Source organism: Aegilops tauschii, chromosome 2 (genome assembly GCF_002575655.3).
Source record: "Aegilops tauschii subsp. strangulata cultivar AL8/78 chromosome 2, Aet v6.0, whole genome shotgun sequence".
NCBI lineage: Eukaryota > Viridiplantae > Streptophyta > Magnoliopsida > Poales > Poaceae > Aegilops > Aegilops tauschii.
The window spans coordinates 579,453,784-579,525,872 of NC_053036.3; the positions used below are offsets into that span (position 1 = coordinate 579,453,784).

The window sequence follows — 72,089 nt, forward strand, 5'->3', positions numbered from 1 at the left end:
TCGGAAAGTGTACCGTATGCTCATTACCATTAACATGAAAAGTGACATTGCCTTTGTTGCAATCAATAACAGCCCCTGCAGTATTCAAAAAGGGTCTTCCAAGAATAATAGACATACTATCGTCCTCAGGAATATCGAGAATAACAAAGTTCGTTAAGATAGAAACGTTTGCAACCACAACTGGCACTTCCTCATAAATACCGACAGGTATAGCAGTTGATTTATCAGCCATTTGCAAACATATTTCAGTATGTGTCAACTTATTCAGATCAAGTCTACGATATAAAGAGGGAGGCATAACGCTAACACCGGCTCCAAGATCACATAAAGCAGTTTTAACATAGTTTCTGTTAATGGAGCATGGTATAGTTGGTACTCCTGGATCTCCTAGTTTCTTAGGTATTCCACCCTTAAAAGTATAGTTAGCAAGCATGGTGGAAATTTCAGCTTCAGGTATCTTTCTTTTATTAGTAAAAATTTCTTTCATGTATTTAGCATAAGGATTCATTTTGAGCATATCAGTTAAACGCATACGCAAAAAGATAGGTCTAATGATTTTAGCAAAGCGCTCAAAATCCTCATCATCCTTTTTCATGGATGGTTTTGGAGGAAAAGGCATGGATTTCTGTACCCATGGCTCTCTTTATTTACCGTGCTTCCTAGCAACAAAGTCTCTCTTATCATATCGTTGATTCTTTGATTGTGGGTTATCAAGATCAACAGCAGGTTCAATTTCTACATCATTATCATTGCTAGGTTGAGCATCAACATGAACATCACCATTAGTATTATCACTAGGTTCATGTTCATTACCAAATTGTGTTTCAGCATCAGAGATAGAAATATCATTGGGATTCTCAGGTGTGTCAACAACAGGTTCACTAGAAGCATGCAAAGTCCTATCATTTTTCTTTTTCTTCCTCTTAGAAGGACTAGGTGCATCTAAATTGTTTCTCTGAGAGTCCTGCTCAATTCTCTTAGGGTGGCCCTCAGGATACAAAGGTTCCTGAGTTATTTTACCTCCTCTAGTTGCAACTCTAACAGCAAAGTCATTATTCTTACTATTTAATTCATTGAGCAAATCATTCTGAGCTTTAAGCACTTGTTCTACTTGAGTAGTAGCCATAGAAGCATGTTTACTAATGAGTTTAAGTTCACCTTTAACTCTAGACACATAATCACTCAAGTGTTCAATCATATAAGCATTGCGTTTCAATTGTCTACCAAAATAAGCATTGAAGTCTTCTTGCTTAACCATAAAATTATCAAACTCATCTAAGCATTGGCTAGCAAACTTAGTAGGCGGGATTTCAGCTTTATCATATCTATAAAGAGAATTTACCTTTACTACCTGTGTCGGGTTATCAAGACCATGAATCTCTTCAATAGGCGATGAATTAAGACCATGTATTTCTTCAACGGGAGGTAAATTCTTAACATCTTCAGCTTTTATACCTTTTTCTTTCATAGATTTCTTTGCCTCTTGCATATCTTTAGGACTGAGAAATAGAATACCCCTTTTCTTCGGAGTTGGCTTAGGAGTTGGTTCAGGAAGTGTCCAATTATTTTCATTTGTCAACATATTATTCAATAGAATTTCAGCTTGGTCAACTGTTCTTTCCCTGAAAACACAACCAGCACAACTATCCAAGTGGTCTCTGGAAGCATCGGTTAGTCCATTATAAAAGATATCAAGTATTTCATTTTTCTTGAGAGGGTGATCAGGCAAAGCGTTAAGTAATTGGAGAAGCCTCCCCCAAGCTTGTGGGAGACTCTTCTTCAATTTGCACAAAATTATATATTTCCCTTAATGCAGCTTGTTTCTTATGAGCAGGGAAATATTTAGCAGAAAAGTAATAAATCATATCCTGGGGACTACGCACACAACCAGGATCAAGAGAATTAAACCATGTCTTAGCATCACCCTTTAATGAGAACGGAAATAATTTAAGGATATAATAGTAGCGAGTTTTCTCATCATTAGTGAACAGGGTGGCTATATCATTTAATTTAGTAAGATGTGCCACAACAGTTTCAGATTCATAGCCATAGAAAGGATCAGATTCAACCAAAGTAATTATCTCAGGATCAACAGAGAAATCATAATCCTTATCAGTAACAAAGATAGGTGAAGTAGCAAAAGCAGGGTCATATTTCATTCTAGCATTCAGAGATTTTTCTTTCACTTAGCTAATAATTTCTTAAGATCACTTCTATCATTGCAAGCAAGAAAATCTCTAGCAGTTTCTTCATCCATAACATAACCCTCAGGCACAACAGGCAATTCATATCTAGGGGGAGAATCTTCATCATCACTTTCATCAATATTATCAGTTTCAATAATTTCATTCTCTCTAGCCCTAGCAAGTTGTTCATCCAGAAATTCACCTAGTGGCACAGTATTATAAGCATAGAAGTAGTTTCATCATAAGTATCATGCATAGCAGAAGTGGCATCATCAATAACATGCGACATATCAGAATTAATAGCAGAAGTAGGTTTAGGTGTCGCAAGTTTACTCAAAACTGAAGGTGAATCAAGTGCAGAACTAGATGGCAGTTCCTTACCTCCCCTCGTAGTTGAGGGATAAATTTTGGTTTTCTCTACTTTCAAGTTCCTCATAGTGACCAGCAGATATAAATCCCAAGTGACTCAAAGAATAGAGCTATGCTCCCCGGCAACGGCGCCAGAAAATAGTCTTGATAACCCACAAGTATAGGGGATCGCAATAGTTTTCGAGGGTAGAGTATTCAACCAAAATTTATTGATTCGACACAAGGAGAGCCAAAGAATATTCTCAAGTATTAGCAGCTGAGTTGTCAATTCATCCACACCTGGATAACTTAATATCTGCAGCAAAGTATTTAGTAGCAAAGTAGTATGGAAGTAACGGTAACGGTGGCAAAAGTAATGATGGCAGTTTTGTAGTGATGGTAACGGTGGCAACGGAAAAGTAACTAAGCAGAGAGCAATATGTGAAAAGCTCGTAGGCATTGGATCGGTGATGGATAATTATGTCAGATGCGATTATTCATGCAACAGTTATAACATAGGGTGACACAGAACTATCTCCAGTTCATCAATGTAATGTAGGCATGTATTCCGAATATAGTCATACGTGCTTATGGAAATGAACTTGTGTGACATCTTTTGTCCTACCCTCCCGTGGCAGCGGGGTCCTATTGGAAACTAAGGGATATTAAGGCCTCCTTTTAATAGAGTACCGGACCAAAGCATTAACACATAGTGAATACATTAACTCCTCAAATTACGGTCATCACCGGGAGTGGTCCCGATTATTGTCACTTCGGGGTTGCCGGATCATAACACATAGTAGGTAACTAATGACTTGCAAGATAGGATTAAGAACTCACATATATTCATGAAAACATAATAGGTTCAGATCTGAATTCATGGCACTCGGGCCCTAGTGACAAGCATTAAGCATAGCAAAGTCATAGCAACATCAATCTCAGAACATAGTGGATACTAGGGATCAAACCCTAACAAAACTACCTCCATTACATGATAAATCTCATCCAACCCATCACTGTCCAGCAAGCCTACGATGGAATTACTCACGCACGGCGGTGAGCATCATGAAATTGGTGATGGAGGATGGTTGATGATGACGACGGTGACGGATTCCCCTCTCTGGAGCCCCGAACAGACTCCAGATCAGCCCTCCCGAGAAAATTTAGGGCTTGGCGGCGGCTCCGTATCGTAAAATGCGATGAATCCTTCTCTCTGATTTTTTCTCCCCGAACGTGAATATATGGAGTTGGAGTTGAGTTCGTGAAAGTGCGTTATATCGACTAGAGGGGGGTGAATAGGCGATTTTTATGAATTCTTCACTAAGGAATTTGCGGGTGAGGAAATTCCTTAGCGAAGAACTACTTACAGCGGAATAAGTACTCAGAAGTAAGCATAACAGAACACAAACATGGTCATCATGATGAAATGAAGACAAGCACAGAGTACAGGAAGCGTAAACACAGGAAAAACACAGGATGAAGACAAACAGACTGAAGAAATTGAACTGAGGAAATTGAGAAAGTCTTTAGTCAAAGTCTTTAAACGGATATGAACAAGCACACAACACAGTTATGAGGAAATGAGAAAGGTTGAGGAAATAGAACCAGTAAGCTTGGTGAAGACAATGATTTGGTAGACCAGTTCCAAATGTTGTCTCAGTTGTACGTCTGGTTGGAGCGGCTAGGTATTTAAACCTGAGGACACACAGTCCCGGACACACAATCCTCACCGTATTCTCCTTGAGCTAAGGTCACACAGACCTCGCCCAATCACTCATGGTAAGTCTTCAGGTGACTTCCAAACCTTCACAAACTCGGTCACTCGGCGATCCACAATTCCTCTTGGATGCTCTAGACCATGACGCCTAACCGTCTGGAAGAAGCACAGTCTTCAAAGGTAACAAGCGTCGGATCCACGCAGGATCAATCTCTTTAGTGATGCTCAATCACTTTGGGTTTGTAGGTGTTTGGGTTTGGGTTTTCCTCACTTGATGATTTTCGCTCAAAGTCCTCAGAGGATGGGATGCTCTCAAATGACAAGTGTCCGTTTCTCTCGGAGCAGCCAACCAGCTAGTGGTTGTAGGGGGCGGCTATTTATAGCCTAGGGAGCAGCCCGACATGATAAGACATAAATGCCCTTCAATGATATGACCATTGGGTGGGTAGATATTTTGGGACAGCTGGCGCATAGCACAACAACGGTCGGAAATTTGAGTATCAAATTCCTCAGGGCTATCATGTACCTCACTGTGTAGGCAATCCGCACTGGCGAATTCCTAACTCCTCAGTCAGAACAAATTCCTCAGAGACCAGAAGAATTTCGTTTCTGTCACTAAAGAATATGACTGAACTGTATGAGATTTCCAATGGCTTCACTCGAAGGGATTGGTAGGTGTAGGATTTTGAGTTGAGCATCACATGGAAATTTTTCCTTAGTATTTCCTCGACCCCCTTTAACAGTACGGTGTTTCCTATGACTCAAGAAAGAGAAAATGAAACTATGAAAACAAAAGTCTTCACGCTTCATGTTCCTCAAATGAATACCAAGTCTTCAAGGTCACACCAATTTCTTCACTTTCAAAGTCTTCAGAAAGTCTTCAGAAATCCAAAGTCTTCAGTCGAAGAACTTCATTTTTAGGGGTCGACTTTCTCTGTAAATATCAAACTCCTCATAGACTTATAGACCTGTGTACACTCATAAACACATTAGTCCCTTAACCTATAAGTCTTCAATACACCAAAATCACTAAGGGGCACTAGATGCACTTACAGGTCGGTGGAGCACCAGGGGGCCCACGAGGCAGGGGGCGCGCCCAGGGGGGCAGGCGCGCCTCCCACCCTCGTCGACAGGTGTGGGCCCCCTGGCCTTGATTCTTTTGCCAGTATTTTTTATATATTCCAAAATAATTCTCCGTTGATTTTCAGGTCATTCCGGGAACTTTTGTTTCTGCACAAAAATAACACCATGGCAATTCTGCTGAAAACAGCGTCAGTCTGGGTTAGTTCCATTCAAATCATGCAAGTTAGAGTCCAAAACAAGGGCAAAAGTGTTTGGAAGAGTAGATACGATGAAGATGTATCATCGATCTATCTCAATAGATCTTGATGCCTATAATGTAAGCAACTTCTCCAAGGTCCTTCATTGAAAAACACTTATTCAAGTAAGCCTTTATGCTTTCCAAAAGTTCTATATCATTTCCCATCAATATTATGTCATCCACATATAATATGAGAAATGCTATAGAGCTCCCACTCACTTTCTTGTAAATACAGGCTTCTCCATAAGTCTGTATAAACCCAAACGCTTTGATCATTTCATCAAAGTGAATGTTCCAACTCCGAGATGCTTGCACCAGCCCATAGATGGAGCGCTAGAGCTTGCATACCTTGTCAGCATTCTTAGGATCGACAAAACCTTCCGGCTGCATCATATACAATTCTTCCTTAAGGAAACCGTTAAGGAATGTCATTTTGACGTCCATTTGCCAGATCTCATAATCATAGAATGCGGCAATTGCTAACATGATTCGGACGGACTTCAGCTTCGCTATGGGTGAGAAGGTCTCATCGTAGTCAACCCCTTGAACTTGTCGATAACCCTTAGCGACAAGTCGAGCCTTATAGACAGACACATTACCATCCGCATCAGTCTTCTTCTTAAAGATCCACTTATACTCTATGGCTTGCCGATTATCGGCCAAGTCCGTCAAAGTCAATACTTTGTTTTCATACATGGATCATATCTCGGATTTCATGGCTTCAAGCCATTTGTTGGAATCCGGGCCCGCCGTCGCTTCTTCATAGTTTGAAGGTTCACCGTTGTCTAACAACATGATTTCAAGGACAGGGTTGCCGTACCACTCTGGTACGGAACGTGTCCCTGTGGACCTAGGAAGTTCAGTAGCAACTTGATCTGAAGTTTCATGATCATCATCATTAACTTCCTCTCTAGTTGGTGCAGGCACCACAGAAACATCTTCCTGAGCTGCGCTACTCTCCGGTTCAAGAGGGAGTACCTCATCAAGTTCTAATTTCCTCCCACTTACTTCTTTCGAGAGAAAATCTTTCTCCAGAAAGGATCCATTCTTGGCAAAAAATATCTTGCCTTCGGATCTGAGGTAGAAGGTATACCCAATGGTTTCCTTAGGGTATCCTATGAAGACGCATTTTCCCGATCTGGGTTTGAGCTTTTCAGGTTGAAGTTTCTTGACATAAGCATCGCATCCCCAAACTTTCAGAAATGATAGCTTAGGTTTCTTCCCAAACCATAATTCATACGGTGTCATCTCAACGGATTTAGACGGTGCCCTATTTAAAGTGAATGCGGCAGTCTCTAAAGCATAACCCCAAAATGATAGCAGTAGATCGGTAAAAGACATCATAGATCGCACCATATCCAATAGAGTGTGATTACGACGTTCGGACACACCATTACGCTGAGGTGTTCCAGGCGGCGTGAGTTGTGAAACAATTCCACATTTCCTTAGGTGCGTGCCAAACTCGTGACTCAAATATTCTCCTCCATGATCTGATCATAAGAACTTTATTTTCCTGTCACGTTGATTCTCTACCTCGCTCTGGAATTCCTTGAACTTTTCAAAGGTCTCAGACTTGTGTTTCATTAAGTAGACATACCCATATCTACTTAAGTCATCAGTGAGGGTGAGAACATAACAATAGCCACCGCGAGCCTCAACGCTCATTGGACCGCACACATCAGTATGTATGATTTCCAACAAGTTGGTTGCTCGCTCCATTGTTCCGGAGAACGGAGTCTTGGTCATTTTGCCCATGAGGCATGGTTCACACGTGTCAAATGATTCATAATCAAGAGACTCCAAAAGTCCATCTGCATGGAGTTTCTTCATGTGTTTGACACCAATGTGACCAAGGCGGCAGTGCCACAAGTATGTGGGACAATCATTATCAACCTTACATCTTTTGGCATTCACACTATGAATATGTGTAACATCACGTTCAAGATTCAATAAAAATAAACCATTGACCAGCGGGGCATGACCATAAAACATATCTCTCATATAAATAGAACTACCATTATTCTCGGATTTAAATGAGTAGCCATCTTGCATTAAACAAGATCCAGATACAATGTTCATGCTCAAAGCTGGTACTAAATAACAATTATTGAGGTTTAAAACTAATCCCAAAGGTAGATGTAGAGGTAGCGTGCCGACGGCAATCACATCGACCTTGGAACCATTCCCGACGCGCATCATCACCTCGTCCTTTGCCAGTCCCTGCTTATTCCGCAGCTCCTGTTTTGAGTTACAAATATGAGCAACTGCACCGGTATCAAATACCCAGGAGCTACTACGAGCGCTGGTAAGGTACACATCAATAACATATATATCATATATACCTTTGGCGTTGCCAGCCTTCTTATCCGCTAAGTACTTGGGGCAGTTTCCTTTTCCAGTGACCATTTCCCTTGCAATAAAAGCACTGAGTCTCAGGCTTGGGTCCATTCTTTGGCTTCTTCCCGGCAACTGACTTACCGGGCGCGGCAACTCCCTTGTCGTCCTTCTTGAAGTTCTTCTTACCCTTGCCTTTCTTGAAACTAGTGGTCTTATTCACCATCAACACTTGATGTTCCTTTCTGATCTCCACCTCCGCTGATTTCAGCATTGAATATAACTCAGGAATGGACTTCTCCATCCCTTGCATATTGTAGTTCATCACAAAGCTCTTGTAGCTAGGTGGAAGCGACTGGAGGATCATGTCAATGACCGAGTCATCCAGAAGATTAACTCCCAGCTGAGACAAGCGGTTGTGTAACCCAGACATTTTGAGTATATGCTCGCTGACAGAACTGTATTCCTCCATCTTACAACTATAGAACTTGTCGGAGACTTCATATCTCTCGACCCGGGCATGAGCTTGGAAAATCATTTTCAGCACTTGGAACATCTCATATGCTCCGTGTTGCTCAAAACGCTTTTGGAGCCTCGGTTCTAAGCTGTAAAGCATGCCGCACTGAACCAGGGAGTAATCATCACTACGCGACTGCCAGGCATTCATAACGTCTTGAGTTGCTGGGAAAATGGGTGCGTTACCTAGCGATGCTTCAAGGACATATGCTTTCTTGGCAGCTATGAGGATGATCCTCAAGTTACGGACCCAGTCTGTATAGTTGTTGCCATCGTCTTTCAGCTTGGTTTTCTCTAGGAACGCGTTGAAGTTGAGGGCAACATTAGCGTGGGCCATTTGATCTACAAGACATATTGTAAAGACAATTTTAGACTAAGTTCATGATAATTAAGTTCATCTAATCAAATTATTTAATGAACTCCCACTCAAATAGACATCCCTCTAGTCATCTAAGTGATACATGATCCGAATCGACTAGGCCGTGTCCGATCATCACGTGAGACGGACTAGTCATCAACGGTGAACATCTCCATGTTGATCGCATCTACTATACGACTCATGTTCGACCTTTCGGTCTCTCGTGTTCCGAGGCCATGTCTGTACATGCTAGGCTCGTCAAGTCAACCTAAGTGTTTCGCATGTGTAAATCTGGCTTACACCCGTTGTATGCGAACATTAGAATCTATCACACCCAATCATCACGTGGTGCTTCGAAACAACGAACCTTTGCAACGATGCACAGTTAGGGGAACACATTTCTTGAAATTTTAGTGAGGGATCATCTTATTTATGCTACCGTCGTTCTAAGAAAATAAGATGTATACATGACAAACATCACATGCAAATCATAAAGTGACATGATATGGCCAATATCATCTTGCACCTTTGATCTCCATCTTCGAGGCGCGGCATGATCACCTTCGTCACCGACATGACACCATGATCTCCATCATCGTGTCTTCATGAAGTTGTCTCGCCAACTATTACTTCTACTACTATGGCTAACGGTTAGCAATAAAGTAAAGTAATTACATGGCGTTTACATTGACTCGCAGGTCATACAATAAATTAAGACAACTCCTATGGCTCCTGCCGGTTGTCATACTCACCGACATGCAAGTCGTGATTCCTATTACAAGAACATGATCAATCTCATACATCACATATATCATTCATCACATCCTTTTGGCCATATCACATCACATAGCATACCCTGCAAAAACAAGTTAGACATCCTCTAATTGTTGTTGCATGTTTTACCTGGCTGCTATGGGTTTCTAGCAAGAACGTTTCTTACCTACGCAAAAGCCACAACGGTGATTTGCCAATTGCTATTTACCCTTCATAAGGACCCTCTTCATCGAATCCGGTCCGACTAAAGTGGGAGAGACAGACACCCGCTAGCCACCTTATGCAACAAGTGCATGTCAATCGGTGGGACTTGTCTCACGTAAGCGTACGTGTAAGGTCGGTCCGAGCCACTTCATCCCACAATGCCGCCGAATCAAGATAAGACTAGTCACGGTAAGCAAATTGAACAAATCATCGCCCACAACTACTTGCGTTCTACTCGTGCATAGAATCTACGCATAGACCTAGCTCATCATGCCACTGTTGGGGAACATAGTAATAATTCAAAATTTTCCTACGTGTCACCAAGATCAATCTAGGAGATACTAGCAATGAGAGAGAGGGAGTGCATCTTCATACCCTTGAAGATCACTAAGCGGAAGCGTTACAAGAACGCGGTTGATGGAGTCGTAATCGCAGCGATTCAAATCGCGGAAGATCCGATCCAAGCGCCGAATGGACGGCGCCTCCGCGTTCAACACACGTACAGCCCGGGGATGTCTCCTCCTTAATCCAACAAGGGGAGAGGGGAAGTTGAGGGAGAGCTCCGGCAGCACGACGGCGTGGTGGTGGAGCTTGCGGTTCTCCGGCAGGGGTTCGCCAAGCACTATGGAGGAGGAGGAGGTGTTGGAGGGGGAGGGCTGCGTCAGGGGAAGGGGTGCGGCTGCCCTCCCACCCCCACACTATTTATGGGGGGAAGGGAAGAGGGGGTCGCCCCCCTAGATGCATCTAGAGGGGGGCGGCGGCCAGGAGGGCGAAACTTGCCCCCAAGCAGGTGGGAGGCGCCCCCTCCCCCTAGGGTTTCCAACCCTAGGCGCCTTGGGCCCTTGGGGGCGCACCAGCCCACTAGGGGGCTGGTTCCCACCCATATTCAGCCCGCTAAGTCCTCCGGGGCAGGTGGCCCCACCCGGTGGACCCCCTGACACCTTTCGGTGGTCCCGGTACAATACCGATAACCCCCGAAACCATTCCGGCGACTGAAACTGGACTTCCCATATATAAATCTTCACCTCCGGACCATTCCGGAACTCCTCGTGACGTTCGGAATCTCATCCGGGACTCCGAACAACCTTCGGTAACCACATACAATTTCCCATAACAACTCTAGCATCACCGAACCTTAAGTGTGTAGACCCTACGTGTTCGGGAACCATGCATACATGACCGAGACATCTCTCCGACTAATAACCAATAGCGGGATCTGGATACCCATATTGGCTCCCACATGTTCCACGATGATCTCATTGGATGAACCACGATGTCGGGGATTCAATCAATCCCGTATACAATTCCCTTTGTCTATCGGTATGTTACTTGCCCGAGATTCGATCGTCGGTATTCCCATACCTCGTTCCATCTTGTTACCGGCAAGTCTCTTTACTCGTTCTGTAACGCATGATCCCGTGGCTAACTCCTTAGTCATATTGAGCTCATTATGATGATGCATTGCCGAGTGGGCCCAGAGATACCTCTCCGTCATACGGAGTGACAAATCCCAGTCTCGATTCATGCCAACCCAACAGACACTTTTGGAGATACCTGTAGTGCACCTTTATAGCCACCTAGTTACGTTGTGATGTTTGATACACCCAAAGCATTCCTACGGTATCCGGGAGTTGCACAATCTCATGGTCTAAGGAAACGATACTTGACATTAGAAAAGCTCTAGCAAACGAACTACACAATCTTGCGCTATGCTTAGGATTGGGTCTTGTCCATCACATCATTCTCCTAATGATGTGATCCCGTTATCAACGACATCCAATGTCCATGGTCAGGAAACCGCAACCATCTATTGATCAATGAGCTAGTCAACTAGAGGCTCACTAGGGACATGTTGTGGTCTATGTATTCACACATGTATTACGGTTTCCGGTTAATACAATTATAGCATGAACAATAGACAATTATCATGAACAAGGAAATATAATAATAACCATTTTATTATTGCCTCTAGGGCATATTTCCAACACCCAATAAGGTCACTTCCAATGCATTTGTGCTTACATGAGGTGTTAAGAGCATTAAAACTCTTAGGCCCCTCCCAATGCTCCACCTTATACAGGTGCTAAGCCTGTCATGTAGGCAAAAAATCTGATGTGGCAAGTTAATTAAGAGGAGGGAGATGAGTGTGGTGACCCCAAGAAGAAACAATGCCAAGCGTCTGATCCTAGGCAAAACATTTAAATGAAAAAATCCCACCAATGCATGAAAAACTTTAGTTGCTAAAGCATTAAAGGAATGAAGGTTAGCTACAAGAAGCTAAGCACCTATGCATTGGGGAGTATAGTTGCTAAGCTATTTAATGTGCTTAGCACCTCATCTAAGCACCGATGCATTGGCAGCAGCCTTAGCAACACTAGTCTCCCCAATGCATAGGTGCTTAGCTTTTTATAGAGTAGCTAAGCTTTCATCATTAAATTATTTAACAATTAAACTCCTTCATGCATTGGTTGGTAGTCATTTTGCATAGGTTCACACGTTTATTACCATTTCCTCCCTGAGGTCACTATAATGTTCTCTCTCCTCTTTAATTGCTTTGTCACCTCATTTTTTGCCTATGTGGCACCCTTAGCACCTATACATCGTGGAGCATTGGGAAGGGCCTAATTGGTTGTGTGTCACTGGCATTGTAGACTTGCTTTGTAGACCGTGCGAGGACACAAAAACTACACTTTCATTATTGCCTTATTTATGGGATTCCCTAGAGTTTCTTATTGTGGACTTCTCTAAGATTAACTTAATTGGCTAAGGAAGTTACAGTTTAGTGTGCAGATGCAACTTGAGGCAAGTCAAAATAGAAGTGGTGGTCTAAGATACATCACCTTGAGATTTGAGGCGCCAACGGAAGTTTCACGTTCAAGTGCAAAGCGTTGAGAGGCATTTGTCATGTAAACATTTTTCCTCTCAAAATTGAATGCTCCACAGGACAACAAATGCAATTGTTTTAGATCCCTAATTTATGCTTTAGTTCCCCGTGGGAACTTGGACACTTTTGCATCACCAAGGGAATCAGACAGCTAGAAGGCATTTAGGCTTAGCTCAAAGCATAAGCATGTACTAACATAGCCTATGTGTTGGATTATTTACACAATGATAGTGGGACGACCATCATCCATTGTGATTTGAAGCCTATTAATACACTCTGGCACATGCATATGAATACTCCCTCCATTACGGTTTACACGACGCGCTAGAGTGATCTCTGGGACCTAGGAGATACGCTATTGGACTAAAAAATAGCATCGGTGTTATACCACGACGCCTAATTATTGGAGTATTTGTTTGGGAGATTTTGGCATAGCGAGGTTCGACACTGATTCTAAACTAAGAACACTCGAAGATTCAAGCTCATTTATTACGAATGGAACTATGGGATATCTGACTCTAAGATTCTAGGTATAGTTGTTTGGTACTCCACGACAATAATTATGGAACCGAGGGAGTATATAATTATTATTTTATTATAGAACCGAGGGAGTATATAATTATTATTTTTGAAAGTGACTGGCATATAATTATTTATTGCTATCATGATTATTGATCTAGTATATTTTTAGAATATTGGAGGCGGTCATAAATTAACTTGTGGGGTTGTATTAAGTTTTGGAATGATACTTCTCGATATGTTGACCAACACATCATTTTTTCTCCGGGATGAACTCAACATCATAAGATTTGTGGAAATGAACTTTGGTGATCATACATTAATTTGTGTTGATACCCATATGCTAGATGAATGTAATGTCATCAATCGAGTGAACAGAAAAAATAACGATATTTCCAGTGTTTGTGGTCTTTGCTAGGAGCGGCACTTCTTTTTAAACGCCAATCACCACACTAGTTCTCACTGACTCTTCATCCAAGACTCGCATTATGGAATCAATCAAATCATCAACATTCTAAATAATGGCACCACCCCTCCTTGTCATCACCACCCCATTCAGACTAGTTGTGATCCATGGACATGTCCAAATATACACATTGTTACCATCACCGGTCCCCTGGATATACCCCTAGTTGGAAGTTTGAAAATCGTAGAGGATTCTTTGCCAACTAAAAGATGTTTTTTCCAGGCATGACACTAAACATATGAGTATTATGGGAATGTTTTGCTTTGAGCACACTCGCACATAAATAATTTGGACCTTGGATTAGCCTCCAACATTGCTTGCCAACATCGCTGAGCTAAATGAACTGAAATCATGGACCTCAATTTGCCTATCTTCTTTGAGAAACAGAATTTCCACCAAGAAAACCAGCGCATCCTTTTGTTCTTGTTCATCATTAAAGCACCAAATTTTAGTTGTGCAAACCTCTTATGTATCTTAAAAATAGACATGACGTCAACAAGAGTTTTCTATTCCCCCCTCTCCCATACAAACACTTTCCCTTGCCCAAGCAATGCTACTTTGTGGGCACACCTTTCCTCGTAATCTCTTCTCTCAATGAGCCCCTCTTGGGCCAATAAATACCATCTCACAGACTCGTGTGAAAAAACCACAACTTTTATTCCTAACTCTTCCAAGAGTATGTGAGAAACGAGCTCATCGTCAATGGTGTTCGCAAAAGGAGCTACGACGCCCGTCAACGGCGATCGATTGTCTGCCTCCACTACCCCGCCATTGATTCTTTTGGCCAAAGGGCGTCCGCCTTTCTTCCTCCGGATTGAAAGCTAAACGAAGGCGGATCATCTTCGGCTCAGAGTCCATGGCTTCTACTTCCCAAGTGGTCTCGACCTAGCGACGGCCTAAGTAGATCCGTTGGGCATGATCTGGACCGGATTGCATTTTTGCATTCACTCTTTGGGGTCATGCTTGTAAAAATCAAGGAGCGGTCTGTGAACCTTTATTTCATTTTGGGCCCTGCTGTAAACTGCACCGTATCACCGCTCTACGTTTAATGCAGCTCTCTGGTTATTTGGGACGCTTCTCCCGTTCAAAAAAAAAAAAGGAAAAGCACACTTCCAAGCGGCTAGGTCTCCCAAATCCGTGGCCGCCTGAGCTCGGCAGCCATGGCTTCCCACCCGCCGCCGCCGCCGGAGCACCCTGTACCACCCGCTCCCACCACCATAAGTGCCCTCGATGACGACCAACTCCGAGAGATCTTCCTCCGCCTCCCGGATCTCCCCAGCCTCGCCTCCGCCGCCTTCACCTGCCGCGCATTCCTCGGCGCCGTCCGTTCGTCCCGCCCCTTCCGCCGCCGCTTCCGCGCGCTCCACGCGCCCCCGCTCCTCGCTGTCTTCTTGTCACCCTACATGCACAATGTAGTAACCTACCTTTCACCCCTCACGGCGCCCCATTGCCGCCAGATTCGGTCCCCTCGGAGTCGGAGACTACGACGCTTCCGACTGGGGGATCGATTTCTCCCATCATTCGCTTGAGTACGATGATGACGGCTACATCCCCCTCCGAAACCGGAGCACCAAGCAGGAAGCTTACTACGACCCCCAAAAGATGGCCCTGTTTCTCCACCCAAAGGGGCACCGCGACATGCCGGACGGCACTTCCCTCGAGTTCCACACACTCTTCCCCGGAGAGGGTCAGAGGCCGTCCGGTGTTGTCTGTGTCCGTCACGACTACTCATGGGCTTGGGCACGCATTGCTGTCTTCTCATCGGACACCATGGGGTGGCAGATTTTTCCGGAAACTGCGACGCTGGTGCCTGAGGGCTTCGAGTTCACAACCCACACGATGGTGGGTGGGTTTATCTGTTGGGAATTCGAGGGGGTTATCACAGAGTTCATTTTGGTGCTCAACACAGATACCTTTCAATTCTCTCGAATGGATCTGCCGGCGCCCTCGAGAGAGGCAGATCCAAAATTTAAGATTGGTCAGACCAAGGATGGGAGGCTCTGTTTCGTAAATGAGAAGGAACACACGCTTTCTGTTTGGATCTCGGCAGCCGGTGATGATGGCGTCGAGAGATTTGTGCTGCACAAGATGTTCCTGTTGCACGCTAGTTTTATGGAGGTCACCAACTGTTCAGCGGAAGATACAATCTCGGTGCGACTTATGGCAGTTTTCAATGGTTTTGTATACCTTTCTGTTTGCCCCTGGAAGAATTTCATGGATCAGTTCAAATCCCCTGAGTGGTTCATGTCCTTCTCTCTGGAAACAGCGGAGCTGAACCAGCATTTCAAGAGAAGAGAGCTACTTGGCTGCCCTATCCATCCCTACTTGGCGTGGCCTCCTTTGGTCAGCATGGTGAGCCTATTCTTCTGTGTGACCATGGTGCTAAGGATTCTTTTTAATGGCTGGCCCGTAGATTGTATGCAATGAAGTTTCCTGAGAGGATTGCATTGATGTATTGCTGTGAAAATATGCTATCAGCTTTAGTGAAAGTAACATGTCTTACTTGCATAACCCATAGTAGAGGAGCTGGCAGTGATATTACTCTTCATAAAAAAAATAGTAGATGACCTCAACCACTTGTACAATGTACATTACTACAAGGATGCAAAATTATCGACTTCTAGCATCAGGGTTTCTGCAGATTATATGATACCATTATGATATAAAGCTCCATATACATAATCTATAACTAGTACTCCCTCCGTAAACTAATATAAGAGCGTTTAGATCACTAAAGTCGTTAGCTAAACGCTCTTATATTAGTTTATTGGGGGAGTATATGTGTAGCTAGATTTTCAGTAGTGCTTAAATATTTGGAGGGTTTCTCCAGATTGTATGATAGCACTATTATAAAGCTCCATATGCATAATTTATAACTAATATATATGAACGGCTAGATTTTTTTAGTAGTGTTTAAATATTTGGATATGGATAAGTTATATGCTAAATGGTAAGTTACATTTTCTTTCTCCTTCTACATTTTTTTGTGTTCCACTTCAGATTTACATTTACATCTTTTTTAACATATATGTGTTGGATAATTTGATGCCACTGAGAACTGAGCATTCCGCCATTGTGTTCGTACACAGCATGATTGAAGCTTTGAATTGAACTGTTAGACAGCACACACAATTATCCTCATGGCACTATCTAACCTCTTGTGTATTTTTGGAGGGACGCAACATATATGTGTTTTTTAGGTGCATATGTATCTCTCATGGTTCTTAATCCTTCTATAGAGTCCAAATAGGCCACGTTCTTTAAAAATAGAGCATCCAAAAAGAGTCAACATCCTCCAATATGTCCCCAAAACAGAAAACATATTCAACTTTGTTTCTCTCTCTCTCTTAAACCAAAGTATAGATGTGTTTTTAATCATCGAATCTTAACTGTTCATTTCTTCTCTTAAATCTCAACCTTTTTTACTGTTCAATAACATAAAATTTATAGTTAGATATATTCCAGTTGAAGGGGAGCCTTGGCGCAGTGGTAAAGCTGCTGCCTTGTGACCATGAGGTCATGGGTTCAAGTCCTGGAAACAGCCTCTTACAGAAATGTAGGGAAAGTCTGCATACAGTAGACCCAAAGGGGCTGCCCCCCCCCCCCCCCCCCCCCACCCACAGATATATTCCAGTTGGATATTGGTTTGGTTTCTAAGTAGGGCTGTCAAAGGCAATTAAACATTAATCGTTTTAACTCCGTAAAATCTTAACATTTCTTTTTTATTCCCGATAATAGTTTGAATACTGTCAAGACACTCAAATTAATTAAATTTTAGCCGTTCATTAGTTGCACCGAATCTCAACTGTTGTTTTTCAATTGCTTTCATATTATAATAATAGTAGATTTAAAAAGTTCTAGATGGCAGTGATGTATCAGTATCTTAAATATTTAGAGGGTTTCTGCAGATTATATTGTAGCATCATCATAAAGCTTCACATACATAATCTATAACTAGTATAACAATAGCTAGAATTTTCAGTAGTGTTTAAATATTTGGATATAGATAAGTTATATTCTCAACTGAAGTCACATTTTCTTTCTTTTTCTACATTTTCTTCCGCCTTTGCATTTTGCTATCTTCTATTTCAGCTTTAAATTTACATCTTACTTAATGAATAATTTTTTCTATAATTTGTTGCCAATGAGAACTGAGCATTCAGCCAACGCATTTGTAAGCAACATCATTCAAGCTTTGACTTCAACTGTTAGATATTACACATGATTATCCCTTATGGCACTATCTAACCTCTTGCATGTTTTTTAAGGGACGCAAAGTATATGTGTTTTGCAGGTGCATATTTGTCTCTTATAGTAGCTAATCCATCTAGAGTCCAAATAGGCCATGTTCTTTAGAAAAGGATTGTCCAAAAACAGTCAGACATCTTCCAATCTGTTTGCAAAACAGCAAACATATTCTACTTTGTTTCTTTTGCTCTTGAAACCTATTATGGGTGTGTTTTTAATCATTGAATCTTAACTGATCATTTCTTTTCTTAAATCTTAACCATTTTTCCTATTGTTCAATAAAATAAAAATAATAGTTTGATAAATTTCAGTTGGATAGAGGAGTTTGTATCTTATAGATATTGGTTTGGTTTCTAATTAGGGATGTTAAAGCCAATTAAACATTCACCGCCCATTAACTCCGTTACTTTTTCAACTGCTTTCATATTATAATGATAGTAGATTTTAAAAGTTCTAGATGGCAGTGGTGAGTGGTGTATCGGTATCTTATTTCACTTTCATTGCTTCTGTTAAAGCTAGATAATATGATCTGTATTACCAGAATATATTGCGTTGAACATATTTGTCTATACAAAGTTACAAACACTTGAATTCTTTTTTACACCGAATTCCCTTTTTGTCACAGGAGGATTCAGAATCTGAAGTTACTGGAGACAGCCTTGGAGATGTTGGTCCTGAGAGCACAGAGAAGGCTTCATCAGCCCTTATAACAGCATTACGATCATTCAAAGAAGCTTTGATTAAGGACGGTGAAGTAAATGTTGCAGAGATAGAGGCCTTCCTACTTTGTATTGACGTTGATGATGAGAACTCTCTGGTGAGGAGAATCACTGCCTTGGATGAATTGTTAACAACTGTGAGAGATCGTGTCTTGAGGGTGGCAGACCTTGACAATGAATTCTACAAACAAAAGACGGAGAGCTGGTGGCAGATGTGCAAGGCGAAGCTATGGAGAACTTTCTTCGGTAGGTGAATAAACCTGTCTACCAGGAGTAAGTGAGCTCTTGTTGTAATGCGTTGGTACTTCCGTTTTTAGATGTTGTGATGACGGTATGTTCTAGTAGGTTTCATGTACGTTAACAGTGATGGCTGTAATGATCATCATTATTTTACTAGTATTCAGTATGACTGGTTACATGTTGTGATGCGTTGTCTTACAGATGACACGTAGGTAAAAACGGACAAGCAGAACATCCCAAACTGCTGCTTCTTCATCTCTTTCTAGTTGATAATGTGCAACTTCTTTATCAGTTGGTTTTTTCTCTTAGAAGTGAATTTATTTTGGGAAAGATCATATATATAAATAAATGTGTGTGACTGTTCTCTGTTGCATAATACTCCCTCCGTAACTCGTAACTTAATATAAGACGTTTTTTGACAGTCATGGACTCTGAAAACGTCTTATAAAAAGTTACATAGGGAGTAATAACTAATATGGTAACTTTTCTTAGCCCTTTCCTTTCGTCCAGATGCTTGTATTGTGAAGTCATAGCTGTGCTGTTACTTCTATGCGAAATCACAAGAGGATTAAATGGTTAGGTTTATTCAGGTTGCAGCAAGAGCTGTTTTTCAGAGATTTTTTTTCTCTCTCTGCAACGTGCACCAAATGGATCTTAGCATCTGTTATCCCGCCTCCATGAACTGTCTTGTACGTGCACCAAGGCACCTTGTGTTGGCGCAAAGTCAAATGTGGCATTTCCAGTGCTTCCATGGACAGATTGTGCAAAACTCAAGGCAGTCCGGGAAATTACGGACCGTGATCGATTAAGCTTGGGCAGATGGATGAAGCACGTAGTTTAGTTTTCGGCAATTTAGTGGACGAAGCGTGTAGTTTAGTTTAAAAGAGGGGACTTATAAATAAACATGGACAAAGGAAGTACTTCCTCTGTCTCATAATACATACTACTTCCTCCGTTTCTAAATATTTGTCTTTTTAAAGATTTCAAATGGACTAGCATGTACAGATGTATATAGACATATTTTAAAGTGTAGATTTACCCATTTTACTTCGTATGTAGTCATTTGTTGAAATCTTTAGAAAAATAAATATTTAAAAACGGAAGTAGTACATAAGATCTTGTTGAAATCTTAAAAAAACAAATATTTAAAAACGAAAGGAGTATATAAGATAAAATGTTATTACAGCCAATATACTTACATATTGGCTATAATAACATCTCAGGACAAAGGGAGTGATTCTTAAGCAGGTAATGTCAAGCTGTTTCTTAAGCAGGTCTTTCCGTTTTAGCTTCAATAAACTTTCCACTGGGAGCCGAAAGTTGGATGTTCATATATCTTGGGTGTGCCAAGATAAGAGCATCTACAGCCGGACTTAATAAATTCGGCATTCAAACGCTCGCGGACGCGTCCAAACGAACGAGCACGCGGGCACTTCTTAAAAAATGCAACCCATATTCGGACATCTCAATTATCATATCTCAAATTCATACAAACTCATGCAACTATGTCGACACACACACATCGTCCGGCTACTCCATCACACTACACTAAACATGCCATCGGACTATCAAAATTTGGCATGTTTGGCTATGGTGGAGTTCATCCACGGCTATCCTTGCACTTCCCGGTGCCCTTGCCGTCCTTCTCGCGAAAGTACCGGTCGAAGACGCAGTACAGATCTGCTCGTCGTCGGAGCTGTCCTCGCCGTCGCTGTCCTCCTCCTCCTTCGATGGCAGTCCGGCCATGGCACGGACTGCCCGATTCTGCCCTCCGGCGAGGGCGCGCGTCTTCCTCTGCTGTCGTTTCTTCACAATGCGGACGCGGATGGCTTCCTCCTCTGCGGCCGCCCGTGCCGCCGCCTCCGCCGCTGTCATTTCCGCCACGATACGGGCCTCGGCGGCCCTTATACTCTCCTTCCCACGGCGGACCGCCCGTTCCCGGTGAGACTTATACTCTGCCTGACCAGTGATGGGGAAGGACAGGTGTTTTAACCGGGACCGCGAGGATCCAGCATCAGAGGACCCGAGCGCCGGGTGAGCCGACGCTATAGCGTCGCAACGGACGGATCCGTCCATTGGCCTGGCGCTGTCCTTCCGAAAGCGGCGGAGTGCAATGCGGACTGCCATTGCCTCCTCCAACCCACATCCGGTAACAAGCGCCTCAGTAAATGCAAGTAACATTATATTGGAGATGCTCAATGCATTTCTTTGTTTCACGACGATTCTCTGGCTCGGGGGAAAAAAGATAAAAAAAAACTTCCAAGCGGCTAGGTCTGCGTTTCCGAGCGTTTGCCATTCCAAATCCGCGGCCACTTGAACTCGGCAGCCAAGCAGCCATGGCTTCCCACCCGCCGCCGCCGCTGCCGGCGGCAGCGGAGCACCCTATACCATCCGCTCCCACCACCATAAGTGCTCTCGACGACGACCAGCTCCGAGAGATCTTCCTCCGCCTCCCGGACCTCCCCAGCCTCGCCTCCGCCGCCTTCACCTGCCGCGCCTTCCTCGGCGCCGTCCGTTCGTCCCGCGCCTTTCGCCGCAGCTTCCGTGCGCTCCACGCGCCCCCGCTCCTCGCTCTATTCCTCACACCCTACATGCGCACGGTACCTACCTTCCCCGCCTCACGCCCCCCCACTGCCGCCAGATTCAGTCCCCTCCGAGACGACGACGCTTCCGAGTGGGGGGTCGATTTCTCCGATCCTTCGATTGCGTACGATGAAGGCTTCATCGCTCTCCAGCATCGGAGCACCAAGCAGGAAGTTTACTACAACCCCCAAACCATGGCTCTGTTTCTCCACCCCCAGGAGCACCATGACATGCCCGACGGCACCACCCTTGAGTTCCACACACTCTCCCCCGGAGAGCATCAGAGGCCGCCCCGTGTGGTCTTTGTCCGTCATGACTACTCGCGGCCTTGGGCTCGCGTCGCCGTCTTCTCACCGGACACCATGGAGTGGCAGATTTTCCCGAAGACGGCCGCGCTGCTGCCTGAGGGATTCAGGCGTACAACCCGCATGATGGTGGATGGGTTTATCTGTTGGCAATGCGAGTCTGTGGGCGGGGTATCTCTCAGCGAGTACATTTTGGTGCTCAACACAGATACCTTTCAGTTCTCGCTAATAGATCTGCCGCCGCCCTTGAGAGTGGTATACCCAGAATTTAAGATTGGTCAGACCAAGAATGGGAGGCTCTGTATTGTAAATGAGAAGGAATGCACACTTTCTGTTTGGGTCTTGACAGACAGTGATGACGGCATCCAGCGATTTGTGCTGCACAATACGTTTCCGTTGCACTCTAGCTTTATGGAGGTCACCAACTGTTCAGTGGAAGATACAATCTCAGTGCGGCTTATGACGGTTTTCAATGGTTTTGTCTACCTTTCTATTTCCCCCTGGAAGAATTCCATGGACCAGTACAGATCCCCTGAGTGGTTCCTGTCCTTCTCTCTGGAAACAGCGGAGTTGAACCAGCATTTTAAGAATAGAGAGCAACTTCCATGCCCTGTCCATCCCTACTTGGCCTGGCCTCCTTTGGTATGCAGCATGGTGAGCCTATTCTTGTGTGACCGTGGTGCTAACTGCTAAGTACTCCTTTTTATGTTTGGTCCATTGATTGCATGGAATGAAGTTTCCTGAGAGGATTGGATTGTTGCTGTGAATATATGCTATCGGTTTTAGTCCAAGTAACATGTCTTATTTACCTAACTCGTAGTAGCAGAGCTGGCAACGCTATTCCCATTCCTTCAAAAAAATAGCAGACAGCCTCAACTACTTGTACATTACTACATGGATGCAAAATTGTCAACTTATAGCATGAGGGTTTCTGTATTATAGTATAGCATTATGATATAAAGCTCCACAAACATAATGTGTAACTAGTATATGAATAGAATAGCTAGATTCGTCAGTTGTGTTCAAATATGGATAAACGCGCCAAAGTGACTAGAACAAAGTGGTGGAAGCTCAAGGGGGAGGCATCTCAGGCTTTCGAGAGGGTTATTAAGGAGCTGCCCTTGGGAGGAAGGAGGTGATGCAAACAATATGTGGATGAAGATGGCAACTTGCTTTCGCAAAGTGACTTCAAAGGAGTTTGGGGTGACCATGGGAAGTAGAAGCTAAGCTAAATTAAATATACTTGGTGGTGGAATGATGATGTCCAGAAGGCTATTAAGGATAAGAAAGATTGTTTCAGACGCCTAAACTTGGAATAGGAGTGCTGATAAGTGACAACATAGAGAAATATAAGGTGACAAAGAAGACCGCAAAGCGAGCTGTGAGTGAAGCAAGGGGTCAGACGTATGATGACCTCTATCGGCGTTTAGACATGAAGGAAGGTGAAAGGGACATCTATAAGATGACCAAGATTCGAGACAGGAAGATGAGGGATGGCAACCAAGTCAAATGCATCAAGGATGGAGCAGATCGACTTCTGGTAAAGAACAAGGAGATCAAGCATACATGGCGGGAGTACCTCGACAAGCTTTCAATGGAGAAAATGAGAGCTCTATCATTGAGCTGGATGACTCCCCTGATGATACAAACATGCGTTTTGTGCGACGAATCCAGGAGTCTGAGGTCAGGAAGGCTTTAAAAAGGATGAAAGGAGGCAAGGCGATGGGCCGATTGTATCCTCATTGAGGTGTGGAGAGGCCTCGGGACATAGCAATAGTATGGCTAACTAAGCTCTTGAACCTCAATTTTCGGGCTAACAAGATGCCGGAAGAATGGAGGTGGAGTATATTAGTACCAATCTTTAAGAACAAGGGGGGTGTTCAAAGTTGTGCTAATTACCATGGAATTAAGCTGATGAGGCATACAATAAAGCTATGGGAGAGAGTCATTGAGTATCGATTATGAAAAATGACAAGCGTGACAAAAAATCAGTCTGGTTTCATGCCTGGGAGGTCGACCATGGAAACCATTTTCTTGGTAGGAGTACTTATGTTGAGATACAGGGAGCAAAAGGACCTGCGTATGGTGTTCATTGACTTGGAGAAGGCCTCCGATAAGATACCGTGGAATGTAATGTGGTGGGCCTTGGAGAAACATGAAGTCCCAACAAAGTACATTACCCTCATCAAGGACATGTATGATAATGTTGTGACAAGTGTTCGAACAATTGATGGCGACACTGATGACTTTTTGATTAAAATAGGACTGCACCAAGGATCAACATTGAGCCCTTATCTTTTTGTTGTGGTGATGGATGAGGTCACAAAGAGATATCCCATGGTGTATGCTCTTTGCGAATGATGTGGTGCTAGTCGAGATAGTCGGACGGGGGTTAAGAGAAAGTTATCTATGGAGACAAACTTTGGAATCAAAAGGTTTTAGGCATAGTATACTAAAACTTAGTACATGAGGTGCGGTTTCAGTACTACTAGGCACGAGGAGGAGGAGGTTAGCCTTGGTGGGCAGGTGGTACCTTAGAAGGACACCTTACGATATTTGGGGTCAATGCTGCAGAAGAATGGTGATATTGATGAAGATATGAGCCATCGAATCAAACCCGAATGGATGAAGTGGCGCCAAGCTTCTGGCGTTCTTCATGACAAGAAAGTGCGGCAAAAGCTAAAAGGCAGGTTCTATAGGACGGCGGTTCGACCTGTGATGTTGTATGGTGCGGAATGTTGGCCAACTAAAAGGCAACATGTCCAATAGTTTGGTGTAGCAAAATACGCATGTTGAGATGGATGTATGGTCACACGAGAAAGGATCGGGTCTGGAATGATGATATACGTGATAGAGTTGGGGTAGCACCGATTGAAGAGAAACCTGTCCAACATCGTCTGAGAATGGTTTGAGCATATATAGCGCAAGCCTATAGAAGCGCCAGTGCATAGCCGACGGTTTGTGTGCTAATAACCTGAAGAGAGGTCTGGATAGACCAAACTTGACATGAGAGGAGTCCATATGGAGAGACCTGAAGGATTGGAATATCATCATAGAACTAGCCATGGATAGGGGTACGTGGAAGTTAGCTATCCACGTGCCAGAGCCATGAGTTGGTTTCGAGAGCTTATGGGTTTCAACTCTAGCCTACCCCAACTTGTTTGGGACTTAAAGGCTTTGTTGTTGTTGTTGTTGTTTAAATATTTGGATATACATAAGTAATATTTTCAATTGTAAGTTATGTTTTCTTTCTTTTTATACATTTTCATTCTCCTTATGCAATTTGCTGCCTCTTTAAATTTATATCTTATTTAATGAATATGTGTTGCATAATTTGATGCCAGTGAAAACTGAGGTCATTCAAGCTTTGACTTCGACTGTTGGATAGTACACACGATTATCCCTATGGCACTATCTAACCTCTTGCATGTTTTTGGAGGGATGCAAAGTATATGTGTTCTCTAAATGCAAATTTATCTCTTATACTAGTTAATCCAGCTAGAGTCCAAATAGGCCACATTCTTTTAAAAAGCAGGGTCCAAAAACAGTCAGCATCTTCCAATATGTTTCCAAACAGCAAAAATATTCAACTTTGTTTCTTTTTCTCGTGAACCCAGTTCCGGATGTGTTTTTTTATCATTGAATCGTAATTGATCATTTTTTCTCTTAGATTTAACCGTTTTTTCTATTGTTCACTAAAATAAAAATAATAACTAGATAAATTCCAATTGGATAGATGAGTTTGTTATCCTATATATATTTGTTTGGTTTCTAATTAGGGGTGTAAAAGCCAATTAAACATGGACCGCTCACTATAACCCCCTAAAACCTTAGCATTTTCTTTTTTATTCCAGATATTAGTTTGATCTATAGTTAAGACACTCAACTATAGTAAAAATTTAACCATCGTTAATTCCATCAATCTTGAGTGTTACTTTTTCAATTGCTTTCATATCATAATAATTGTAGATTTAAAATGTTCTAGATGGCAGCCGCGTATCAGTATCTTATTTCACCTTCATTGCTTCTGCAAAAGCTAGATAAAATGATCTGTACCGCTAGAATCTATTGCCTTGCACATATTTGTCCATACAAACACTTGAATTCCTTTTTTTACACCAAATTACTTTTTTCACAGGAGGATTCAGAATCTGAAGTTACTGGAAACATTTTGGGGGATGTTGGTCCTGAGGGCACAGAAAAGGCTTCATCTGTCCTCATAACAGCATTACGCACATTCAAAGAAGCTTTGATTAAGGATGGTGAAGCAAATGTTGCAGAGATAGATGCCTTCCTACTTTGTATTGACACTGAGGATGAGAAGAACTCTCTTGTGAGTAAAATCACTGCTTTAGATGAACTGTTGATAACTGTGAGAGATCGTGTCTTGAGGGTAGGTGCAGACTCTGAATTCTACGGACAGAAGACAGAAACAGAGAGCTGGTGGGAAATGTGCAAGGGGAAGTTACGGAGAGCTTTCTTCTTCGCTAGCTGAATAAGCCCATCTATCAGGAGTAAGTGGGCTCTTGCTGTAATGCTTTGGTACTCTAGTTCTTAGATGCTGCGATGACGGTATGCGCTAAGTATCATGTATGTTAATTGAACCTTGCTGTAACGCTTTGGTACTTTAGTTTTTAGATGCTGCGATGACGGTATGCGCTAAGATTCATGTATGTTAATTGAGCCGGAAATGACTGTAACATCATCAGTAGTTTCATGTATGTTAATTGAACCGGTAATGACTCTTTAACATCATCAGTACTCTATTCAGTATGACTGGTTGGTAGGAGACTAAGCCTTGAGTTCCATCTACTGGTGCGTCTTTTCACAGATGACCCGTACCTAGAAACTGTACATGTAAAAGGTCCCAAACAGGCGCTTTATATTTGTGTCTTTGTCTAATTGATCATGTGCACCTTTTTACAAGTTTGATTTTTTCACTTAGAAGTGCATTTATGTGCGAGCGAGTTTGAAGATCATATATATAGTATATAAATGCGTGTGGATGTTCTCAGTTGCATAATAAGTAACATGGTAACTTCTGTAGCCTCTTTTACTGTTGAAGTCATAGCTGTGCTGCTATTTGATGCAAAATCACCAAAGGACTAAATCGTTAGATTTAATCAGGTTGCAGCAAAAACTGTTTTTTTAGAGAGTTGTTTTTTCTCTGGAACGTGCACCAAATGCACGACATTTTGTAGTGAGACTGAGAGTTTAATGCAGATTATTATTTTCTGCATTCTGCCGACTTCCGTTTTCCATTTTATGCTTGCTCACAAGTTTTAAGGATCTGTCAGTGCATTTCCGGGGTTTAAATGCAGTTTCTTTTTGCCGACGCGCACTTTACTGTCAGTGCCCACGACTTATCTTAGCTTGACCTGGGCTATCGGGTCAACGGAATCTTCCACTACGATTACTTTTCTCTTGGAATGTGTTGCCCCTGACGCTGCTGTCGGCCGCTCCTGCTAGAGCTGGACGGTATTGTTTTGGCTAGGATCAACCGTGCTTGTTTTTCTCTCTTGGGAAATCAGTAGTATTTGTCACCTTCTTGTTGGTTCAAGTTTTACATGCCGACCTGCTGCACTATACTTACTAGTGTATGGCTTTAGTCGTATGGATTTTTCAAAATTTAGGGTCTTATTTTTCATTTCACCCCGGGGCCCTGAATTTCTAAAGGTGGCGTCGACTTGCATGTTATTGTCACCATATGCCGTGCTCCAATTGCATGCAATACATGACTAAATTCTTTTCTTTACAAAAGTGGGAGCACCCCTGACTTAGGGCGCGTTCGGTGCGAAGCGTAGCGGAGCTGGAATTATAATCCCTGGAGCGAGCTAACAACTGCTCCGTAGATTCTAGGATTTGGAGGAGCGGTGGACTGACGCGGCCTTAATCTCTGCATCGGTTGATGTATGCGATAATATATGTATTATGATCGACCGAGGTATAAACAGCAACTCTAGCCTTGGTGCTTCATGCGTCACAGATATTTACTCTCCTGGTTAAAGAAATGTATATTTCGCGCACTTGGTCGCTCAACCATTCAGGTGTCGTTGTGGCAGTGTATAAAGCCTTAATCTCATCCTTATCTGGCCACTCTTGAACATGGGACTGAAAAATGTAGTCCACCACAAAAAGGGATCGTCATGTCATGTCCTTTTCAGCGGTGCATACGCGTCATCCATTCACAGTTTCCTCACCTTGGCTGGCCACAGTTGCAATACATCACGTACGAACTTAACTTCTTCACTTATCATTACAATTTACAAGCCATGAGACAAAATTATCCTTTGTCGAAACTGAGACAAAATTATCGGCCTAATCGAAGCAAGCTAACACGAACATGTACTCAAACCCATAAGAGAAGTACCTCAAGCAGCCATACTGACAGCTCGGGGATGGCGCACGCACGCATGCTACACCGCGCTCTCCGGGTCCGGCTCCCGTCCGGCGGTCTCCGCCGTCCTGGAGCCGTCCTTCGCTGCCGGAACCGGGAGAGCGGGCCGCGCGCGGCAGACGGGGCAGGTGGCGTGCGCGCCCAGCCAGACGTCGACGCACCCGGCGTGGAACGCGTGGCTGCACCCGGGCAGGGCGCGCACCGCGTCGCCGTCCTGCATGGCGCCCAGGCACACCGCGCACTCCTCGCCGCCGCCGCCACCCCCGCGCGGCTCCGCCTTGAACCTGAACACCGGCATGGCCGCCAGCGCCGCCTCGTCGAGCCCTCCTCCGCCGCCCCTCTTCCTCGTCGCCGGCCCGGCCTCGGGGCCGGGTCCCGTCCGGTGCACGCCGTCCCGCCCGCTCCACCGCACGTACAGATAGTTGAGGTACAGCACCGCCCCGTACAGCGCGAGGCACACCGCCGTGAACGCCGCCACGAGCTCCACCGTCCCGCCGAGGCTCCACAACCCCCGGTGCGGCGGCGGCTGCTGCTGCTGCTGCTCAGACGCCGTCGACATGCCGATCGATGGATGTCACTCCACTCGCAGAGCGGCGTGCCGTGCGGTTCTTGCTTTGCTCTCTCTGTTGGCCTGGTGCGAGCAATGATGGTTTTGTTGGCGTGTCTCCGTGTAATGTTACGGCCGGTGGTGCTGGAGCAAGAGTTAAGTTATGTTTTATATACTGTTCTGTCGGTGAATAGATTAACCAAGTTCGTTCCAATAGCATTTACTAGTAATAATAATCTACCCAGCGGCCAGCTCCACACTCCAGTCTTCTTCCAGGTGGCAGCACTTCCCTCTCAAAAAAATATGGCAGGACTTGGGGTGAAGCCGAATAATAGCATGTTTATTTATAATTTAATGGTGAAAGTAGAATCTTCAAAATCATGTCCATGTCATAAGTGCTAGTTCGGGTAATGTTGCACTAGCCTAGAGAAATTCTTCTAAAAAGGCACTTGACACAAACCTAACATATACCTGATTTGATGTCACAGGGCTTAAAACCTATGCGTGGGAAAACATATTTTAATGGAGATAAACTCCAAGATTTTGTATAACACTAGTGCAGAACCGGGCTTTAGCGCCGGTTTGTAAGGGCCTTTAGTGCCGGTTCTGCAACCGGCACTAAAGAGTGGAGACTAAAGCCCCCCCTTTTAGTACCGGTTCATCACGAACCGGCGCTAAAGTGCCACCATGTGGCACGAGCCAGGCCCGGGTGCGTGCAGGACATTAGTATCGGTTGGTAACACCAACCGGTACTAAATGTTTGATGGTGTTTTGGTATTATTTTTTATTTTTCCTTTAATTTTGTGTTTTCAATTTAATTTAGTGATTATTTTAGTTGTTAAATCATTAGGTGAAAGTACCATAGATTAGTTTCGACTGGATGCATGTGGATCCTAGCTAAGTGATCAAGTATATGCCATATCCATATTATACTTGATCACCTATAATTAAGTGATCAAGTATAATATGGATATGGCATATTACACTATTGGACCTTTTGAGTAAGACTGAAGAAGATCTTCTGAGAATTGACAGTTTTCGTATGGAAGATAGAAAACATATATGGGACACTCTAGAGAAGCATCTCCCAATTGATTTACTTAAGAATAAACTCTCGTTTTAAATCCATTGCAATTTTCTTCTTCTTCTTTTTCGAGTTAGAATAAAAAGAAAACAATTTAGCATGATCACTTAGCTAGGATCCATCCAGCTGAAACTAATCTGCGGTTTCTTTTATAAATGATATAATAACTCATCATCATCATATTAATATAAAAACTCTTGCATCATATCATCAACAACAGTAAATTAGCTAGCTAAAAATCATCATAGTCGTCATTACCACTGTTTAATCATCATAGTCATTACCGCTATCTAATCAGCACCAACACTAGCTTAAAGAAAAAACATTCACTTGTACCAGAAGCAAAGATATCATCGAGTTCAACATGGTCATCATATTATAAGCGTTCATAACACCACAAAAGCAAATCACCCTTTGAGATTAAGTTCAGGACGAAGAACACGGACATGAGAGGACAAAAGTACTAAGAACATGAACTAGCTAAATCACTCCTGCTGCTCTCTCTCGGGTAAAATAGCATAGAACATGTATAGCTCTCCGGATTCATCATACTGGAGCATGCAGATGAACCTGTCTCCTAATCGTGGGCTGCGCTTCTCATTGCTGCCCCCTAGTACTTCTCTGCTGGCATCGTTAACAATTTTGCTCCAATCTTTCACTATTAAGCATTAATCGCTGTTAGAAATCCTGAATGAACTCATGTGCAATGTAGGATATCTTGGCCGTAAGCTAACCATTGACATGTGACCTTTAGTCTCGATCCACTGAGGCACAACTGTCATCGAGAGTCCCTCTTGAAGAACATCGTATAGTAATTAATATACTTAGCAATAAAAGTTAAAAAAATGTATGCAAAAGATGCACTGAGGACAAATAGTAAAAATCTTACCATCTTTCGTAAATAGATGTGACCGTAGTTCAATACGATCACTATTGGTCGCACGTTTTGAGTACTAACATTTCTAAGTGCAGGAAGAAAATTTGTCTTAACAGTATGAAGATCCTCAAGCCATGAAACATAATGACTTATCTCCTCGCAGTTTAGTTCAGCTTCGGGACAGTAGTAGGTCCTGTCTACCAAGCGCCGGATATGTTTGCTTGAATGGAAATAAGCTGTCAATAGAAATTAGTTGTCAACTATTTTTGAATAAACAATATCAAAGACATAAATATGGTTGAGAAACTCACATAATGGTAGAACTGGAGGCGTCTGCACATCGAACCAGATGTCTCTATTACCTTCAATATCATCTTCCGGACAAATATCAAAGGTGGTAACCATATCAGGCTCAAATGCATAAGCCTTGCATAGTGCTTGCCAAGTTTTGCATTCAAAATAGGTGTACGTGTCTGCATTGTATAATTTGACGTTGAAAGTATAACCATGCTCGGTCTTCAGGTAAACTCTCTTTACCTCCATAGTTTTCATAGCACTGAAACCTAACTTATCCAAGACAAAAATGCTTGCATGGCAGGGGATGCGCTAGTAGAATAGTGAAAATTTAAAATTATAAGTTGAAGCAAATGAAGCATATATAAGTCATGCTTAATTACGAAAAAAGACTTGTCGTTGTGACTTACTGTATCCACTTCGAAGGTCTCATCCAGCTTGATGCTGAAGCGCCTATCATCAACAAGGAAATTTCTGTCGCACAGGCCGCGCTGGTCTTCACAGTATTCGCACTTAATGAAATCTTTTTCGTCGTCAGACGACATTTCCTATGTTCATATAGGTGAAACATTAAACACTTACTAGTTCTATTAATTCAACTAATTCAACTACTTCTATTAATTCAACTAGTTCTATTAATTTAACTAATTCAAATAAAGTAGCTAGTTCTATATAGTAATATTTTAATTAGATCATGAAACCACATATATCTAAATTTTCTTACTAAAAATAAACTAGTTCTATTAATTCAACTAATTCAACTAAGAATTTACTAAAAATAAACTAGTTCTATTAATTTTCTTACTAAAATATATAAAGTAGCTATATATATAGTAAAATTTTAATTAGATCATCAAATCTCATATACCTAAATTTTCTTACTAAAAATAAACTAGTTCTACTAATTCAACTAGTTCAACTAAGTATTTACTAAAAATAAACTAGTTATATTAATTCAACTATTTCAAATCTCATATATATACCTAATTAATATCTAGCTAATTCATCTAAAATTGACATTAATATTTAACATCTTTTCCATATAATTCATCTAACATTAACATTCTAACATTCTTATCTACGTAATTTATCTAACATTAATCTAAACAAACAGAAAACAGAAAATAAGTAAAAACAATATGTGTGTGTGTGTGTCCGAGCGGGGGGCGGCGGCGTACGGGTGGCGGCGCTCAACGGCGATGCGACGGGGACGGCGTGACGACGAGCGGCGGGCCGGGGGCGACGGCGCGATCGAGACGGCGACGGGGGCGACGGCGACGACGGGCGGCGGGGCCTGCGAGGGCGGCGCGCGATGGGCGACGGCGCGGCGGCGGCGATGTCGCGCGAAGTAGTTGGAGAATAAGTGGGGGTCGATGAAACTGAATTTTTCTTAAGTGCCATATATATAGAAGGGGCCTTTAGTACCGGTTGGAGCCACCAACCGGTACTAAAGGCCAATTTTCGCCAGGCCAAGGGGCGGGAAACTGCCCCTTTAGTACCGGTTCATGGCTCCAACCGGTACTAAAGGCCCCCCCTTTAGTACCGGTTGGAGCCACGACCCGGTACTAAAGGGGTGCGCTGGCGCAGGAGCGGTGCGAGCAAGTTTAGTCCCACCTTGCTAGCCGAGGGGCGCCCGCACTAGTTTAAAAGCCCCGACGCGGCTGCTGTCTCGAACTCCTCTCTATAGCAGGCTTCTAGGCCTAACTTCGGCGCGCTGCCCTGTGAGCCTGCTGGCCCTTCTGGGCCTGTATTTGCAAACCCTAGGTCTGGCAGGCCCACTGGGCAGCGCCCCAATAATTTTTTATATAATTTTCTTCTATTTATTTCTGAGTAGTTTTTTTGCTGTATTTAGTTTCTTTGTGAATATAAAAAAAATTATATAGTTTTTTTTCTTTTATGCATTATTTATTTTCTGCTATTTATTTTTGAGTAATTTTTTATATAGTTTTTGTCTTTTCTGTTTTATTTATTTTATGTTTTATTATGATGCATACTGAACGCAAAAATAGGCTGGAGTTCAAATAAGTTTAAAAAACATTGAAGTGCCCGTGTAACAGATGAATTCTCGTCCGAAACTCTGATACTCCGAAAGAGATTGTCCAGTTTGTACACGAGGTGCGTCCAGTTTTCGCCGTGACCCTCTCTACTCTTTTGCACATGCTATGCGGGTGAAATGATGATACCATGCCAAGTTCCAACATTTTCAGAGTTCATTTTGTAGCGATTTTCAATTTCATCGTCATTTAGCTCCCTAAACAAATCGGTAAATGACTGGAAAACAGCAAATGATGTTAGAACGTGTTGGAAATTGATGAAGTCGCTTTGAATGGTGCGTACTAAACGCAAAATAGGCTGGAGTTCAAATAAGTTTAAAAAACATTGAAGTGCCCGTGTAACAGATGAGTTCTCGTCCGAAACCCTGATACTCCGAAAGAGATTGTCCAGTTTGTACACGAGGTGCGTCCAGCTTTCGCCGTGACCCTCTCTACTCTTTTGCACATGCTATGCGGGTGAAATGATAATACCATGCCAAGTTCCAACATTTTCAGAGTTCATTTTGTAGTGATTTTCAATTTCACCGTCATTTAGCTCTCTAAACAAATCGGTAAATGACTGAAAAACAGCAAATGGATGTCAGAACGTGTTGGAAATTGATGACGTCGCTTTGAATGGTGCGTACTGAACGCAAAAATAGGCTGGAGTTCAAATAAGTTTAAAAAACATTGAAGTGCCCGTGTAACAGATGAGTTCTCGTCCGAAACCCTGATACTCCGAAAGAGATTGTCCAGTTTGTACACGAGGTGCGTCCAGTTTTCGCCGTGACCCTCTCTACTCTTTTGCACATGCTATGCGGGTGAAATGATGATACCATGTCAAGTTCCAACATTTTCAGAGTTCATTTTGTAGTGATTTTCAATTTCACCGTCATTTAGCTCTCTAAACAAATTGGTAAATGACTGAAAAACAACAAATGATGTCAGAACGTGTTGGAAATTGATGACGTTGCTTTGAATGGTGCGTACTGAACGCAAAAATAGTCTGGAGTTCAATTAAGTTTAAAAAACATGAAGTGCCGGTGTAACAGATGGGTTCTCGTCCGAAGCCCTGATACTCCGAAAGAGATTGTCCAGTTTGTACACGAAGTGCGTCCAGTTTTTGCCGTAACCCTCTCTACTCTTTTGCACATGCTATGTGGGTGAAATAATGATACCATGCCAAGTTTCAACATTTTCAGAGTTCATTTTGTAGCGATTTTCAGTTTCACGGTCATTTAGCTCTGAAAACAAATCAGTAAATGACTGAAAAACAGGAAATGATGTCAGAAAGTGTTGAAAATTGATGACGTCGCTTTGAATGATGCCTACTGAACGCAAAAAAAGTCTGGAGTTGTAATAAGTTTAAAAAATGAAGTGTCGGTTTAACAGATGGGTTTTCGTCCGAAACCGGCCCTGATATTTTGAAAGAGATTGTCCAGTTTGTACACGAAGTGCATCCAGTTTTTGCCGTATTGTCCAGTTTGTACACGAAGTGTATCCAATTTTTGCCGCAACACAAGAAGTCCGGAGTTGTAATAAGTTATTAAAAATAAAAAAGAGGCGCAATGCTCGTTAATTAGCTTCAAGCCTTTCGGAATAGTGTAGACTGCACTGCACATAGCTCCATACAGTCTACCCTATTCCTCAAGGCTTGAAGCTAAGCAACGTGAAGGTGAGCATTGCGCCTCTTCTTCATCGTCTCTGCACTCAGGGCTTATAAACCGCTCCTAGTGCCTCTCTCTTCGCAAGGTGGGACTAAAAAATAGCTTAGTAAGAAACTCTAGTACCGGTTCGTGCCACGAACCGGTACTAAAGGTGCTCGTGGGGCCACAGCCTCATTAGTACCGGTTCGTGGCACGAACCGGTGCTAAAGGTTCGCCACAAACCGATACTAAAGAGCTCCTCCCGCCTAGCCGTTGGAACCGGCACTAATGGACACATTAGTGCCGGCTCAAAATCAAACCGGCACTAATGTGCTTCACATTTGACCCTTTTTTCTACTAGTGTAAAAGAATTCTAGAAGGATTACTTGTTCCAGCTAAAAGATACTAGAATAGTAGATAAGAATTCAGAATTTTACATCTTTGCAACACATAGTTTTTGAAAAATTGTGTTGCATGTGTTGTACGGCCCTGGGAGTAACACTACACCGGGTCCCACTACACCTATAGAAGATTTTCCTACTAATTGAACCCATGGGTTGACTGAGCCCCGGGGAGAAATAAAGGGGAGAGTTTTTTTTTTTGAAGGGGAGAAATAAGGGAGAGTTGGTTAGAAGGGTTTGGATTAGCTAGTATCCGTGGAGGAGATATGTATGCAGATGAAGTTCCTAAGTGTGCTTTTAGTAGCTCTACGATATTCCCCATTGGTTCAACCAGTGAAAACAAATTCTTTCGTAGGTGTCTACGTCGAAAATAATTCAACATGACCCCCTTGTGGAAGATAGTCAACAAATAAAAAAAATAAAAACATAATCTAAATGACCCACTTGTCAATGGGCAGTGCCGTTTATTACTCATGTTCAACTCCAACAAAGAGCTAGAAAAGAGCAAGCACATGTCTTCTACCAGGGCCGGCCCTGGGGAGGGGCAGGGGGGGCAACCGCCCCGGGCCCCCGAAGTCTAGGGGCCCTCTCCCGGGCATGCATGTTGTTGCCCATGGGCTAGTCAGGTAGTACATGTGTGTAGTATGATCCCACGAGAGAAACTGCGTCCTTCTTCTGTTTTGTTTGCGATCCAAGAGGGGCCCCTCAACGAGATGTGGAGCCTGGCCCAGCGCATGGCCCACGGCCTGACCATCGTTCACATACAGCGCACAACCCACGTATCCTTTTTTCCAGCCAAACGATCACCAATCTCCAGTCCCCCAATCGCGGGACGGCCATCGCTGCTGATACCGCCGCCGTCCCCGCGGCCACGATGGAGGATATCTGTAGGCTCATCTTCACACCCTGGTAGGTATGGATCGCTTTGCTCTTTTTTGGATTGAATCCCGTCTGTTTGTATTGATTTTGAGATTCTGCCCTTTCTTGGTCTACGCTGAAAAAATTGTAGTCCCCATAAGCAGGATTTTCGCTTCGATTAAAATTACGACTGTCTCCAAGGCATTCGTTTTTGTGCTTCGATACAAAAACATACAAACGCATCATTTTGTGTCCACTTTGGATTTTTGGACCAGGAATTCAGGATCAAAGTGGACACAAAATGATGCTTTTGTATCTGCATATGGTACAACTAATACAATGAATCTTCTGTTCATTTCTCATATTGCTTATAAAATTTAACCCATTATCCATATTAATTCTAGGGCTTTGAAGATGGTTTTTGTGCTTCATAAGATACCAAAGAAGTCTTATAAAAAGAACATGTCTAAGGAGGCAGTGGATGTTTTGATAATGGCCCAGGTATGCCGAAAAGTGCAAGCAACACCCGAGCTCCATAGAGCTCTTTATTTTTCTTTCAATGAAAATACTTTTTCAGATGTCAAAAAAATCTGAAAAAAAGTATACACATAGACATATGTTGTTAGTATACTTGTATAAAATTTTATAAACATATATGTTCATATGTGATGTACCCAAAAAAGACAAATACATGAAGTAAAATAGGCCTTTTGTTTTTTGTTTTTGGGACTGGCATTTGTCTTTTTTGTGTAGAATGCAAATAGTCAAATTAGTTGATGAAACTTTATATATATATGTATTTGCATAATTTGGTTTGACATTTTTTGAAACTTTTAAGTATATTTTGATTTTTTTTAATACGGGCTCCATGGAGCCCGTCCTTTGCAATGCTGCTCTCCCAGGTATGCTTCCTTTATGTGATTGTTTTTGTCCTACTGTAAGAAGCATGTGCATCTTATAAATAGATATATATTGACAAAAACAATGTGAGGTCCGTAAATGTCCCAAGATAAATTTGGTTTGGCAAATTTACACATTGTAAAGAAATTATTGAATAAGATAGATATTCATATCATCATTGGTGCCTTTACATCTACAAAGTTCGAAAAAATAGATAAGGTAATATATAAGGGCCCCGATTCTTGTTTCGCCCCGGGCCCCCGAAACCTCAGGACCGGCCCTGCTTCTACCCCTGTGTGGACTGCGTCATCAAGGCCTGTACGTTGGCTCTGGAACAAGGATAGCATTACCATGAGCATGGCGTTGCAACACAGTTGGCTCTGCTCCGTCCCCAATCATCTCGCCTTGGGCGAGAAGGAGGGCAATGAAGACAGGAGGAACACTGAGATCCTCGATCGAGAGCCCCAAACCCCCCTTTGCGTACCACCCCCCACCAGCCGGCATGTCCTTCCCTAATGAGTAAGTAGTAAACTAACATTCTTGGATGGATTGATGCTATGATCGAGAGGGAAGTGCTAAAGAGGGAATCTTGTTTGTGTGTTAGGAGCGCAAGATTTGCTTCGTGATGATGTACAAGTACACACACAACTCCTACGTATACCTCAATGGCAAAAGCGACCATAGGAAATTATAAAAGTTATGGTTTGTACAACATAATGTCAGCACTATTACGTGTATCTCAATTCGCATGAGCAAAGAGAAATCATCTGATGCATAAGATAGAAATTTTTTCATTGAATATGAACTGACTTTTTCCCTATAATTGAAATATGAAGAATTTACAGCAAAAAAAGAGAAATGTGAAGATTGATTCCTATCCTACATAGGAAGAAAAATCCATTTACTACAAACCAAAGGGCTTCAAATAAAAGTTCCTTACAAAACTTGTACAATATTATTTTAAATTCCTAAAAAATCCTGTAAACCGAAGGAGACCGTATAATTCCTATAAAATTCCGCTAAACCAAAAGGAGGCCCAATATGTGCTGGAGTTGCTCTCTTTTTTTGAGGGTTCAAAGTGCAAGATGTTCCGTCAAGTCTAACCAGTGCTTGATCTGTACCATGTGTTCACGATCGAACGGTCCTGATGCCTGGATCGCATGATCGCACGATTCGCACCCGGAGTACTGATCCGCATCGCCCTCGCCTCTCCGCCTCCGAGCCCGGCCCTGCCCTGCCCCTCTCGCAGTCTCGTGTTAAAAAAAGCCCGACTCTGCCTCCAGCCACCAAACCCTAGCCATGGCGACCGCAGCAAACCCTCCCGCGGCCCTCCCGTCGGCGCCCCCGCCCTCCTACCCCGCCACCGCCGCCCACTGCGCCTCCTCCTCCGCCGCGGCCGAGGACGACGACGACCTCTACGGCCGCCTCAAATCGCTCCAGCGCCACATGGAGTTCGTCGAGATCCAGGAGGAGTACGTCAAGGACGAGCAGAAGAACCTGAAGCGCGAGCTGCTGCGCGCGCAGGAGGAGGTCAAGCGGATCCAGTCCGTGCCCCTCGTCATCGGCCAGTTCATGGAGATGGTCGACGGCAACAACGGCATCGTCGGGTCCACCACCGGCAGCAACTACTACGTGCGGATCCTCAGCACCATCAACCGCGAGCTGCTCAAGCCGTCAGCGTCCGTCGCCCTGCACCGCCACTCCAACGCGCTCGTCGACGTGCTGCCGCCCGAGGCCGACTCCAGCATCTCGCTGCTCGCTTCGTCGGAGAAGCCCAACGTCCTGTATTCGGTGAGTTTCTCGTGGATTCCTCAGATCCGTATGTACCCCAAGGAATTTTGTTTACCTTGTCTGTCAAATTCCCCGTGGGGGATAATTTTTTAATTCCAGATTTTAGGGATCTATTAGTCCCCCATAGCGATTGTTGTTCCATCGTGGTGTCTGAAATCGGTGTATATTGTTGTTAGGATAAACATTTTATTTTCTCCACACGGTGTCGAGGGAATTTACGTAGTATTTTCAGTTCTCAGTTCACCTCACACATCACACAACCAGCGACCCAGAGAGAGGAAGAGCGTTAACAGTAGTGAGTGGCAGACAGAGAACACACAGAGCCAGCCTGGGATATACATGTCAGATTATCTGGAAGGGGCTGTGCTATATTATCGACCATGTTACACAGTAGAGCTGAGTAGATGTTGGTACATTCTATGCCTGTATTGCTTAATACAGCATAAATTAGTACAAGCAAAGAAACGTCAGAAACATACAGACTTCATCTTCAGTAGAAGCTCAGCCAGTCAGTCTTGAGGTTTTCTTACTTCAGCATCTGTATGTCTGTGCAGTGATTTGATCATATGTCTTATTTTCCTATCCTTAATGTTAACCAAGATTGAGAATTGTGTGCATAACATGACCTGAACTGTTCATATTATTATGTAGTTTGTATCTTTGTTACTGTTACTTACTGCAGTTATTTCATAAAGCAAATAAAAGAAATTCATTAACAATTTGTTATGTTGTGATTATGTCCAGGACATTGGAGGATGTGATATTCAGAAACAAGAAATTCGGGAGGCAGTTGAGCTACCATTGACACACCATGAGTTGTACAAGCAGATTGGTATTGATCCTCCAAGAGGGGTGCTTCTCTATGGTCCTCCAGGCACTGGCAAGACCATGCTTGCTAAAGCTGTGGCACATCACACAACAGCTGCTTTTATCAGAGTGGTTGGTTCAGAGTTTGTGCAGAAGTACTTGGGTGAGGTAAGATGCGGATAGTTGTAACATTTATTTATTAACCTTGTTTCTCCATTTAGTTGTCCTTTCGTTGTTACAAAAATTATTGCTCGTGTTAAGCTCTGACAATGTAATAGATGCCTAGGTTGTTAGGTTTCCTTGTTTATACGCTCAAGATTCCCAGTTTGCAAAAATAAAATAAAATTGCACTTGTTTTTAACTGAAGTTTTTTTGTGGGAGATCTGTTAACACAAGGAGATAAGAATAAAACTACCTAAGCAGTGCCTGTGAACATCTGATACAACCTCCTTTTTGTTTGTATTCTGTATATATCTTGCATGCAAATTAAATTATTATTCTATGCATTACCAAGGGAAGTAAACTAATGTGAATATAGCCTACAATTCATGCTGTCAGTGATATTAGTATGCTTCTGAATGTTTCTGGTATCAAGTTGTCCATACATCCTTATTAGGGTTTACACAAGAATTTGGTGTGTGAAGCTTTTCTTCTGTTTTCTACTTATCAGTTCTTTTGTTGATGCATTGCATCATTTATCTCATCTTAGGGCCCAAGGATGGTTCGGGATGTATTCCGCTTAGCTAAAGAGAATGCCCCGGCTATAATATTCATTGATGAGGTTGACGCTATAGCAACTGCCCGATTCGATGCTCAGACTGGAGCTGACCGAGAAGTTCAGCGTATTTTGATGGAGCTGCTCAATCAGGTAAAGTTGCTAGCTATAATAAATTTACTGGACCTCAAGTTATTTGCCACTTCTAATCCTTAAAAAAATGCATTTGGAACATGCATATAGTCATATAGATGTAAATGAAGAAAAAGACACTGACTTACATTGCAAAGCTCAGTTGTTTAATTCCGACGATTTTACAAAATCTATACATGCTCTTGGAATTAATATCTGTCGGTTTTTAAGGATTGGAAGTAACTTCCTGAAAAGGCTATTGTTAAGACTATGACATGCAACTTTCTCATGCCTCGAGGTGTAGTATCTCATTGTCAATTTTGTATGCAATGCAGATGGACGGATTTGATCAGACAGTGAATGTGAAGGTTATAATGGCGACCAATCGGGCAGATACTCTAGATCCCGCTCTGCTGCGTCCAGGAAGACTGGACAGGAAAATTGAGTTCCCTCTGCCAGACCGGAGGCAGAAGAGGCTTGTTTTCCAAGTAAGTTTCTTTGTTAATGCTTATTTGGTATGCTTTTCAAAGATGTTGCTGATACTTCTTGTTTGGAAAATCTTCTCTATATTACATAATAATTTGAATGTATTAGTTTGTATTGATGGTCTTGTATTTCATAGTTGCACTTGCAGTCATTATCTTTAGAGCTTTAAATGGTTCTCAAACATTAATCTTTAAAAAATGTTGCTTAACAAGACACATCTTTTGGTTGCACTGGTGATTTTCTGTACCATAGTTATTATGGATAAATTGACCTAGAGCTCTGACTATTAACTAATTAGTTACGAGCTTGCATTTTATAAACAATAGTTTTAGCTATTAAAAATCTTAATTTCTTGGTCCTTTCTAAGATTATATGTTTGCCTGTGCATTTGGTAATTATGATGGCCTCCCTCCTTCCTTTCAGGTTTGTACTTCTAAAATGAATTTGAGTGACGAGGTTGATTTGGAAGATTATGTCTCCAGACCGGATAAAATCAGCGCTGCAGATGTGAGTACCTTTTCATTATGTTGAAGAGTCTTTAGATCTTCACTTGGTCCTAATGCATCATAAGAAATTTCATTGCCTCTGATTAATTAGGTCATGATAACAATCATTTAAATCCTTTACCCTTCAAGTTTATCATAGTAAACGTACCTTGTGCCTGCCTTAGATTCGATTCATATCGACACCTATAATAGCAGTAGTAATGCCTTATTATACATGTTATGTGATTGCTGGAATCCTGTTTAATATTCATCGTGTTGTTCTTTTTCAGATAACTGCTATTTGTCAGGAAGCTGGCATGCATGCTGTTCGGAAAAATCGGTATGTTATTCTCCCCAAGGACTTCGAGAAGGGTTACCGAACCAACGTCAAGAAGCCTGATACTGATTTTGACTTCTACAAGTGAGGCAACGAAATGTTAGAGATGAGTTTGTGGATAGTCAGCCTCTATGTGACATTAATATCCTTGTATCCTCCTTTCAAAAGATAAATAAATATCCTTGTATCCTGCATACTATTTTATTTTGTGTTTCTAGTTGGAAAAGTAGAAAGTGTGTGCACGTTCAGTCTTACGAATATTATAAGCCACTTGTCTGTCAAGCTTCGCTTGACCGTTGCGCGCATGTGGTTGATGTTGTGATTGTTTTCCCCAGGAAAATTGGTAACACTACTAGCTTTTTTTCTGAAATACAAGGCACACTAATTTTTAAAATTTAAAGTGACCAACTTTATAGAAAAATATATTGGCATTTACAATTTATTTATTTGGTCCTGTAAATATTGATTTTTTAATAAAATGGTTGAATGTAGGAATTTTTGACCGGTGAAAAAGAAAACAACACACAATGCTGCGGCTTTCTAAGTTGATTACTGTACATTACCTAAAAAAAAGTTGATTACTGTACATTTAAATTTTTTTCATGGGTACACTGTAGTAACTCACTCATGTTTCGATCTGATGCTACTCCTGCAATAAGGATGGACATTGCCTTCCCTTTTTCCGAGAATGGGCCGACGGCTGATTTTAGCCTTATGGTGCGCGTTGTCCCCGACCAACTCGGAGTAGTCCAACGCCCTTCCCTAGACTTCTCTTTTGGCACGGTCCTCTTCGGTCTTCCTGGGGAAAGGTCTGTGGGGAGGGCGCGGCCACACCGACATGGTCGATGGGGTTGAGTGTGGCGGCGGACGCTGAGGGCAAGGGGGATAGGGGAGGGCATTCATGAGAATGCTTTGACGGGAAGACAGTTAATTGGCGCTCTTTTAGTTGGAATAGCGTATATGACATTGGCAGGGCCGGAAGCGGCAGTCATACACGCGTCAACGCCATTGACTGAGTTGCGCGCCCTCGCAAGCGGTTACGGATGGAGGTTTCCATATGAACGTCCCCATCCTTCAAATATGAAGGCTCATGGGCTAAATATGGAGCACGCTTCATGAATTATGCAAGCCAAGGGGCGCACGAGAACGACTCTAATAGTGGCCTTTTTGGCTGAAATCACCATATCAACTGTTATTATGCCGATCTATCAAATATGGTGACTCTGATAGAGTTATTTTTTTACGGGTAACTTTGCTAGAGTTGCTCTAATGAACATTAGTTCCTGCCTTCCTACCTTCACGTATAGAAACAAATCCCTTCTTATTCTAAAACCGACCCCTAACACAACAAAACCGACTCAACGCAACATCCATGTTAAGAGCATCTACAACCGGAGTTACCAAATTCGGCCCCTCAAATGCCCGGGACGCGCCTGGGCACGTACGCGGGCACTGACCGGGCACCCCTCATATTTGCCATTCTGCATCCGCGTATCTGATATCCGGCGCCTTATATCCATACTACACATGCAAACGTTGATCTGCCCTAAACGACGAACAAAAAAAATCGTCTGCAAAGGAATACAAGATCAGCTGCAAACGGACATTAACATAGTTCACCACATCCAAAAGATCATAGTTTGTCCCCAGACAAGCTCATAAACTTCTACAACTAAAAACGATATAAACATTGAGGAGGAGGAGGGGGGGGGGGGGTCACCACTTCCTTGTCGGGCCTTTGCCCTTCCGGTCGCTGGTGCAGCTGAAGGCGTCCGTGATGGGCGAAGGGTCTTGGTCATCGGACGAGGAGGTGCAGCTGTCGCCGTCGGCGGAGTTGGAGTCGGAGAGGACGATGAGCCCCTTCATCCGATGGACCGCCCTATCTTGCTCCCGCTTCAACCTTGCCACCCGAGCCTTCTCCGCCGCTGCCTCCTTCGCCTCGCGCTCCGACTACTCAATAGCAAGCCGCCGGTCTCCACCTTGGACCGCTCCAGCGCAATGCGGAGGGCCATCTCCTCCTCGTAGTCGAGCCCCGAGTCGGAGTCGTTGCCGGAGCTGCTCATTGTGGTGGATGTGATCGGAACAGGAGAGGAGAGGAGTGGACGGAGTGAGAGAGGGACAGAGTGAGCTAGGGTTTGTTCTCGCCGCCCGGATTGGGGTTTTTTGTGGGGTCGGTGGTGGGTCGGGTCTGTCAGGCGGACGCGCCCGGGCCGCCCCATATCTGCCCTATATTTGGGCTGGATATGAGGGGTGCCGGTCAGCCCGGGCGTCTGTCCACGGTTTGAGTGGTCCGGTTGGGTCGTTTTTTTTGACCGGTCAGTGACAGGACGGCTTGCCCGGGCGTTTGAGACAGGTATGAGAGGCCCGGTTGTAGATGCTCTAAGGTCTTGGTTGTTGGGTACACCTTTTGGGTGAAAGGACGCCTCTTTGTTGAAGTACATTGTTCTTGAGTGGAAATAAATGTTTGATCATAAAAGGACACATCTTTTGATAAAATAATGGCTCGTCATAGAAAGACATTAAAAAGAGTGAAAAGGAGCATACCGTATTTTTTTGGTTAACAAATTGTAAAATTCAATTTCTAACTTCCAGAAAAATCAACCATTGAGATTACATTACGCGTGCGGGAAAACTAGTGTCCGAAAATCTGTCATTTCAGTTTGTTTTGCAACTCTATGCTTAAACGATACAAATTTTACACAGAACTCGTCCATTTAAAGAAAACTTAATAAAAACATCTAACCAAACACGCAGTAAGACGTGATGGTTCTCAAACAAACATCCTACTCCACACACGAAGCGCGTGGTACACATCGGGCCGGCCCGATCACCCGAAGAGCGCCAGTGCGGCGGCTTCTGCCCACTAGGCGCCGGGGGGCGAGACGGCCTGCGCGACCCACCAACCCCGGGCACGGGACCCCACCGCCCAGCCGGTCGACCATAGTGCGGCGGCGGGGGCGGCGGGCGCGCTGCTGACCGGTGCAACTCGTCGCCCGGCGTTCCTGGGGCAACGTCCTCCTCGCCGTCACCGCTCCTCCGTCGCGGTCCGTAGCTCACCAGATCCGCCTCTCCGGCCTCCTCTGCTGCCCCTGGGCGAGGCAGCGGAGAGAGGCGCAGATGGTCTACTACCGCGTGTAGGAATTCTTGCACAAGCGAACTGAGATGGTGATGGCGAGAGGGATGTGCGCCAAGTCCAAGTGGCCTGGCCTCGAATGGTGGAATGTTGAGAAGGAAGATGACCACAAGCGTGAGAGCAAGTGAGAGCTTCATGGCTTGAGACTGCGTGCGCCAAGTAGAGAGGAGTGAGCGAGCAAGGCCAGAGCTACACACTTATATATAGTAGTAATTCCTTACCGGCGGTTGACACTGGGCTGGGGTTAGAGAAAGACCGGTCTTATGACCATGTGAGAATTGAACGGTTCGTCCTGCCTCCTGGTCAAGTCAAACCGCCGTGTAGTTTGATCCATCTTTTGTTTGCATTATACTCCTGTACCAGTACCAGACAAAGGAACCGAGAGCTCCTTTAGTTGTTCACAGATGCCGCGCTCTCTGTCGCTAGCAGCCAGCCACAACATGCCTTCTTTCCTCACTGTTGACTGACTCCACCAGTCATTTTAGTATTGCACACGATTGAAACACCGGATATGGGAGTTTTTTAAACTATTCTTTCCTGATTTTACTGCTCACCAGGAGCATTTGAACTCGGGTGGAAATACTCCACGTCCGTTGACCTATGGGAAATATCCTTTGAATTCTGGGTGTATACACACCTGATATGAGATTTTCTTAAATGAATTTATAAAAAGTCAAAAAAGTTATAAGTTTTTAAGAATAAACTTGACTTTATTTTGCACTGGTATATAAATTTTCATGAATGAAAAACCAGCGTTGACTTCAGGGAAAAAAGACAAAATTTATTTGCTATTATAAGTCACCATTCACACTATTTTGGCAGAACATTTTTTTTGAAAAGAAGTCAACGGGGGGTTTCACTTTTTGTGGATTTTTTTACAAGCACAATGGAAGGTCAAGTTTATTTCAAAAAGTATTTTCAGAATTTTTTGACTTTCTATTTAATTACTATTTTTTCCATATAGGATGTATATACACCCATAGATCAAAGGTTCATGCCCGGTGACCTTCACCGTGATCATGGTGGAAATATTATTTAAAAAAAATTGGTTGAAAAACTAGGGAAGTACTGCGTCTCCAGCCCATCCCCCATTTTCTAGTGAAACTAGCGAGGTACCGCGTCCCGGAGTAGCGGTTAACCACGAGTAATGCTAGAGCAATGGGGGATTTTTTTACAGGTTCAACGGACTAGCCAACATGGATGTCAACTAAAAAAAAGCCAACATGGATGTTTAGGATTGAACATAGGGGCAGGGAGGGCCCCATTCCAGCTGAAATTCAGAGGGGAGAGAGGTTAGTTAGAAGGGGATCTCCGTAAAACCCGGTAAAGATAAAGGTTCATGCGTTTAGAATTATCAGTTAACTACTGTAGTTTATTTTAAGGAAATACTTTTTCTTCGGTACACCCCTCAAGAAATGTTCACATATTTAGATGCAGATTAAATGTGTAGTTTAGAAGTTATCCCTTCAATAAAAGATATTAGCTTATTCTGATCTCTTGTTTAATGCATTGAGAACCCCTGAAAAAGATTAGAATTAGTTGATTGTGAATGTACGAGAATACACTTTATAAGTAACTTTAAGATTCGTGCAAACTTTTAGGGGGGCAGGGGGGGCATACCAAAGCAAAATTTTAAGGGGGGGGGGGCATACCAAAGCAAAACTCTGAAGGAAAAGTGATTACTACATCTTCTAGTCTCTCCAAAGGCATCTCTAGCCCATCCACATCTTCTTTACTTCTTCGAAAAATAGCTTTTCATTCTCCATATTTTCCTTCTAGCCCATTTTTCTATAGGAGAGGCAACTCTCATTAAAATTGAGCGAGACCACGTCCTTGAAAGGGTTGTTGGCATTGATCTTAATTTGGACTCAGAAAAAATCCTCTAAAATCACCCGACTTAGGATCAGCTTGCACAAACTCACCAACCTTCCCTCACAGAGATTTTAGCAATGACACATACCCGTCGATTAGATCATGGATTTGAATCCAAATTTCTAATGAGGGTTTCAGGAAACCGTCATTTTTTAAGGGGTCACGGCACTACTAGGGAAAAACCTAGCTATGGCGCTACAGCTAAAGGTTAGCAGTAGCGTGTGTTAACCCACGCTACTGCTATATCAACTTAGTAGTAGCGCGTAGCGCAACAGGCGCTACTGGTAATTACTAGTAGCGCGTCTCATTGCCCGCGCTACTACTATTATTTCGTATTCTATTTTTTATGTCGTATTCATACACTTTTATACAAGTTTTCATACAGTAGCAATTTAGAGATTGTTTTTACATTATAATGAGTTATTAAATCACTAGGTGAAAGAACCGCGGATTAGTTTTAAGTGGATGGATCCTAAGCGATCAAGTCATGGATTATTGTACCAATGATATAATAACTCATCATCATCATCATCATCATCATCATCATCATCATATTAATATAAAAACTCTTGCATCATATCATCACGAACAACACTAGCTAATAATCATCATAGTCATTACCACTATTTAATCATCATAGTCATAGTGTAGCTATCTAATCACCACCAACACTAGCTATTTAATCATCATAGTCATAGTGTGGCACATCATCATCTTCAAACTCATTCTAGCTAGCTAATCACTCATGCTGCTCTCTCTCAGGTAAAATAGCATAGAACATGTGTAGCAGTCCTGATTCATCATATTGGAGCAGGCAGATAAACGTGTCTCCTAATTGTGGGCTGCGCTTCTGATTGCTGCCCCCTAGTACTTCCCCGCGATACTTCACAATTATGCTCCAGTCTTTCACTATTAAGACTTGCTCGGTTTTAGAAATCCTGAATGCACTCATGTGCAATGTAAGATGTCTTGGCCGTAAGCTAACCATTGCCATGCGACCATTAGGCTCGATCCAATGAGCCACAACTATCATCGGGAGTCCCTGTTGAAGAACATCGTAGTAACATACTTAGCAATGAAGTTTAGCTTAAAAAATAATGTATGCAAAAGATGCACTGAGGACAAATAGTAAAAATCTTACCATCTTTCCTAAATAGATGTGACCGTAGTTCAATACAAACACTATTGGTCGCACGTTTTGAGTACTAAGATTTTCAAGTCTAGAAAAATAATTTGTCTTGACAACATCAAGATCCTCAAGCCATGAAACATAATGACTTATCTTCACGCAGTTTAGTTCAGCCCCGGGACAGTGGTAGGTCATGTATACCAAGCGCCATACATGTTTGCTTGAATGGAAATAAGCTGTCAATAGAAATTAGTTGTCAACTATTTTTGAATAAACAATATTGAAGACATAAATATGGTTGAGAAACTCACATAATGGTAGAACTAGAGGTGTCTGCACATCGACCCAGATGTCGATATTACCTTCGATATCATCTTCCGGATGAATATAAAAGGTGATAAGCATATCAGGCTCAAATGCATAAGCCTTGCATAGTGCTCTCCAATTTTTGCATTCAAAATAGGTCTAGGTGTCTGCATTGTATAATTTTGCGGCAATAGTATAACCATGCTCGGTCCTCAAGTGAACTCTCTTTACCTCCATAGTTTTCATAGGACTGAAATGAATCTTATCCAAGACAAAAATTCTTGCATGGCAGGGGATACGTTAGTAGAATAGTAAAAATTAAAATTATAAGTTGAAGCAAAAGAAGCAGAAGTCATGCTTAATTACGAAAAAAGACTTGTCGTTGTGACTTACTGTATCCACTTCGAAGGTCTCATCCAGCTTGATGCTGAAGCGCCTATCATCAACTAGGAAATGTCTGTCGCACAGGCCGCACTTGTCTTTGCAGTATTCGCACATACCGAAATCCTTTTCGTCTTCAGACATTTCCTATGTTCATAGTTGAAACATTAATTGAAAATCAATCGAAAGCAACTACCAGGAAACTCAACACACAGATCACTATTACTCAATATGCAACGGATTGACTTTAGGTCTGTCGAGTATGGAGCCCCGACAGACTTAAAGTCAACTCGAAATGTCGTTTAATTCTCTTTCTAGCAAATCCGGGGCACTCGATATTTCCTACATATTCTAGCACAAATCATGCTTAAATTTACGGAAAAATCTGGCATTACCTTTGCTAAAATAGGACATATCGAGCACCTGAAACTTGCCGGAACGGAAATGAATCAACACTCCGGCAAAACATAGGTCACTCGGAAATGAATCAACACTTCGTACATGAGCATAAACGGGTGCTCATTGCATTTCAATGGTTCAATATTGACAAAAACATTTCAATATATCTTATAATCCGAACATTTCATTTCGTTAAGAAGCATAACTAAATTCCCTAGTTCTTCTCTATTCAACACCGAGGAGTGGAGAAGGAGGAGGTGGACTTTTAGCTCACCGACTCGGGTGTAGAGGAAGTAGAGGTAGCTCAGATGACAATCACTCCAAGGAGACACGACTCTACAATGCTTGCATATTCCATCGAGTAAAATTTTAATTAGATCATCAAATCTCATATAGCATTCTTTGATGACAAAGTGATAATGACATAAATTCAACTAGTTCTATTAATTCAACTAATTCAACTAAGCACTTACTAAAAATAAACTAGTTCTATTAATTTTCTTACTAAAAATAAACTAGTTCTATAGTAAAATTTTAATTAGATCATCAAATCTCATATACCTAAATTTTCTTACTAAAAAAACTAGTTCTATTAATTCAACTAGTTCAACTAAGCACTTACTATAAATAAAAATAATTAATTTTCTTACTAATTCAACTAAGAACAGTAATAAAATTTTAACTAAGCACTTACTAATTCAAATCTCATATAGAATTTTAACTAGTTGGGAGGGAGGAGGGAGTAGGGGGCGGGCCGGAGGAGGAGAGAGGGGTGGTGGGAGGAGGGTGGAGGGGGAGGAGGGCTGCCGGCGGAGGGCTTGGCCGGAGGAGGAGGGGGGAGGGAGGAGGGGGCGGCCGGAGGAGGAGGGAGGGGCGCGGTAGCACTACTAGGGAAAACCTTATACACAGAACTTTAGCAGTAGCACGTGTCAAAAAAGCACGCTGGTGCTAAGTAGCAGCAGCGCGCTGATGTAAACGGCGCTACAGATACAGTTGTAGCAGTAGCGCACCTTAAGATAAAAGCGCTACTACTAAAATTCCCACGGCTTAGCCGATAGGCTTGTGACGCCCCGATTCAATCATACACTAATCATACACGCAAATGTGTATGATCAAGATCAGGGACTCACGGGAAGATATCACAACACAACTCTAAAATAAAAATAAGTCATACAATCGTCATAATACAAGCCAGGGGCCTCGAGGGCTCGAATACAAGTGCTCGATCATAGACAAGTCAATGGAAGCAACAATATCTGAGTACAGACATAAGTTAAACAAGTTGCCATAAGATGGCTAGCACAAACTGGGATACAGATCGAAAGAGGCGCAGGCCTCCTGCCTGGGATCCTCCTAAACTACTCCTGGTCGTCGTCGGCCTGCACGTAGTAGTAGGCACCTCCGGTGTAGTAGGAGTCATCGTCGACGGTGGCGTCTGGCTCCTGGGCTCTAGCATCTGGTTGCGACAACCAGGAAGAAAGGAAGAGGGGGAAAAGGGGGGGGAGCAAAGCAACCGTGAGTACTCATCCAAAGTACCCGCAAGCAAGGATCTACACTACATATGCATGGGTATGTGTGTAAAGGGGCCATATCGGTGGACTGAACTGCAGAATGCCAGAATAAGAGGGGGATAGCTAGTCCTGTCGAAGACTACGCTTCTGGCAGCCTCCATCTTGCAGCATGTAGAAGAGAGTAGATGGTAAGTTCACCAAGTATCATCGCATAGCATAATCCTACCCGGCGATCCTCTCCTCGTCGCCCTGTGTGAGAGCGATCACCGGGTTATATCTGGCACTTGGAAGGGTGTGTTTTATTAAGTATCCGGTTCTAGTTGTCATAAGGTCAAGGTACAACTCCGGGTTGCCTGTTACCGTGGACACGACTATTCGAATAGATCAACTTCCCTACAGGGGTGCACCACATTACCCGACACGCTCGATCCCTCTGGCCGGGCACACTTTCCTGGGTCATGTCCGGCCTCGGGAGATCAACACGTCGCAGCCCTACCTAGGCTCAACAGAGAGGTCAGCACGCCGGTCTAAATCCTATGCGCGCAGGGGTCTGGGCCCATCACCCATTGCACACCTGCACGTTGCGTACGCGGCCGGAAGCAGACCTAGCCCCCTTAATACAAGCGCGGGCTTACGGTCCAATCCGGCGCATGCCGCTCAGTCGCTGACGTCAAAAAGAGCTTCGGCTGATACCACGACACCTGTTGCCCATATCTTGTCCCACGTGGCGGTTAGTGCGTATAAGGCCAACGACCCAACTCAGATCAAATACCAAGATCTCGTTAAGCGTGTTATTTTGAAGTAACCGCGGACGCCGACCAGGGCCAGGCCCACCTCTCACCTAGGTGGTCTCAACCTGCCCTGTCGCTCCACCACAAAGTAACAGTCGGGGGCCGTCAGGAACCCAGGCCCACCTCTACCGGGATGGAGCCACCTGTCCTTTCAGCCCCCTCATCGAAACCACTTGCGGGTACTCTACGAGCCGACCCAACTTTAGTCACCACATGTATCATGTATAATATGTATGTAAGTATATACCCGCGATCACCTCCCGAGTGATCACGGCCCGATAGTATAACATGGCAGACGGACAAGAATGTAGGGCCACTGATGAAGTACTAGCAACCTATACTAAGCATGTAGGATTGCAGGTAAAGGTATCAACAATTGTAGCAACAATGACAGGCTATGCAGCAGAATAGGATTAATCGAAATCAGTAACATGCTACACTACTCTAATGCAAGCAGTAGAGAGAAGGAATAGGCGATATCTGGTGATCAAGGGGGGGGGGCTTGCCTGGTTGCTCTAGCAAGGAGGGGTCGTCAACACCGTAGTCGACCGGGTCAGCAGCGGCGTTGGTCTCGATGTCTAACGAGAGAAGAGGGGGAAGAAACAATAAATATAATGCAAACAGAAGCATGATGATGCATGACAGGACAATGAGCGGTGCTAGGTATGCCCTAACGCGGTAGGAGGTGATACCGGCGAAGGGGGAAAACATCCAGGCAAGTATTCAGTGTGTTTCGCGTTTTCAGATAGATGAACCAGAGGGGGAAGTTGCGTGTTTGCTATGCTAGGGATGTGTGGCGGACGAACGGGTTGCGTATCCGGATTCGTCTCGTCGTTCTGAGCAACTTTCATGTACAAAGTATTTTCATCCGAGTTACGGATTATTTTATATTAATTTTTAAAGATTTAATTCATTTTCTAGAATTAACAGATTATTTTAATTCGAAATTGCATTTATGATGTCAGCATGACATCAACAGTCAACTCTGACCGTTGACTGGTCAAGCTGACACGTGCGTCCCACTGGTCATAGACCTAGGTTAACTAAACCGAGTTAATTAGACTAACTAAGTGATTAGACTAATTTTTTGATTAGATTAGTTAAACATGATAAGTTAACTTAATTAACTCATTAATTAATTAATAATTTATTTATTCTAACATTCTTTTTTTAATTCCGTTTACAGGGGCGTGGGCCCCGTTTGCCATAGGCCCTAGGCCTTAGCGGGCACCGGGCGGTGCGGTTACGGGCGTGAGGGCGTGCTGGCGCCCGAACCGGGCGGGGGCCGAGCGGCCGCTGCAGGGCGCCGGCGTGGAGCAGCAGCAACAAGAGAGGGGGCGGCCCGACGAGGCATGGCACGACGGAGCCAAGGCAGGAGGCGGGGCGACAGGAGGGCGCGGCGCGACCGGGCGGAGTGGGCGCGCAGGTCGTGGACGGCGCGGGGAGCACGCGAGCGAGTGCGGGCCGGCCACGACAGGCAGGCGTGGGGAGCTGCGGGGCCGGGCGGAGCCGGGCGCAGGCTGGCTGGAGCGACGACGGCCAGTGGCGCGGTGGCGGCTGCGGGTGGCCGCGATGGAAGCGTGAGGCGGCGGCGCAGCGGGCACGAGAAGCAGCCGACGAGCACGCCGAGCTGGACGAGTGGGAGGGGCGGCAGGACGGAGCGGTCAGCGGGGCACCGGAGTCGTCAACACCGTAGTCGATCGGGTTAGCAGCGACGTCGGTCTCGGTGTCTAACGAGAGAAGAGGGGGAAGAAACAATAAATATAATGCAAACAAAAGCATGACGATGCATGACATGACAATGAGCGGTGCTAGGTATGCCCTAACGCGGTAGGAGGTGATACCGGCGAAGGGGGGAAACATCCGGGAAAGTATTCCCGGTGTTTCGCGTTTTCAGATAGATGAACCGGAGGGGAAGTTGCGTGTTTTCTATGCTAGGGATGTGTGGCGGACGAACGGGCTGCGTATCCGGATTTGTCTCGTCGTTCTGAGCAACTTTCATGTACAAAGTATTTTCATCCGAGTTACGGATTATTTTATATTAATTTTCAAAGATTTAATTCATTTCCTAGAATTAACAGATTATTTTAATTCAAAATTACATTTATGACGTCATCATGATGCCAGCATGACATCGGCAATCAACTCTGACCGTTGACTGGTCAAGCTGACACGTGGGTCCCACTGGTCATAGACCCAGGTTAACTAAACCGAGTTAATTATACTAACTAAGTGATTAGGCTAATTTATTTTAATTAGATTAGTTAAACGGGATTAGTTAACTTAATTAACTCATTAATTAATTAATTAATAATTTATTTATTCTAACATTCTTTTTGTTAATTCCGTTTACAGGGGCGTGGGCCCCGTTTGCCATAGGCCCTAGGCCTTAGCGGGCACCGGGCGGTGCGGTTACGGGCGCGGGGGCGTGCTGGCGCCCGAACCGGGCGGGGGCCGAGCGGCTGCTGCAGGGCGCCGGCGTGGGGCAGCGGCAGCAAGAGAGGGGGCGGCCCGGCGCGGCATGGCACGACGGAGCCGAGGCGGGAGGCGGGACGGCAGGGGGGCGCGGCGCGACGGGGCGGAGTGGGCGCGCGGGTCGCGGACGGCGCGGGGAGCACGCGAGCGAGCGCGGGCCGGCCACGACAGGCAGGCGTGGGGAGCTGCGGGGCCAGGCGGAGCCAGGCGCAGGCTGGCCGGAGCGACGGCGGCCAGTGGCGCGATGGCAGCTGCGGGTGGCCGCGATGGAAGCGGGAGGTGGCGATGGAGCGGGCACGAGAAGCAGCCGGCGAGCACGCCGAGCTGGACGAGCGGGAGGGGCGGCAGGCCGGAGCGGGCAGCGGGGCGCCGGAGCGCGCGAGTAGGGGCGGACGGCGGATGGCGGCCAAGTGAACGAGCGTGAGAGGGGACGGGGCCCGGGGAGGAGGCCACGGCGTGAGCGCGAGGGAGAAAGGAGGAGGGGGGAGCTCACGGGGGCCGCAGGGATATGGCAGTGGGGCGCGGGGAGGATGTCGGCGACGACGACGACGCGGGGGAGGAGGCGACGTGGTCCGGGTGGTGGTGGTGCTCCGGCGACGGTGATAACCCACAAGTATAGGGGATCGCAACAGTTTTCGAGGGTAGAGTATTCAACCCAAATTTATTGATTCGACACAAGGGGAGCCAAAGAATATTCTCAAGTATTAGCAGTTGAGTTGTCAATTCAACCACACCTGGATAACTTAATATCTGCAGCAAAGTATTTAGTAGCAAAGTAGTATGGAAGTAACGGTAACGGTGGCAAAAGTAACGGTAGCAGCTTTGTACTAATTATAACAGTGGCAACGAAAAGTAACTAAGCAGAGATCAATATGTGAAAAGCTCGTAGGCATTGGATCGGTGATGGATAATTATGTCGGATGTGGTTCATCATGTAACAGTTATAACATAGGGTGACACAGAACTAGCTCCAATTCATCAATGTAATGTAGGCAAGTATTCCGAATATAGTCATACGTGCTTATGGAAAAGAACTTGCATGATATCTTTTGTCCTACCCTCCCGTGGTAGTGGGGTCCTATTGGAAACTAAGGGATATTAAGGCCTCCTTTTAATAAAGCACCGGACCAAAGCATTAACACATAGTGAATACATGAACTCCTCAAACTACGGTCATCACCGAGAGTGGTCCCGTTTATTGTCACTTCGGGGTTGGCGGGTCATAACACATAGTAGGTGACTATTGACTTGCAAGATAGGATCAAGAACTCACATATATTCATGAAAACATAATAGGTTCAGATCTGAAATCATGGCACTTAGGCCCTAGTGACAAGCAGTAAGCATAGCAAAGTCATAGCAACATCAATCTCAGAACATAGTGGATACTAGGGATCAAACCCTAACATAACTAACTCGATTACATGATAAATCTCATCCAGCCCATCATCCTCTAGCAAGCCTACGATGGAATTATTCACGCACGGCGGTGAGCATCATGAAATTGGTGATGGAGGATGGTTGAAGATGACAACGACGATGGATTCCCCTCTCCGGATCCCCGAACGGACTCCAGATCAGCCCTCCCGAGAGAGTTTAGGGCTTGGCGGCGGCTCCGTATCGTAAAACGCGATGAATCCTTCTCTGTGATTTTTTTCTCCCCGAACGTGAATGGAGTTGGAGTTGGAGTTGAGGTTGGTGGAGTTCCGGGGGGCCCATGAGGCAGAGGGCACTAGTAGAAAAAGGGGCTTTTACCCCGGTTGGTAAGGGCCTTTTGTCCCGGTTTTTGAACCGGGACTAAAGGGTCGTTACTAATGCCCTAACCCTTTAGTCCCGGTTCTTACACGAACCGGGACAGAAGGTCCTCCACGTGGCCGCTGCTGCCAGCCCAGGCAGGGGGGCCTTTGGTCCCGGTTGGTGACACCAACCGGGACCAATAGGCAGGGCCTTTTGTCCCGGTTGGTGTCACCAACCGGGACCAATAGGCATCCACACGTCAGCATTTCAGGGGCTGGGGTTTTTGTTTTTTTTTGAAGGGGGGGGGGTTGGGGGGGGTTAATTTAGGTGTTTCATATATTGTGTTCGCTAGCTAATTAATAGAGAGAAGTGTCCTCTCTTATCTCCGTGCTTGGTCGACGCTACGTACTATATACGTATGGAGAGGACTAGACACGCTAGCTAGTAAGCAAATGAAGGAAACAGAAGATCGTCATGAACATATGCATACAGAGAGAAGTGATATCGACCACCTCTCCTTCTCCGAGAGATTGGTCAAACAACAAGTTCTCGTATATCTATCTGACACTACCGGCTACATATATACAATAATTATCTCTTACAATATAATCTCCTAATTAAATTGTAAGAACACAAGGTCCACATAGTATTCTCCGTTTTCAGCGATCACGTGGTCAAGGAAGAATGCCGCCAATTCCTCTTGAATTGCTCGCATATGATCTAGTGCTAGGAGTTCATCCCGCATCTGAAAGATCTAATTTGAAGAAGGGGGTCAATACATATATATATATGAATAAATGAAACTCTACACAAATGATGGTAATAAAATAAAATTGTGAATATTATTGCTTACGCACTTCATATTGTTCGTCAGAGTAGCCCCGCTCACAGGTCGTGTGGCGGATAGACTCGCAAACGTAGTATCCACAGAAATCATTCCCTTGTTCCTGCCACAACCACTTTACAAGAAATAGAGGTCAATCTAACTGATAAGCAAACATGCTAAATGGTATTGATGAAACTAGCGCTTGAATCACTAGAAGATGTGCGGAACATGCTACTATAGTACTTACTTTCGGGTGTCTAAATTGCAGCTTCTTCGGCAGTCCCGGAGCTTTTGTGGTGAATTTTCTCCAAACCCTGCCAGACAAAGAAAACAATTACTTGATATCAGGAAATGAACAAAGTTGCTGATATGGTGGATAATGATCGATTTAACTTACTTCTCGAGCATTTGAGTCATGTCCGCATAGTCCTAGGGATCTTTTCGTCTCGAGTCTAAGACGGTTACTACTCCCTGCTCAAGCTTAATCTCTAGGAGAATATAGTGGAAGCTGCGCATGCATGCATAAGTCATCAATTACATTACCATAACCTGGACTAATAAGGGAAACCGAATATGCACAAGACAGTAACACTCACTTGAAGTTGTAAGGAAAGAGTATTATATCTTTGTTTTGATGTAATACCAACGATCATAGCAAGTTGGCCTCGGCTTCTTTGGCATGTTTTTCAACCGTATATGCATCTATGAGATTTGTGTTAATGAACCCAATATCACCGATTTGTCTTTTTTTCAATTCGGCGCTCTTCAATCTGCATAATATAGTGAGGATAATTATAAATACATGCAATGAAAGAGCTGACCTATATAGAGAGACTTAATGACAGAAGTAGTACTACTTACAGACAGTAGCAAGTGATCGTTGATTTATTGAGGGCCTTTTGATTGAAAAACTGGAAGAACTCCTCAAATGGAACATTCAGCAGTTCAATTCCAACGAGGTCATGCTCCGGTTTAACTCTCAGCGTCAAAGTATTCATCCCATCAGACTCTCTGCAGGTTTTCATGTACCAATCATGTAATCTTCGCATCATCGTTGTTAGAGATCTTTCATCTTTGACGAGAGGCTTCCCGTAATGGTATTTGTGTTCGTCCACCTCCATGATTTCATAATGTACATCGTCGGGCAGGTAATCTCCAATATTGCTATAACCGGGCACAATCCTCGGATCATTAGCGACGATGTCGCTAGACATCTTGAGCGGGGGGCACGATTAGTTCGCTTGTTCGCCGAGATGGGCAATTTTTTTCCCAGCTCGTCGTTCTTTTAACCTTTGATCACTGACAGTACTTCCCGACCGCTCCGCTTCGGCAAATGTCTTTGCAAGAATGCGCTCATAGTTGCCTTTCGGCGGAGACTTTGGTGGTTTTGTCAGGGCAGCTAGAGTGCGCTTTGCATTCACCGGATCTACCTTCTCCTCCGAGGTGGATGTTTCTTTGCTTTCACCCCTTCAAAGAAGTTCGTCACTTCGGCTCGCACGATCTTCGTGGTTTCCTCCTCGGTCCTCTCATATGGTAACTTCTCTGGAGTCTTCAGAGAAGGACTGAATCTGTATTGCCTCCCGCCTCTGGCAGCTGTACTGCTAGACGCCGGCAGAGCAGACGAAGCGGCTGCGGCTGTCTTCTTTCCTTGCTTACGAGGCGGAGGAGAAGGACTACGACGCACCGGAGCAGTCGGAGCGGCGGCGGGTCTCTTCCGCCCTTGCTGACGAGGCGGGGAAGGAGGAGGCTGGCTGCTTTGGCACGCCGGCACAGCGGAGAAGGAGGCGGAGTGCCGCCACGCGCCGGAGAAGGAGGCTGAGTGCCCTGATCACTCGCCGGAGGAGGAGGCGGAGGAGGAGGCAGAGTGCCGCCACGCGCCGGAGAAGGAGGCTGAGTGCCCTGATCACTCGCCGGAGGAGGAGGCGGCGGAGTGCCCTTACTCGCCGGAGGCGTCCAGTTCGGAAGGTTAATGAGCTCCTTCCGCCATAGGCACGGAGTCTTCAGAGCTAAACCCAGCCGAGTCTCCCCTTCGCCGGTAGGGTGGTCAAGCTGGAGGTCCTCAAATCCCTCCGTTATTTCATCCACCATCACCCTAGCATATCCTTCTGGAATCGGCCGGCAGTGGTAGGTTGCGCCGGGTTCAGGAGGTAAAGCAGAGCCAATAGCCGCCTTGACTTTGAAGTTCTGCCATTGCGCCATAAGGTGGCAATGTTGAGACTCCGTGATAGCATCCACGGGGTAGCTAGCAGGAGCCGTCAAGACATGTCCGGCTGAAGCAGCTCGGTGGAAGCCACGCTGCTTCTCTGCTGAGATGGCGGGGTAGCTTCGGGGGTAGTTTCGGCATGTCGATTGCCGTCTCGTTCCTCTAGCGCTTGAACCCTTTCGTGCAGCTTCTGAATTTGGGTCTGCTCCATTTTTTCCCTCCTCTCCTGGCTTTTGTAACCGCCTGCGTCTGGAAAACCAGCCTTCCATGGAACGGAGCCTGGCGTGCCTCGTGTCCGTCCAGGGTGCTCAGGATTCCCGAGGGCCATTGTGAGGTCGTCGTTCTCTCTGTCTGGAACGAACGTCCCTTCCTGCGCTGCATCGATATATTGCTGAATCTTCTTGACTGGTATTCTCAAAAGCTCGTTCGTCCAAATGCACCTCCCTGATACAGGGTCCAATTTTCCGCCAGCCCCGAAGAACCAAGTCCGGCAACGGTCTAGCCAGTTCATTGTCTGTGGTTCGATCCCTTTTTCAAGCAGATCATTCTCAGCCTTGGCCCACTTAGGCCGGGCTTTGAGGTAGCCACCTGACCCCGTGCGATGGTGAAGCTTCTTCTTCGCAGCATTCTTCTTGTTTGTCGCTGACATCTTCTTACTCTTTTCCGATGTCTTGTGGGCCACAAATGCGGGCCAGTGATCTCTGATCTTCTCATACCGGCCGATGAATTCTGGTGTCTCTTCTTTGTCGACAAACGTTTTCAGCTCATTCTTCCACCTCCTGAATAGGTCTGCCATCTTCTTAAGAGCATGAGACTTGATTAATTGCTCTTTAACTGGCTTCTCCGGATCCTCCTCTGGCGGTAGGGTGAAATTTTCCTTCAGCTCAGTCCAAAGATCATCTTTCTGCATATCATTTACATAAGACACCTCAGGGTCTTCCTTCTTAGGCTTGTACCATTGGTGGATGCTGATCAGGATCTTGTCCCTAACAAGAACCCCGCACTGAACAGCAAATGCTTCCTTTGTCCGGATGGGTTCAATCGGTTGGCCGTCGCGTGCGATTGCTGTGATCTCAAACCTTTCATTCGAGCGCAACTTTCTCTTCAGGCCTCGTCTCTTTACCGAAGTTGTGCTTGATCCGGAGGGCTAGAAAAAAGAAGAAAGACGAGAGTTAATTAATATGTGTACATACCAAAACAATGAATGCATCAATTAGCTAGTCAGCACAGGCTTAACTAATATATTTACCTGGCCGGACTCTGTTCGGTCACCGGAGTCGTCACCACGGGCTCCTTGCACCAACATTGGGTCACCGGAGCCATCATAATCATGTCTTTCCTCCTCCACTCTTCGATCACCGTAGCCTGCTTCTTCACCCTGTTCTTCCAGACCATCATTGTCGTTAAGATACGACAAGATATCACCTCCGGCTAAGATTATGTCCCCCAACACCTCTTCTGCTTGCTCGTCTCGTCCGTGCTCCATTGTTTCTGCAAATATTACAACATGGCAATTATTACACAAACATGACAACAGGTGGATATATTAGTGCAAACGTAGACGTAGCTTATTCCGGGTTTGGGGTGGCCTCGGCAACGCTTCAAGGGTAGGGGCGCGGCGGGAGGGGGTAGGAGACCGACATCGTTTTTTTCTAGGGTTTGGGTGTCCTTGAGAGTTTTGGTCGAGCGAGAGGGCATGGGGGTGCTCCCGTGGTATAAGTTATCACGGTCGAAGTTATCCGGGAGGGGTTTATCCGGGAGGGGGAGGCAACTGGCGATGCAAACTGAAACTTTTCACAAGTGTTTGTTATATAGTCCGACATCCCCCCCTCATGTCGAAGTTATCGGGGAGGGCCTGGGTAGATCGACAACGACGACGCTCTTTTTCTAGGGTTTGGGTGGCCTCGATAGTTGGTCAGGTAAGCGGACCGCCTCTCTCTCATGCATGTCCGACGTCCCCCCTCATGTCAAAGTTATTGGGGAGGGGGTAAATTTTACAAAGTTTTCATACAATCAAAGAACTCTCTCTATATCATCATCATCTATCATCACAATCAAAGAACTCTATATATCATCATCATCATCATATCATTTACAGAAAAATTCTAAAGAAAAAATAATCTATATATCACAATATCAATATTTTCTATATACATACATCCATACATACATACATACATACACATACATATACATCTACATTAATTATATATACATGAACAAAAAATACTAATTCTATGAACATAAAAAGGTCTATGAACAAAAAAACATCACATCAATATTTTCATCCATCCATACATACATACATACATACAGATATATATATACATCTACATTATATATGAACAAAAAAATACATAAACTTTACTAATAAAAAAAGACAGGGGGCCGGGGCGGCGGCAGCTCACAGCGTGGGTGGCGACAGCGACGGCGACGGCGGGGGCGGGGCAGGGCGTGGGCTCTGGGGCGGTGACGTACGGCGACGACGACGGCGGTGGCGGGGCAGGGGCGCGGGCTCGGGAGCGGCGACAACGACGGCGGGGGCGGGGTAGGGCGCGGGCTCGGGGGCGGTGATGGCGACGATGACGGCGGGGGCGGGGCAGGGCGCGGGCTCGGTGACGGCGAGGACGACGGCGGTGGCGGGGCAGGGGCGCGGGCTCGGGGGCGGTGACGTCGACAGCGACGGCGGGGCCGGGGCAGGGCGCGGGCTCGGCGACGGCGCGGCGGAGGGGCCGGGGCACGGGCGCGGGCTCGGTGATGGCGACGGAGGGGGCGGGGCAGGGGCGCAGGCTCAGGGGCGGGGCGGCGATGGCGTCGGGGCATCCTGGCGGCGTCGATGTGCTCGGCGTCGTCGGGGCAAACTGCAGATGAACTCTGAAAAATTTACTAAGTGTTTGCTTATATAGCAAAGCCATTGGTCCCGGTTCATGACACCAGCCGGGACCAATGCCCCCTTTAGTCCCGGTTGGTGCCACCAACCGAGACCAAAGGCCTCTTTTCAGCAGCCCAAAGGGCGGGAAGCGGCGGCCTTTGGTCCCGGTTGGTGGCACCAACCGGGACTAAAGGGGGGGCATTGGTCCTGGTTGGTGCCACTAACCGGTACCCATGCCCATCTTTAGTCCCGGTTGGTGCCACCAACCGGGACCAAAGGACATGTGCTGCCCGCGTCGCGGCCAAAGTTTAGTCCCACCTCGCTAGTTGAGAGAGCTCGAGAGTGGTTTATAAGCGCTGCTGCGCCCACCCTCTCGAGCTCCTCTCAACTGCAGGCTTTCGGGCCTAACCACACACTATGTGCGTGTGGGGCCTACTGGGCCACCTGCGGGCCTGAATCCTGGCCCATGGTTGGGTTTCTAGTCGTATTCAGGCCGTGGTGGCCCAGTAGATGGCACTTTTTTTTCTTTGTTGCTTTATTTATTTTATTTTGTTTCTACTTACAACAAAATACTTATTGTTGCTATTTTTATTTATTTTATTAAAGTTTATTTTTTAATTCTTTTTGCTTTTAGGTCACAAAAATTATAAACTTTCTGTTAGAGCCATTAGTTTTCAAATTTGAATAGTTTAAATTTGAATTCTTTGAAATTTGTGTGAATCACTAGTTTGTGATTAACTTTACTATAAAAATAGATTTTCGAGTGATTCTTTTCCTGCTATTTAATATTACTGTGTTTTATGATTCTATTCAAAAACAGATTTTGTTATTTTAGTTTCTAACAAAAAAAAATCTTTATGATAATGCTTTCATGAGCTATATGACCGTGAAATTGAAAAGCACTACAAATGAACTCTGAAAAGGTTGAAAGTTGGCATGGTGTCATCATTTCACCCACATAGCATGTGCTAAAAAGTTGAGAGGGTTACGGCAAAAACTGGATGCACTTCGTGTACAAAATGGACAATCTCTTCCGAAGTATCAGGGTTTCGAACGAAAACTCATCAGTTACAAAGGGATTTCATATTTTTTGAACTTATTTGAACTCCAGACTTTTTGTGTGTTCAAAATGCACCATTCAAAGCCACATCATCAATTTTCAACCCTTTCTGACTTCATTTGTTATTTTTCATGCATTTACTGATTTTCATGAGCTATATGACCGTGAAATTGAAAAGCACTACAAATGAACTCTGAAAAAGTTGAAAGTTTGCATGGTGTCATCATTTCACCCACATAGCATGTGCTAAAAAGTTGAGAGGGTTACGGCAAAAACTGGATGCACTTCGTGTACAAAATGGACAATCTCTTCCGAAGTATCAGGGTTTCGAACGAAAACTCATCAGTTACAAAGGGATTTCATTTTTTTGAACTTATTTGAACTCCAGACTTTTTGTGTGTTCAAAATGCACCATTCAAAGCCACATCATCAATTTTCAACCCTTTCTGGCTTTATTTGTTATTTTTCATGCATTTACTGATTTTCATGAGCTATATGACCGTGAAATTGAAAAGCACTACAAATGAACTCTGAAAAGGTTGAAAGTTTGCATGGTGTCATCATTTCACCCACATAGCATGTGCTAAAAAGTTGAGAGGGTTACGGCAAAAACTGGATGCACTTCGTGTACAAAATGGACAATCTCTTCTGAAGTATCAGGGTTTCGAACGAAAACTCATCAGTTACAAAGGGATTTCATTTTTTTGAACTTATTTGAACTCCAGACTTTTTGTGTGTTCAAAATGCACCATTCAAAGCCACATCATCAATTTTCAACCCTTTCTGACTTCATTTGTTATTTTTCATGCATTTACTGATTTTCATGAGCTATATGACCGTGAAATTGAAAAGCACTACAAATGAACTCTGAAAAGGTGGAAAGTTGGCATGGTGTCATCATTTCACCCACATAGCATGTGCTAAAAAGTTGAGAGGGTTACGGCAAAAACTGGATGCACTTCGTGTACAAAATGGACAATCTCTTTCGAAGTATCAGGGTTTCGAACGAAAACTCATCAGTTACAAAGGGATTTCATTTTTTTGAACTTATTTGAACTCCAGACTTTTTGTGTGTTCAAAATGCACCATTCAAAGCCACATCATCAATTTTCAACCCTTTCTGACTTCATTTGTTATTTTTCATGCATTTACTGATTTTCATGAGCTATATGACCGTGAAATTGAAAAGCACTACAAATGAACTCTAAAAAGGTTGAAAGTTGGCATGGTGTCATCATTGCACCCACATAGCATGTGCTAAAAAGTTGAGAGGGTTACGGCAAAAACTGGATGCACTTCGTGTACAAAATGGACAATCTCTTCCGAAGTATCAGGGTTTCGAACGAAAACTCATCAGTTACAAAGGGATTTCATTTTTTTGAACTTATTTGAACTCCAGACTTTTTGTGTGTTCAAAATGCACCATTCAAAGCCACATAATCAATTTTCAACCCTTTCTGACTTCATTTGTTATTTTTCATGCATTTACTAATTTTCATGAGCTATTTTTCGGTCAAAGTAAGACTTCGTATTCGCACATGTAGGGCATGGACAACACATAAAACCATTCTGCTTGTTTGCCTCAGCCACTTCAAGAAAATCATGCACGCCCTTAATGTACTCGGAGGTGTGTCTGTCATCGTACATCCATTGCCGGTTCATCTGCGTGCATTCCGCTAAACCGTACAAATCTCAAGGAAAATGGAGCTTTGAGGTCGAGCTTCGAGAGGAGAAAGCTTAACTACTGTGGCTCGGGCATTTCATCGAACACCTCATGTGCATAGGAGGTGAGCTAGAGCACCACAAAGCCCTCCCCTCGCCGGCCAGAGAAAAACAGAGCACTGGAGTGCTCTGCTCGCGGGCGAGGAGTATATATAGGCACCTCATTGGTCCCGGTTGGTGGCATGAACCGGGAGTAAAGGGGGTGCATTGGTCCTGGTTCGTGGCCTTTGGTCCCGGTTGGTGGCACCAACCGGGACTAAAGGGGGGGCATTGGTCCCGGTTGGTGCCACTAACCGGTACCCATGCCCACCTTTAGTCCCGGTTGGTGCCACCAACCGGGACCAAAGGACATGTGCTGCCCGCGTCGCGGCCAAAGTTTAGTCCCACCTCGCTAGTTGAGAGAGCTCGAGAGTGGTTTATAAGCGCTGCTGCGCCCACCCTCTCGAGCTCCTCTCAACTGCAGGCTTTCGGGCCTAACCGTTCAATTTGCCTGTGGGGCCTACTGGGCCTTCTGCAAGCCTGAATCCTGGCCCATGGATGGGTTTCAAGTCGTATTCAGGCAGTGGTGGCCCAGTAGGTGGCATAATTTTTGTTTTCCCTGTTTTTTGTTTTCTCTTTTGCTTTATTTATTTTGTTTTGTTTCTACTTACAACAAAAAACTTATTTATTTTATTCCATTTTGTTTCTAATTACTTATGTATTTTACTTTATTTATTTTATTTTTATTTATTTTACTGCTGCTATTTTTATTTATTTTACTGCTGCTATTTTTATTTATTTTATTAAGGTTTATTTATTTTATTTACTATAGTTTATTTTATTTTATTTTATTAAGGTTTATTTATTTTATTAAGGTTTATTTGTTTTATTTACTATAAAAAATGAACATAGATGCGCCTATAGAGAAAATTCAACCTAAATTCATAATAAATTTCTATGAAATTCAAAGAAATTTACTCTGAATTTAGGTCAAATTCCCTGTATAAGGGCATCTATTTTCACTTTGAGAGGAGCTCAACAAGGCAGAGAGGGACGGGCTTATAAACAGGTGTGAGCATCCTTCGGTTGGCGAGGTGGGACTAAACTCTGACCGCAACTAGGACTAACCCTTTAGCCCCGGTTTGTGGCATGCACCGGGACTAAAGGGTGAGCCTCTGGTCCCGGTTCAAGCCACCAACCGGGACCAATGGTGGTGGGCCAGGAGCGAGGCCCATTGGTCCCGGTTTGTCCCACCAACCGGGACCAAAGGGGCCAGACGAACCGGGACCAATGCCCCCACGAGGCCCGGCAGGCCCCTGGCCGCACGAACCGGGACCAATGCTCACATTAGTCCCGGTTCATGACTGAACCGGGACTAATGTGAATATTGCCCTGTGACCAAAGCCCTGTTTTCTACTAGTGGGGGCGCGCCCAGGGGGCAGGCGCGCCTCCCACCCTCGTGGACAGGGTGTGGGCCCCCTGGTCTTGATTCTTTGGCCAGTATTTTTTATTATTTCCAAAAATATTCTCCGTGAAGTTTCAGGTCATTCCGAGAACTTTTGTTTCTACACAAAGATAACACCATGGCAATTCTGCTGAAAACAGCATCAGTCCGGGTTAGTTCCATTCAAATCATGCAAGTTAGAGTCCAAAACAAGGGCAAAAGTGTTTGGAAAAGTAGATACGATGGAGACGTATCAACTCCCCCAAGCTTAAACCTTTGCTTGTCCTCAAACAATTCAGTTGATAAACTGAAAGTGATAAGAAAAACTTTTACAAACTCTGTTTGCTCTTGTTGTTGTAAATATGTAAAGCCAGCATTCAAGTTCTCAGCAAAGATTATGACTAACCATATTCACAATAACCCTTAGGTCTCATGTTTACTCATATCAATGGCATAATCAGCTAGCGAGCAATAATAAATCTCGGATGACAACACTTTCTCAAAACAATCATAATATGATATAACAAGATGGTATCTCGCTAGCCCTTTCCGAGACCGCAAAACATAAATGCAGAGCATCTTTAAAGATCAAGGACTGACTAGACATTGTAATTCATGGTAAAAGAGATCCAGTCATAGTCATACCCAATATAAATTAATAGTAATGGATGCAAATGACAGCAGTGCTCTCTAACTGGTGCTTTTTAATAAGAGGGTGATGACTCAACATAAAAATAAATAGATAGGCCCTTCGCAGAGGGAAGCAGGGATTTGTAGAGGTGCCAGAGCTCGATTTTGAAACAGAGATAAATAATATTTTGAGCGGCATACTTTCATTGTCAACATAACAACCGAGAGATCTCAATATCTTCCATGCTACACACATTATAGGCGGTTCCCAAACAGAATGGTAAAGTTTATACTCCCCCACCACCAACAAGCATCAATCCATGGCTTGCTCGAAACAACGAGTGCCTCCAGCTAGCAACAACCCTGGGGGAGTTTTGTTTGCAATTATTTTGATTTGATTTGCTTAGAGTATGGGACTGGGCATCCCGGTTACCAGCCATGTTCTCATGAATGATGAGCGGAGTCCACTCATCTTGAGAATAACCCACCTAGCATGGAAGATATAGACAACCCTAGTTGATACATGAGCTATTCGAGCATACAAAACAGAATTTCATTTGAAGGTTTAGAGTTTGGCACATACAAATTTACTTGGAACGGCAGGTAGATACCGTATATAGGAAGGTATGGTGGACTCATATGGAATAACTTTGGGGTTTAAGGGATTGCATGCACAAGCAGTATTCCCGCTTAGTACAAGTGAAGGCTAGAAAGAGACTGGGAAGCGACCAACTAGAGAGCGACAACAGTCATGAACATGCATTAAAATTAATTTACACCCAGTGCAAGCATGAGTAGGATATAATCCACCATGAACATAAATATCGTGGAGGCTATGTTGATTTTGTTTCAACTACATGCGTGAACATGTGCCAAGTCAAGCCACTCGAATCATTCAAAGGAGGATACCACCCTACTATACCACATCATAACCACTTTAATAGCATGATGCCACGCAAGGTAAACCATTATAAACTCCTAGCTAATTAAGCATGGCATAAGCAACTATAATCTCTAATTGTCATTGCAAACATGTTTATTCATAATAGGCTGAATCAGGAACGATGAACTAATCATATTTACAAAAACAAGAGAGGTCGAGTTCATACCAGCTTCTCTTATCTCAATCAGTCCATCACATATCATCATTATTGCCTTTCACTTGCACGACCGAACAGTGTGTAAAATAATAATAGTGCACGTGCATTGGACTAAGCTGGAATCTGCAAGCATTTAATACAGAGGAGAAGACAAGGCAATATGGGCTCTTGGTTAAATCAACAATAATGCATATAAGAGCCACTTCAACATTTTCATCATGGTCTTCTCCTCTCGACCCCCAAAGAACAGAAAAGAAATAAAACTATTTACGCGGGAAAGCTCCCAACAAGCAAAAAGAAAAACGGGAAATCTTTTTGGGTTTTCTTTTAATTACTACTACTACAAGCATGGAAAGTAAACTAGCTAAAAGCTACAACTAATTATTTTTTTGGTTTTTCTTAAGGTTTTTCAAACACACAAGAAGAAAGCTAGAAAAAGGAAAATAAACTAGCATGGATAGTACAATGAAAAAGTGAGCACTGACAACTAGAATGAGTGTGCGAACATGAATGTAATGTCAGTGAGAAATACGTACTCCCCCAAGCTTAGGCTTTTGGCCTAAGTTGGTCTATGGCCACGGCTGGCCTGGCGGATATCCGAATTTCTAACTGGAGTCGTACTGAGATGCAGCGGCTATTGCCTGATGAGCTGCAGCATGGAGGCGTTCTGCTTCCGCCCTCCTTTCGTACTCGTTTGCCTCCTCCCTGGTTATAATATATCTCCTTTTTGCCTAAAAGTCAAAGAAACCAGGAGCAGGGAGAGCAACATGGACAATGCAACGCCTGTCAAAGATTATTCGGTATTGGAGGAACTGTTCGTTCCTCTCAACAAATTGATGACGAACCATAGCATCATAATCTAGATAAGCGGGAGGCAACTCTATATCATTTTCAGGTATGGGTATCTCAAGAAAATTAGCTACACGAGTTGCATAAATTCCTCCGAACAAATACCCACTTAAACCATTATTATGCAACCTACGTGCAACGATAGCCTCCAAGTTATATTGTTTATATCTTAACACAGCGCTCTTGAGAACACTAAGATCTGGAACACACATGTGATAGGCTTCATCTTTACCGTTAATGCATCTACCAATAAAGAGAGCAAAATAATGTATAGCAGGAAAATGAATGCTCCCTATGGTAGCTTGTGTGATTTCTCTAGATTCCCCCATAGTTATACTAGCAAGAAAGTCTTTAAACTCAGATTTGCGAGGTTCACTAGCACTACCCCATTGCGGGAGTTTACAAGCAGTATTAAAATCTTCTAAGTCCATGGTATAAGATTTATTATAGAGATCAAACAGGACAGTGTGAGAATTGCGTGAAGATGTAAATTTAAACCTTCTCACAAAGGAGTCAGTCAGGTAATAATACTGAGGGCACTTAAGCCCTCGAGTTCAGCATTACGCACATATGCATCAAACTCCTCCTTAATTCCTGCTCGAACCATGAAATCTTCTGACGACCATTCACAAGGCCGCACTTGAGCGTCCCTTGGTGGTTCATCGTCCGCATCGCGTATTGCGGGCCTGGGTCCTTCCTTCCTTGAAGAACCACCTTGGTACGATTTCCTAAACATATTTCTTCCTCTGGAAAATTTCTGAAATTTTTAGTAACTCAAATAAAAGTGAACCAAACTGAACAAGATTGATAGCAACTACTCCCACAAGTGCCTAGAGACTACATCATGCATTAAAAATACTTGGGACCAAATAAATTTGGCATGCAAGCTCAAGAACAGGGTCACCTAAGCAGCCAAAATTTGCAATGAATAAAGCACTAGAACAAAAACTAATTGGACCATTGGAGGAATCACTTACCGAAGAACAATCCCCCAAAGCAGTTTTGTGAATGAAGCTTTGAGCAAGGAGATCGAAAATCGCAGCAAAATGAGCTAGAACTCGTGCTTGAGCTGGTTGGTGATTTTTTGGGAGGAAGGAGTGTGTGGGTGCTGGAATAAGTGGAGGGGAGCCACCAGGGGCCCACGAGGCAGGGGCGCGCCCTGGACCCTCATGGGCAGGTGCTTGCTCCCCCTGATGTGTTCTCAGTGCCAGATATTCTCAAATATTCTAGAAAAAAATCATATTTCATTTTCGGGGCATTTGGAGAACTTTTATTTTCGGGGTATTTTTTATTGCAAGGATAATTCAGAAAACAGACAAAAAATACTATTTTTGCTTTATTTATTCTAAATAACAAAAAGTAAAAGGAGGGTACAGAGAGTTGTGCTTTCTAACTTCATCCATCTCATGCTCATCAAAAGGAATCCACTAACAAGGTTGATCAAGTCTTGTTAACAAACTCATTCCGAATCGCATGAAACCGGAGAATTTTCGAATAGCACTAGGTTACCTCAACGGGGATATGCACGTCCCCAACAATAAGAATATCATATTTCTTCTTGACAGTAGGAAGAGGAAATTCAAAACCTCCAATAGTGATAGTTAGAATTTTTCCAATAGAATTGATACTGTGGACTTGAGGTTGTTTCCTCGGAAAGTGTACCGTATGCTCATTACCATTAACATGAAAAGTGACATTGCCTTTGTTGCAATCCATAACAGCCCCTACAGTATTCAAAAAGGGTCTACCAAGAATAATCGACATACTGTCGTCCTCGGGAATATCAAGAATAAGAAAGTCCGTTAAAATAGTAACGTTTGCAACCACAACATGCACATCCTCACAAATACCGACGGGTATAGCAGTTGATTTATCGGCCATTTGCAAAGATATTTCAGTAGGTGTCAACTTATTCAAATCAAGTCTACGATATAAAGAGAGAGGCATAACACTAACACCGGCTCCAAGATAACATAAAGGAGTTTTAACATAGTTTCTTTTAATGGAGCATGGTATAGTTGGTACTCCTGGATCTCCTAGTTTCTTAGGTATTCCACCTTTAAAAGTGTAATTAGCAAGCATGGTGGAAATTTCAGCATCAGGTATCTTTCTCTTATTTGTAACAATTTCTATCATATACTTAGCATAAGGATTCATTTTAAGCATATCAGTCAAACGCATACGCAAAAAGATAGGTCTAATCATTTCAGCAAAGCGCTCAAAATCCTCATCATCCTTTTTCTTGGATGGTTTCGGAGGAAAATGTATGGGTTTCTGAACCCATGGTTCTCTTTCTTTACCGTGCTTCCTAGCAACAAAGTCTCTCTTATCATAACGTTGATTCTTTGATTGTGGGTTATCAAGATCAACATCAGGTTCAATCTCTACATCATTGTTATTGCTAGGTTGAGCATCATCATGAACATCATCATTAACATTATCACTAGGTTCATGTTCATTACCAGATTGTGTTTCAGCATCAGAGATAGAAATATCATTGGGATTCTCAGGTGTGTCAGCAACAGATTCACTAGAAGCATTCAAAGTCCTATCATTTTTCTTTTTCTTCCTCTTAGAAGGACTAGGTGCATCAATATTAGTTCTCTGAAGATCTTGCTCAATTCTTTTAAGGTGGCCCTCAGGATACAAAGGTTCCTGAGTCCTTTTACCCGTTCTAGTCGCAACTCTAACATCAAAATCATTCTTCTTACTATCTAATTCATTGAGCAAATCATTCTGAGCTTTAAGTACTTGTTCTACTTGAGTGGTAACCATAGAAGCATGTTTACTAATGAGTTTAAGTTCACCCTTAACTCTAGACATATAATCACTCAAGTGTTCAATCATATAGACATTACGTTGCAATTTTCTACCAACATAAGCATTAAAGTTTTCTTGCTTAACCATAAAATTGTCAAACTCATCTAAGCATTGGCTAGCAAACTTAGTAGGCGGGATTTCAGCTTTATCATATCTATAGAGAGAATTTACCTTTACTACCTGTGTCGGGTTATCAAGACCATGTATTTCTACAACAGGCGGTAAATTAAGACCATGTATTTATTCAACAGGCAGTAAATTCTTAACATTTCCAGCTTTAATACCTTTTTCTTTCATAGATTTCTTTGCCTCTTGCATATCTTCAGGACTGAGAAATAGAATACCCCTTTTCTTCGGAGTTGGCTTAGGAGTTGGTTCAGGAAGTGTCCAATTGTTTTCATTAGTCAACATATTATTCAATAGCAATTCAGCTTGATCAACAGTTCTTTTCCTGAAAACACAACCAGCACAACTATCCAGGTGGTCTCTGGAAGCATCGGTTAGTCCGTTATAAAAGATATCAAGTATTTCATTTTTCTTGAGAGGATGATCAGGCAAAGCATTAAGTAATTGGAGAAGCCTCCCCCAAGCTTGTGGGAGACTCTCTTCTTCAATTTGCACAAAATTATATATTTCCCTTAAAGCAGCTTCTTTCTTATGAGTGGGGAAATATTTAGCAGAGAAGTAATAAATCATATCCTGGGGACTACGCACACAACCAGGATCAAGAGAATTAAACCATGTCTTAGCATCACCCTTTAATGAGAACGGAAATAACTTAAGGATATAATAGTAGCGATTTTTTCCTCATGAGTGAATAGGGTGGCTATATCATTCAATTTAGTAAGATGTGCCACAATAGTTTCAGATTCATAGCCATAAAAAGGATCAGATTCAACCAATGTAATTATCTCAGGATTGACAGAGAAATCATAATCCTTATCAGTAACAAAGATAGGTGAAGTAGCATAAGCAGGGTCATATTTCATTCTAGCATTCAGAGACTTTTCTTTAAGCTTAGCTAATAATTTCTTAAGATCAGATCTATCGTTGCAAGCAAGAAAATCTCTAGCAGTTTCTTCATCCATAACATAACCCTCAGGCACAACAGGCAACTCATATTTAGGGGGAGAATCTTCATCATCACTCTCATCAATATTATCAGTTTCAATAATTTCATTCTCTCTAGCCCTAGCAAGTTGTTCATCAAGAAATTCACCTAGTGGCATAGTATTATCAAGCATAGAAGTAGTTTCATCATAAGTATCATGCATAGCAAAAGTGGCATCATCAATAACATGCGACATATCAGAATTAATAGCAGAAGCAGGTTTAGGT

At 43.8% G+C, this 72,089-nt stretch overlaps 3 protein-coding genes and 1 pseudogene across 3 annotated transcripts; 3 read left to right on the plus strand and 1 right to left on the minus strand.

Moving 5' to 3' along the window:
* Positions 1-14,697: 14,697 nt before the first annotated feature.
* LOC109736838 (uncharacterized) lies at positions 14,698-19,125 on the plus strand (annotated as a pseudogene).
* A 1,924-nt stretch (positions 19,126-21,049) lies between these two features.
* On the plus strand, positions 21,050-26,495 carry LOC109736837 (uncharacterized). The gene is made up of 2 exons (XM_020296061.4): positions 21,050-22,376; positions 25,861-26,495. The coding sequence occupies exons 1-2, from the start codon at positions 21,171-21,173 to the stop codon at positions 26,215-26,217; spliced, it is 1,563 nt and encodes a 520-aa protein (XP_020151650.3). The 5' UTR covers positions 21,050-21,170; the 3' UTR covers positions 26,218-26,495.
* Positions 26,496-27,943: 1,448 nt separating this feature from the next.
* Positions 27,944-28,817, minus strand: LOC109775382 (E3 ubiquitin-protein ligase ATL6-like). Its single transcript, XM_020296084.4, has one exon. The coding sequence runs from the start codon at positions 28,676-28,678 to the stop codon at positions 28,139-28,141; it is 540 nt and encodes a 179-aa protein (XP_020151673.1). The 5' UTR covers positions 28,679-28,817; the 3' UTR covers positions 27,944-28,138.
* Positions 28,818-37,969: 9,152 nt separating this feature from the next.
* Positions 37,970-41,817, plus strand: LOC109736836 (26S proteasome regulatory subunit 6B homolog). The gene is made up of 6 exons (XM_020296060.4): positions 37,970-38,550; positions 39,295-39,525; positions 40,067-40,225; positions 40,540-40,692; positions 41,114-41,197; positions 41,466-41,817. The coding sequence occupies exons 1-6, from the start codon at positions 38,059-38,061 to the stop codon at positions 41,598-41,600; spliced, it is 1,254 nt and encodes a 417-aa protein (XP_020151649.1). The 5' UTR covers positions 37,970-38,058; the 3' UTR covers positions 41,601-41,817.
* The last annotated feature ends 30,272 nt before the right edge of the window (positions 41,818-72,089 follow it).

Excerpts from the sequence above, each read along its gene's own strand:
- LOC109736837 (XM_020296061.4), top strand. The coding sequence starts at position 21,171 with ATGGCTTCCCACCCGCCGCCGCCGCTGCCGGCGGCAGCGGAGCACCCT. Across the intron at positions 22,377-25,860 it reads CTCCTTTGGTATGCAGCATG|GAGGATTCAGAATCTGAAGT; the intron begins GTGAGCCTATTC and ends CTTTTTTCACAG.
- LOC109775382 (XM_020296084.4), bottom strand. The coding sequence starts at position 28,678 with ATGTCGACGGCGTCTGAGCAGCAGCAGCAGCAGCCGCCGCCGCACCGG.
- LOC109736836 (XM_020296060.4), top strand. The coding sequence starts at position 38,059 with ATGGCGACCGCAGCAAACCCTCCCGCGGCCCTCCCGTCGGCGCCCCCG. Across the intron at positions 40,226-40,539 it reads TGATGGAGCTGCTCAATCAG|ATGGACGGATTTGATCAGAC; the intron begins GTAAAGTTGCTA and ends TATGCAATGCAG. Across the intron at positions 41,198-41,465 it reads ATAAAATCAGCGCTGCAGAT|ATAACTGCTATTTGTCAGGA; the intron begins GTGAGTACCTTT and ends GTTCTTTTTCAG.